Source organism: Grampus griseus (genome assembly GCF_964374135.1).
Source record: "Grampus griseus genome assembly, chromosome: 11".
Taxonomy (NCBI): domain Eukaryota; kingdom Metazoa; phylum Chordata; class Mammalia; order Artiodactyla; family Delphinidae; genus Grampus; species Grampus griseus.
This window is the reverse complement of record NC_139005.1, coordinates 69,300,609-69,372,697: the sequence shown is the minus strand read 5'-3', so window position 1 is coordinate 69,372,697 and position 72,089 is coordinate 69,300,609. Positions and strand designations below refer to the sequence as shown.

General features: G+C 35.7%; 1 protein-coding gene across 1 annotated transcript; it reads left to right on the top strand.

Moving 5' to 3' along the window:
- Positions 1 to 16,042: 16,042 nt before the first annotated feature.
- On the top strand, positions 16,043 to 42,309 carry RASSF9 (Ras association domain family member 9; the record flags this gene model as incomplete). The annotated part of the gene is made up of 2 exons (XM_082666670.1): positions 16,043 to 16,089; positions 40,929 to 42,309. 2 exons carry the CDS (start codon positions 16,043 to 16,045, stop codon positions 42,187 to 42,189), a joined length of 1,308 nt encoding a protein of 435 aa, XP_082522796.1. The 3' UTR covers positions 42,190 to 42,309.
- Between the last annotated feature and the right edge of the window lie 29,780 nt (positions 42,310 to 72,089).

Below are 72,089 nucleotides of genomic sequence, written 5' to 3'. Positions count from 1 at the left end.
CCGCGGCATGTGGGATCTTCCCGGACCGGGGCACGAACCCATGTCCCCTGCATTGGCAGGCGGACTCTCAACCACTGCACCACCAGGGAAGCCCTGTGGCTTGTTTTTAATTGAGGTATAGTTTACATACAGTGAAAGGCATAGATCCTAAATGTAAAGGTTGATGAGTTTTGACAAAAGTTTGAACTTGTGTTATTCAAAACCCAATAAAGATGAAAATTGTTTCCTTCATACCAGAAAATTTTCTCATACACATCCCCAGCAAATTTCTGTGACATCACAGGTAAACACTTAATTTTGCCTATTTTTGATCTTCATATAAAGGTAATCAAACATTATGTACTTTTTGGTGAGTGTCTGCTGTTCCTAGTTTGCTGTAAGTTTTTATCATGAATGGGTGCTCAATTTTGTCAAGTACTTTCCCAGATCTATTAAGATATCATATGAATTTTTCTCTTTCTTTCTATTAATGTGATGAGTATTTGTACTCATTTTTTAAAATAATAAACCAACATTTTGTTACTGGGATGAACCTTGCTATGTCTTGTCATATTATCCTTTTTATATATTGTTGTATGTGTTTTGCTAGTGCTTTGTTAAGGATTTTTGCATATCTTTTCATGAGAGATAGTGTTCTGTAGCTTTTCTTTTCTTGGAGTATACTTGACTGATTTTGGTATCGGGATTATTCTGGTCTCATAAAATGAAGTGGGGAGTGATCTTCCCTCTTATATCTTCTGAAAAATTTGTATAAGATTGGTACTATTGTTTTAACTTTGGTTAGAATCTATCAGAGAAAACACTTTGGCCTGGTGAGAAATTTAAATTTTGAAATTCTTTTATTTTTAAACAAATCTACTTCTATTTATATGTTCTATTTTTTTTCCCACCAGTCTAATTTTATCTAAACTAATCATGGAAGATGACATACGCTTATTTGTAAGTATTTTGATGTGGGTCTGCAAGATTCTGAGGGGGTATCACAGACTATTTAAGCCATGGATAACCAACAGTTTAAATGAACATAAATGCTAAGACCAACACTTCCCAAAAATTGTCTTTCATCATGATCATTATAGGAAGTTGTCTACTAATTCTGACAACGTGATCCCAATACCAGTTTGAGATGCTGCCTCAGTATTTCACTGTTCTTAAATGTGTATATGCAACCCCATTGAATTTTCCTTGTTTTAGTGATTAGTGCCCTTCAATGAATTTTACTAAATTATCTAAGTTATCAGACTTATTCATATACCTTTATTAGTATCAATAATATTTCTTTATTATCGTTTTATTGCTTGGAGGCTCTACAGCAACATTCTCTTTTTCATTGTTGATCTTGTTTGTGTTTTTCTTTTTTCTTGATCAATTTTATTAGATATTTTTCACTTTTATTCAACTTTTCAAAAAAGCAACTTTGGGTCTTAATTTTTTCCGTCATTTGTTCTTTATTTTATTGATTTTCAGTCTTACCGTTATTGTTTCCTTTTACTTACTTTTGGTTTAAATTATTCTTCCTTTTCTTTCTTTTTAAGGTTAGGCTGAGGACGTTAATTTCAGACCTCTTCTTTTTTTCAAATATAAATATTTAAATACATAAATCTTATCAGATCGTGGTTTTAGCTGTTTTTCACTAATTCTGATTAAGTTGTATTTTCATTACCATTCATTTAAAAACATTTTCTAATTTCCTTGCGGATTTTTCTTTGATTCACAGAGTGCTGGATCCCACCTGATGAGTTCCTGATTTTGTAGATCAGGTTGGTGTCAGAGAATCAGCATTTCCAACGAGTTCCCAGGTGATGCTAAGGCTGCTGTTCTGCGGACCAGATTGGAGGGACCACTGCTCTCAGGCACAGTTCTTATTCTCAAGGGGTGGCCTTTCTGAAGATTCTTCACTCTAGCAGTTTGGAAATCTGATTTCTTCCAGCATCTGCCTACTTCCAGAATCTCTGTTCTGCTCTCATTCTCCCAACAATTATTCTCTGCCTGGTATGTGGAGTCAAGCCTTGTACATCATTGCCATGTGTTTGTTTAGTCAGATATCTGGAGGGGCCACTATGCAGATTTCTGAGGCTCCTCTGTGCAACTCCCGCATCTCTGCTACCCTGTGCCATGGAATACAGCAGCCTCAGCAGCAACAAAATAGAATCGCTGTTTTCTTTGGCCGGCAGGTTTGCTGCCTTCTTTGGAGGCTCTTCATCCCTGTGCAGCAGTTTGAGACGTTCCCAGGCAGAAAACCAGAGTAAATGTGGGACTCAGCTCAGGAGTTATCGTTCTTTCAGGAATTATAGTTATATGCTGTGTTTTTTCCAAAGCCTGAAAAGAGTTGTTTCATATATTTTATCCTATTTTGTTGATTTTTATGTCAGGAAGATAAACCTGATATTCATTACTCTGCTGTGTCCAGAACTGACTGTGTATATACCTCATTCCTGCAATCCCTTACCCTCAAATGAATGAAAGATGTTCTCTCAAATAGCTAGTTGCTTTTCCTTTCTTCCACTTCTCATTTTCCACTCTCCAACTCCTGCTCCAATTGTAAAAGACACAGCACAATATTCAATACTTGGAACTCAACTAAAAGGGACCATCAATGAACCAGAAGTAATTCTCTAAGTAACACTTCGATTGAAACAAGGTAAATGGCAACAAACAACCTGATACAAAGAAATCTGTTTTTCGATTGTTGATTCATTTTAAATTCATTCATTCAATCATTTATATTTATTGAACATTGACTTTTTGTCAAACACTGTGCTAAAGATTGGGAATTAAACAATGAGTAAGAGAGACATAATTTTTTTTATTACAGTTTTAAGAGAGAAAGTCTGAAAGAAAAATCTCACGGTGAAAAAAAGAACATTCCAACTGCCTAGATGCCAAGAGTTCTCTTTGGTTGGTGTCTGTCTTCGTGAATTCACCATGGTTTAGGATCCAGAAAAATAATCATGTCTTAGTTCTAGATATAATCAAATCCTAGGCAACTTAATTCACGATAACTGAACTCACCGAGAGTAAAGTACTTTAATCAGAATAGCAATCTCTTAATTTATACTAAGGTCTCTAACTACCCCAGTGTCTGCTCTTACACCCTCAGACCAAGGCATTCTTGCATTTTACACAAGTCTATTATAATCAGCAATTGCTTTGTGAGAATGAAATCAGCACAAAGATTAAATGATAAGAATGGTTTCTGGCACCAGTCTCTGGTAATCTAATACTTCACCTCCACAGTAATAATAGCTAATATTTATTCAGCCATTACTTTCTCACAGCATTTCAGTGTGGTACATACAGTTATAATCCCTGTTTTACAAATAGAGATACTGTGTCACAGAAAGATTGAGTACCTAGTAAGTGGTAGAGCTGGGATTCAAACACATGGAGTCTGGCGCAAGACCCCAAGTCCTCAACTGCTCTGCTACAGGGCAATACAGAGTCCAATATATCAAGATCTGATATATTGATTCTTGGGATGGGCAGTACCTGTATTGAGGACACATTTCTTTCTTTCTACTTTTCTATGTTTCAGTGGCTGGCTACTGTCTCTTTGACTAAGATATTATTTTTTTAGATATGATAATGAATTCAATAAAGTTTCAGTAAAGTTTTTCAGGTAGTTTTAATCTCCTTAATCCATTATTATGGATCTCCTCAATCCATTATTGTTCATTTATAGGGTGATCTCAATCTAGAACACTGTGGGTGGTATCTGCATTCAGAAATATTATATTTGGCTTTAGCATCTTAAAAAATTTAATTTATTATGTGTTTAATATGGCAAGATTTCACATTTAAAAAAAATCAAATTTTCATGGATTCTCTTGAAAAAAAATCATAAAATTTAGAATTAATGGACCCACGTTTCACATAGTTCCAATCTGCTAGAGCAGTCCAGGCCACTGTATTCGTTAGCATCACCTGTTAACAACTTCAGGCATTTTCCTTAGCAATCTTTAATATGTAGCTTAACTTGAAGGAAAATAATTTCTGATATCATTTCATCAAACTGTATATAGCTCTAACATTACTTTTAATAGGGTTGTCTATAAATGGAGTGATTATTTATATTTCTTCTTTTCTAAAATTTAATTTTTGTTTTATACTGGAGTATAGTTGATTTACAATGTTGTGTTAGTTTCAGGTGTATAGCAAAGTGATTCAGTTATACATATATCCATTCCTTTTCCCACAGAGGTTATTACATATTTTTTTATATAAGTTTATTTTATTTATTTTTGGCTGTGTTGGGTCTTTGTTGCTGCACACAGGCTTTCTCTAGTTGCGGGGAGTCGGGTCTACTCTTTGTTGTAGTGCACGGGCTGCTCACTGCGGTGGCTTCTCTTGTTGCGGAGCATGGGCTCTAGCTGTGTGGGCTTCAGTAGTTGTGGGTCGCGGGCTCAGTAGTTATGGCTTGTGAGTTCTAGAGCACAGGCTCAGTAGTTGTGGCACACGGGCTTAGTTGCTCGCGGCATGGGGGATCTTCCCAGACTAGGGCTCAAACTCTTGTCCCCTGCATTGGCAGGTGGATTCTTAACCACTGCACCCAAAATTATTCCCCAAACAGAGCATTTTGATTAAATACCCATAAAAAGTGTATGCCCTGGAAAATACTGGGAATTATTATTTTTAAAATTTGGCCAGTCTAATGTTTAAGAAGGTACTTGACTTTGTTGTTTTATTCAGCATTTCTCTGGTATCTAGTAAGTCTGATTATAATAATTGTTTAACTCTGTGTAATAGTGTGATTTATAATAAGAAATATATATTTGGCCTTTGTCCCCATTTCTGGCTCAGAGGTCCTAAAACACTTGAATTTACTAAGTGAGAATGGTAAAGATGTCTGCCTTTTTTAACATAAACGAGGTGAATTTTGGACCCCACTGAAGGATGGGGGGCTGGCTGCCAGGATAACCAACCATTTGTTTTAAGGGTTGGACCTTTCAGTCTCCTGGCCTCTACCACCTCCAGGGAGGGGAGAGGGGCTGGAGACTGAGTTCAGTCACCATGAATCATTCATGCCTATGTAAGAAAGCCTCCAGAAAATCTTTAAAGGATGAGGTTCAGAGAGCATCTGCATTGGTGGACACTTGGCAATGTGGGGAGAGTTGAGCACTCTGAGAGGGCATGGAAACTGCGCCCTTTCCCCATACTTTTCCCTATACTCTCTTCTACCTGGCTGATCCTGAGTTATAACCTTTTATAATAAACCAGTCATTTAGTAAGTAAAATTGTTTCTCTGAGCACTCTAAAAAATTAATCAAACCCAAGAAGGGGGTTGTGGGAACCTCTGATTTACAGGCTGTTCATCAAAAGGATAGGTGACACCCTGGGTTTGTATCTGGAGCCTGAAGTGAGGGGTCAGTGGAGTCTCGTAGGACTAAACCCTTAACCTGTGGAATCCAATGCTATCTCTGGGTAGATGTGTCAGAATTGAGTTAAAATGTTAGGACACCCAGCTGGTATCTGCCTGGAGCATTGCTTGGTGGTGTGCGGGCAACTCCCCCTCCCCCATATGTTGGAACTGTGATCAGTAGACAAGTACTCTGTTTAAGAATTTACCCCAAAACTTAGCAGCTAAAAACCTTTATTAACTCGGACAGTTTTAAGAGTCAAGAATCTGAAAGTTGTGTCTCAAGATCTCTCATAAGGTTTCAGTCAAGCTATTGGCCAGGGCTGTAATCTCTGAAAGGGGTGGGTGTCATCTGCTTCTGAGCTCACCCATGTGGCCACTGGCTGAAGCCTTCAATTTATCATCATGTGGGCCTTTCTAGAGGGCTGCTCACAACATGACTTACCCCAGAGCAAGATAGAAGATACAGCCTTTTTATAACCTAATGTTGCAAATGACACACCATCACTTCTGCCATTATTTGTTAGAAGGAAGTCACTAAGTTGAACCTACTGCTGTTCGTTAGAAGAGTGTCACCAGACCTGTCAACACACAAGGGGGAGGTGGGATTAAGCTTTCACCTATTGAAAGGAGGAGCATCAAAGAATCTGTGGACATATTTTTAACACTTCAACAGTGAGCTCCTTTAATCTTTCTGTGAATTGCCTGTTTATAAGAATGACAATTTTTTTTTGAATTGTAGTTTTAAGGCTCTGTTACATGTGAAAAATCTACAAGCTCTAAGCCACTAGATTGGAGTAGCAATAGAGTCACATTTTTAAATATATTTCTCCCATCAATCACTTGAGTAAATGCCTATATTTATCAGGAAATCTAATACCACCACCTCTCCCTCTTTCCTTTACTTCCTTCCTTCTTTGTAAAAACAAAGCAGTCCTGCTTACAGAGAATACTGGGAAGGAAATTTTGCAAATGTGAACAGCTTACTTGCAGTTCTAGTTTTTTAGCTGCCCTTGTTCTATGGCTCTCACAAGGTTTCAATCTCAAAAACTGGAACCACAAAGTCGGATCTGTGCCCACTGCCCTAACAAGCAAGTGCAGATAAGTCCTCCCTCACAGACTACAGGTTTTTCTGTAGAACCCTAGTGAGAAACATGCAACCTGCAAACTTCCTCCCAGTTGGACTCGAATCACCTTTGGCAACCCGGGTAGCCTTTCAGTCCAAGATGGCACTTTTATTCACTGAGAAATTCTATAACATTAAATCTCAAGGGGAAGATGTGTACTGAGACCCCTGAGCTTCCCAGGAGGTTCCCAGATCCAGGTGCAAACTCACCCACCTCTACTACCAGAACACAGTGGGTATTAAAGGAGGTGGCTTTTTTCCAAGGGAAAAAAGGTACTGGTTTGTTCTTCCCCAAGGAAAATTAGTCCAAGTTCATCAGCTTCATATTATTGGTGTCTGAGTCTACTTGGGCTGTCATAACAAAATACCATAGACTGGGCCACTTAAGCAACAGAAATTCATTTTCTCAGAGTTCTGGAAGCTAGAAGTTCAAAATCAAAGTGCTGGTAAATTCTGTTTCTGGTGAGGACACTCATCCTGATTTGTAAACAGCTACCTTCTCTCTGTGTCCTCGTGACCTTTCCTCTCCGTGCCTGCAGAGTGAGAGAGCGCTGGTGTCTCTTTCTCTTCTTATAAGGACACCAGCCCTATGGGATTAGGGCCCTACTCTTATTACCTCATTTAACCTCATTTAGATGATTCCCTAAATGCCCTGTTTGAATACAGTCACATTGGGGGTTAGAGCTTCAATTTATTAATTTGGGGAAGACACCATTCAGTCCATAACAATTGGTACTGGTGTTTTGATACATATGAGGCTAATATGTTCTCCACATCATAAAGAAAGATGGTTGATAGTGGTAAATTAAAATTACATTCACAAAGTCTTTACTAAGTTTAAAAAGGAAACATTCCCAAATCTACTTAATAAACTATCTATTAAGTATCAATTAAGGAAAATTTTTCCAAAGATTATGTAAGTGATTGTATTATAATTCTAAGCCATTATTGCTAACATTCATAAAATGGCAATAATAATACCTAGTTCTCAGAGTTATTATGATTTTCCTCAGCTTGCCTTAATAGATTTAATTGCTTCTCTCCCATATCACCACTGTGCTTTATGCATAGCTCTATTCAAGGAACGATGCTTTATATTACAATTGCTTTTCCCATTCAACTCAAGCTCTTTGAAAACCAGAACTGTGCCTTCTCATCTCTGAATAGTAGACTTTTAATTCAGTGTCTTGCATACTCTAGGTGCCCAATAAACATTTATTTTATCAAAGAACTAATTAGCCAAACATAAATGGTAAGAAATACTGATCAGCAAATGTATTAGTATGTTTGTATCTTTTTTAACATTAATAATTTAAATATTTTAAACCTTTGTTAAAAATCAAGATTTGTCATTCCATAATATTCTCTGAAAATTACCACAGATTAATTCGAATCACTCACATAATGCATTTCAAAGGAGAAACCAGATTTCAGGCTTTTATTTTGGGTATTAGTAATATTTGAGGCAAACTCCAGAGTCTTAAACCAATAAATGATTGCTCTTTGTAACATTTTTTAAATGCTCTGAATTGAAGGATATTCTAATTATTTCCTGTATTCAGCATACAAATGTAAACTCTTTTTTAATATTTACTGATAATATCTATAACCCAGTCAGACCTGAAGACTGACAACCAACTTAAATTTTTCACAAGTAATAATTCTAGCAATTTCATGTGTGAATAGTTGAGGAAGTAAGAAAAGAAGAGGTGATTCCAATTCTGTCGAGAACAATCCAACCAAGAGGATAATTTTAGCCTGAATCATACACACCCCAAGTGGTAGGGCCTGCAGGGTGATGGAGCTGACTTTTATTGACCATGTGTAATGGACTTGGAACGTTATCTCTGTTACTACATTAATTTTCATGATAATCACATTAGGTATGGATTCTATCCATTTAGGTTAGTTAGGAAATTATATTACATGACAAGAATTCTCTCTCTTAGAGCTTTTGAGCCTTCCCGAAAGGAAGGGAATATTGGCTGGGAGCTTTTATTACCAGTATGAACCAAGTCTTGAGCACCCACTGTTACAGTTTTCTGTTCACATCAGTCATAAGATGGGACATACCCACAGTCTGACACTTTACTCAGCCTCTCTCTTTTAGACATACATACCACGTTCCTGAATTATTTTTCTCCCCCATTTAGTGCATACACAGAAAGCATGTCTTTTATCTCTATAATCTTCCAGGTAGCTCTACACTGAAAAACTATTTACCAAATGTCAAACTGTGTATGATTTAATTGTTCTTGACTCCGTATCATTCTCTATTTCCCCCTGTGCTGACAGGGTTAGACGCATACGAACTATATTTCTGAGATGCTTTGCCAAGCTAGTGGCTTCAGTGCCAACTTTCTCTTAAGTCCTCACATTGAGAAATACGGGCAGAAGTTTGGAAAGTGGGAGGAGCTGAGAGATTTGCAAATGCTGACCCAGCACTGTTGGAGTGCACACTTCAGGGTTTTCACCTGGAATAGTTGTAACAGTAGTGGAAGGCTGAAGAAGTGTCTCCAACAGCTGAGAAGCCGTTGCTGGCTCATGGGTTTCAGCACAAGCACGGTAGCAGCTTCTTGGTATTCTGCTTATGTCTCTCCATTCTTTTTAACACCCTTGTAAACAATTCGCTGCATCAAATCTTGCTTGGCTTGAACGATCTAAAGTGGTGTTTAATATCCTGACTGGAAACATATGGTATCGCCTTTTCTTATCCATTCCATTTCATATTTACTAAAAGAGAGCTCCAAATTTCAAAATTATTGTCTTTGACACGTTAAAATTTGAAGAGTAAATTTCTAGTAATAAGCATAACATATATCTCTATAAGACACTATTTTTTCAAGAAAAACTCTGCTAGTGCTTCAAGAGCACATGAAAATTCTTGTCACTGGATTAAAACTATTTTCTTTCTTTATAAACTGTGAAATAGATGTAGTTTAGGCCTGTGAGATTTGAACCCAAGTCATTTAAATGCTTGCAAATAGATTAAGCACATACAGTTATATAATTTTAAAAGAATACTGAACTGGGAGAACAGAGTTTCAAGCCTAATATTGCATGAAGTATGGAAATTAATTTATTCTCTTTTGCACTTAGAGTCCTTGGCAGTAAAATGAGTCCTTGCATGGATGAATTCTAAGGTCCATGTTAGGCTCTATATTTTTTATTTTGTTCTATTTTAATGTTAATTGAAAAGGTATATCTGAGTTATTAATATAGCCAACAAGGTCTGTTCTTGGTTCTACTTCATGCTAACATAAGTTTTTGAGCAAGTGCATTTATATCTGAGTCTTGTCTTCTTTATTTACATAATGAGACAATTGAAATAGAGGGTATCTATGATTCTTACCTACACTAAAGTCATCCTTTTTTTTTTTTTTGCAGTACGCGGGCCTCTCACTGTTGTGGCCTCTCCCGTTGCGGAGCATAGGCTCCGGACGCGCAGGCTCAGCGGCCATAGCTCAAGGGCCCAGCCGCTCCGCGGCATGTGGGATCTTCCCCGACTGGGGCACGAACCCGTGTCCCCTGCATCGGCAGGCGGACTCTCAACCACTGCGCCACCAGGGAAGCCCTAAAGTCATCTTTGATTCCAGTTTGTTCTTTGTTTTGAGTAATAGTTAAAAATCATCACATGGCTCGACACCTCAGTTTTCTTATTAATAAAACTAAAATAATATTTTCTCTTCTGCTGACCATAGTGGAATCAGATATCAGACATGAAAATGCTTTGCATAAAGCACCAAAACACATTATAACTCTATTGTTTCATATAGCAGGTGAATGTATATTTGAGGGTGTTTATATATTCATATGCACACATTTTATTAAAGTATCTTTGTTTCACAACACTTTCTTTGACGTTGAGTGATTTTTTTTTACATTTTTGGCTGCTTTGGATCCTCATTACTGAGCATGGGCTTTCTTTGTTGCGGTGTGCGGGCTTCTCATTGCAGTGGCTTCTCTTGTTGCAGAGCATGAGCTCTAGGCACAGAGGCTCAGTAGTTGCAGCACGCGGGCTCAGTAGTTGTGGCGCACGGGCTTAGCTGCTCTGTGGCATGTGGGATCTTCCCGGACCGGGGATCGAACTCATGTCCCCTGCATTGGTAGGCAGATTCTTAACCATTGTGCCACCAGGGAAGTCCCATGAAGTTGAGCAATTACTAGTAGCAGCCTTCCTTATATGGATTTGTCACTTTATATCATTTAGAGTTAATAATAGCCACGGCTACCAAGTGAAGAAATTTGGCCTTTTATTTAGGACACAGGTATCTGGCCAACCCCCAACCAGCCAGCTATTCAAATACTGTTTAATTAATTAAAAGCTTGGAGCCACCTATTAGCTGGATGACTAATTAGACATGATTACGTAAATCCTACAAAAGCTTAGACGGCCATTCTAAACTTTTTTTTGGAGAATCAAAAGAATACTGCCAGTAATAGAATCCTAGAGCTGAAATGGGATCTCTGCTTCTGGGCTTTTCCTAAACCATTCAAAATTGTTATCTCTTTCTTGCTCAAAACTTTTAGAGAGGTTATTTCATAACCCATGACACCTACATTCATTATTTAAAAGATTCTGTGACAAAAAAATACATCTGTTCCACTCTTTAGACATGTTTTCTATTTCCATGAGCAATCTTAAGATAGGAAAGAACTTTAGAAGATAGACACTCATTGGAATAAAAATAATAGCTCTGGAATTCAGTTTAACCGTATCCTCCACTAACTTTTTTGAGATTTTCTACCTTTTGCTATATAAACAGCTCTGTTCTACATGGTGCCCTTTTGCCACATCTTGATTGTCCAAAGATTCTCATTCAAGTTTGGATTCCACTCTTCTGGCCAGTTTTAATTATTTCTGAGTTATTTGTTGTCCAAACAAAACAGGTTCTCTATCTTACTCTTTTCCCCTTAATTGAAAATGGGGTTTTCAGTAAATCAGATAAACTGATTGATTATAACAAGCTCTGTAGTATGTTATTTCCTCACAGATTACCATATGAGTGGTGATAAACTGGCTCAGAGTCAAGTACCTGTGTGTAATCCAAGATCTAGAACCTCAGCTCTGCTATTTTTTTCATGCAGGCCCTGGGGAAAACTGGCTCTTACTAGCACAGATGTGTATGATAATTACACCAGTAAGCCAATTTAATCATTAAAATGTGAAGAGTAAATTTCTAGTAATAAGAATACAACACATCTGTACAAGACAGTATTTTTTTAAAAAGTTAAAATTCTTCTAAACTTACGTCTAATGAAAACTGAGAATGCATTATTATTGTCAGAAATCTGAGGCTCAGACACATCAAGTAATTTATCCAAGATCTTTACTAGGAAGTGGCCAGGATCTTTACTATGACGTAGATCTCTGTGGCTACAAAACTCATGCTCTTAACCCCTATACTTATATCTGCTACCCTTTTAGTGAAGTCATCTGTGCTAAAGCTAAAAGTCAGAAAAGTTCATATAATAAAATGTCTTGAGTGTGGTCACTAGAAGTCAGGATGGGGTTGGGGGGAGGGGGAATAGGAGGTAGGCGGTACAAACTTCCAGTTACAAGATAAATAAGACTAGGGATGTAATGAACAGCATGATGACTATAGTTAACACAGGTATATAATGTATATTAACGTTAAGAGAGTAAATCCTGACTTCTAATCACAAAAAAGAAAAATTTGTTTTTCTTTTTTGCTTTCTCTTTTTATTGTATCTATGAGATGATGGATGCTGGCTAAACCTATTGCAAGAATCATTTCACAATATATGTAAGTCATTATGCTGTACACCTTAAACTTATACAGTGATGTATGTCAATTATATCTCAATAACACTGGAAAAATTCGATTTAAAAAAGATTTCCTAGGGAATTCCCTGGCTGTCCAGTGGTTAGGACTCCACGTGCTTCCACTGCAGAGAGTATGGGTTTGATATCTGGTCGGGGAAATAAGATCCCACATGCTGCGTGGTGCAGCAAAAAATAAACAAAAAACCAACAACTTCCTAATATGAAGAGAGGCTATGAATGAACTAGACAAAAAATTGATACATTTGTCTGTTATACCTCCTTCAAAAACAGGGTTTTCTATCAGAATACATGTTTTAACACTGTTTAGCTTCTGATAACACCTCAACCACAGATTAAATAATGTTCATTTGATTGAAGAGAATATTCATTCTTTTATTATCAAGTATAATGTACCATCCTCCCTGTTGATTTTTCATGTTAATTTAAATATGTAAGGAAATATACCTTTTCTATTTATTTTGGTTGAGCTGTATACTTAGAGATGATTGAAAGAACATTCTATTTTCTGCCATCAAAACACATTTTACACATAGGGAAAGATAGGGATTGTACAGATAAGTAACCATCTTTCTTCTATGAAGATTTCCTATTGGTTCAGAAAAGGACAGATGCATGCTCAGAGTTTTTCAAAGTATAATTTTCAAAAAACTGCTATTATGAATCTCATACAAATATATAGTGGGCAAGTGTCAAAGATTGACTTATTAATGAGGAACTCAGCAGAATTGTAAAACTGGCCCAAAAGAGGATAGGGAAGACTGCTATATATAGTTAGTGAATTAAAGACAGAAGGCTGAAATAAAACTAAGTTAGATGTAAAATTGGTTGATGTCCTACAGTGCAATAAAACTATAACCTTTTGAGTTATCTTTCTACTTGCATCTTTCCTTTTTCTTAAAACACAACTTAAACCTAAATTTCACAGAGTCTGGGCCTAATCAGTAGTAAATAGTAAGTTTAAAAAATTGCATTCTGCCAGGGGACTGGATTATCTTTGGGAAGAACTATTAGACAAGGCTCCATTATATCACTGAAAGGACATGCAGTCATTAGTTTGCCTAATTTTCACTTTGAGATAATTTTTTACCTACTTTCTACCCTGTAAAGAAAAATAGCCAGTTCCTTGTCTAATACTATATGTCAACACTACTCTGACCATCATACTGACAGAGCTGAGAATCATCATTTTAAAAATCAGGCAATTTGGTAGATGCAAAATAAAATCTCATTTCAATTTACCTATACAATATCTGGTTACTAGTTTTTTTTTAAACATGGTTTTGTTATTTTCTTTTCAAATTGTTACTTGCTTACTTTTCTATTTAGATATTAGTGCCCATGGTTTTGATTCCTTTCAGCTTTTAATATCTGAGAGATATTTAATTCTTACACATCAAAGAGCTTGTCATAAATAGTATTAATAGAATATTTTATGTGAGGAATAATAACATCCTAAATGAGGTTCATTTGTGCGAACTTGAAACTCAGCATAAGATTATGCTAGTAAAGAATGTTTCCTCTTGTTCCATTAAACTCCTCTATTAAAAATTGTTTTATATGAAAACTACATATACAAATAATGTTAATAAGGGTGGAGAACCAAAACTATAGGAAATGCAGGGATATTTGTAAATGCAACATTCTTTGCAAATTGGCTGCAGCCATCATATTAATAAGCAAGCAGTATAGCTTTAGGGGATTCTATTTTGAACAACTTAGAATAACTGGGCAAGTTTCCATGATAGTTTAAATGATTTTTTGTGATGTGCTTGTAAAATAAAGTCAAGAACTGAAACTGAAGTACACCCTAAATATGGTTTTATTTACGCTGCATGTAAAGTGTGTATGTATATGTGAGATATATATACACACACATACATGTAAAACAAAATATGTCATTACTACTTACGACTTTCAGTATTTTAAAGGTTTTCTCTGGTACCACTACCACAGATCCATTTAAAAGATGACTGTGTTTTTTAAAAAAATTATCCTATCTTCCAGGAGTAGAAAAAAGGTAACTGAATTAAAGCACTGGCTATTGTAATAAATTGGCTAATTTCTAACAGTTAGGGATATATATATATATATATATATATATATATATATATATATATGGCTTATATATAATATTTATGTACAATTACAAACAATAAACAACAAATTTTAGATAATAATGTTATATAAAATACATATACGTGTATACAGTATAGAGGACTAGAGAAGAGTTATGCTAGTAAACTTTGGAAAAATGATTTTTTTGAGCTCTGTATAATTCTGCATAAATCAGGACATATAAAAATTATAGAAACCTTTGAGATCACTTTTTTTGCTTGCTTTTGTTGAGGGTGGAGGGTGTGCTCCCAAAGAAAGTCTGAGCCTTTCGTGTTTCTAGTGGTCCAGAGATCCCCTGTCCTGAAGTGGTATTCAGAGTGAAGCCACAGTTTCTTTTCCCTCCCTCCCTCTGCTACGGAAGCCCAAGATTAGAAGCGCAGCAGGCAGGGCCTGGGGCGGGCAGGAGTTGGGGCGAGCGGGCGGGGGCAGAAGAGAGGGGAGTCGGAGGAGGGGAGTGGAAACGGAATCCTAGAAAAAATGTCTTGGGAAGTTTCTGCAGGGCCTCGCCCTTGGACAGCGCTTTCCCACGGCGTCGCGGGGCAGGGGAGTTCCTCCCGCGCTGCTCGCTGCCGCCCGCACCCGCGTGCGCTCGCCCAACTCTGCCGGGGCTGCCGTGGGCCAGGGTTCGAGATCACGTGAGACTAGGTGATGTCAGCCAGCCCCTCGACCTGCACACTTCAGTTCCCTGAAGTCCTCGCGGCGCGTCCTTTCTCAATTTACTACTCGAGGGGCGAGAGCCAACAGTTGGCTCCTCGTTCAAACGCCCGTGGTCTAAAAGGGCCAGTAAGTGCCAAAGATGCGGCGGGGTCGGGACCCCAAACCCTGGCTGGTTCCTGTGCCAGTGCTGTGATCATTCAGCCCTGGAGCCCTTTGGTCCTTCAGGTCCTCCAGCTTTTGGAAGATGACCTTGAAGAGTAGAGGGACGGAGTTGGGGGAAACTCGGGGCTCAGATTCCTCAGGGGTCTGGGAGTCTCCCTCGATCCAGCCTCCAGCTTCGCTCCTCGATGTATGTTACAGCACTGACACCCCGGGCGGGGGAATTTTGTGTCGAATCGCTGGGCAAAGACTTCTTGGCCCTCACTCCTGCTTGCCTCCGTCAGATTACTTTTCACAGACTGGAGCTGGATGGGAGGTGGAGGTATTTACTTTTAAATCTTTTATGTGTGTTCACTTCACCCTGTGTGGTTGGGCGTGGAGAGCGGAAGAGGGGGGTTTCCAAAGCGAGTGAAATTCCCATTCCGTGGGTATTACCATGCCTGTGGGGTGGCAGCTCTTTTAGCAAGTCTGCAAATAACTATAGAACACAATAGAGTCCTCCTCCCTTCCTCTCGTTCTCTCTCTCTTTTTTTTTTCTTTTCCTTTTCCTGCCTCCAGACGCCTCCTTCGAGGCTGAAGCTGGGCAGGTCTCCAAAGGTGCAGCAGCCACAGCAATCCCGCAGTTCAAAGTTAAGCAACAGTTGCACAACTTCCAGCAGCTCCCTTCAGACGGATACTAATGAGCTGAAAGCCAGGAGCATCTGAGGAGGTGAAGAGGAAGCTTCCAGGTCTCTTCCCTTCACCCTAGAAATCCAGATATCTCCCCCATCCCCAGAGAACTTTGAGATACTGTCCTTGCTGTTCGCTGGCCTGGCGGGCCATGGCTCCCTTTGGAAGGAACTTGCTGAAGACTCGGCATAAAAACAGGTAAAGTCCAGCGTGTGTGTATTCGGGAGCTTCTGTTGTGAAAGTATGTGTTTTGTTGCAGTTAGATTCTGATGAAAATTGCTCCTGGGTAACAAAGCTCTAGGGAGTTAGGGCTAGTGTGTACACTCAACTGGTGAGGATATTGTTCCAGTAACAATGATTGCAGTGACCAGTTCAAGGATCTCTGAAAATAAAGGATGATTATTTTGACTCCTTTTTTCTCCCTTTGGCCACTTCTGGTTTCCACCACTAGCATCACCTTCTCCTTGTTTGTTGCCTCGCCTATTTGAGAGTAGTGGGATGGCAAGTTTTATTTTGCTTTAGACAGAATTTTAGTATATTATAGGAAGAGTTAACATTTTGATGAAGACATAACTAGAATTTATTAGCCACTAATTAGAACAGAAAAACAGAGCTGCTGATACTATCCGGAAACAATGCTTTGGCTCCCTTTTTGAGTGGGGCATTCCTAAAACCTGGAAAGTTCCCAAAGTGAAAATACTCTGTAGAGAAACGTTTTGTGAACTCATTCTTTCAAAAATCTTTGAGAAATTTAGGTGATTTTAGGCACTAAAAAAGGATTCAAACAGCTGTCCTTCTTAATCCTTATTATTACTATTTTACTTTGATTTGATTTGCTGTTTTCAAGCCGGCAATGCCCATTGTGTAAATAAACATATTTCACACACACACACAGATTTTTCTTGAGTCAGTATGTGTGTATCAGTCCTATTAAATATTTTATTAACTCAAGTGCTACATTTTTATGCCTAAAAAAATGTGAGGCTAATTGTAGACACGGGCTTTACTTTTTAAACATACTTGTTTTGGCATAAGCGCTTTTCCACAACTCTTCTCTCAATCACACCTGTTTGTACTTGTCATAATTTACTTAGTGTCAATTTAAAAGCATACAATTACATGGTAGGAAATGATACAATTATTTTAGAGGGTCTGCATGACAATATAGTGGTACAACTTTAAAGTAAATCTCCAGACTTTATTTTGGGCATGAATGTCTACTTGAAAAATTCTGTTATTACCTCATTCCAATGTCTTTATGGTTTAGTTGACTAGCTTAAGAAACAAAAGCAGCAATAATCAATACTATCAAACTTTCTAAACCTGTTTTATTTTCTAATAATCTGATATGTCACGAATATGGTATTTATGATAATTAATGAAACTATGTTAAAATAAAGAAATATGTCTGGGTAGTATTAAAAACTATGGTAGTGATAGTTATCAAAAATAGGCTTGTATTTTCCTAGTGTCGATGCATTAAAAAATATTTCAGACGACTCCCCTTACCAAAAGAAAATCCTTCCTACTTTTTAAAGGATTTTTCAGTAGCATCAGTTTTGAAGTGTGTATGTTTAAATGCTGTAAAAATATATAAAAAATTACTTCAGGAAAGTTCATGGTATTACAAAACAAGTTATGTTTTTGGCATAGTGATCTTTCTGAATACTATCCCTGTAGTTCAGAGTTGTTGTGTATTTGTGTGTGTGTGTGTTAACTAATTTAAGAATTCTGTCATTGGTACACCAAATAACAGTGCAATAAAACTGCATGCACCCCTGTGAGTTTCTCTCATATGGCCACTTGTGTTGCCTTAATTTGCCACTGCAAAATCTACTCTACCCATAAAACTAGCTTTTGTTCAGGGAGGTGAGTATACAAACATTTTTAAAATATTTTTTCTATGCAAAATTATGAAAAAGTGGAAGGAAACAATGAAAGATGGGGAACTTAATAGTATTTTAAGTTGCTCTGACAAAATGGAATGGTGCTTCCTGAAGGTGATGCTTTTTTATGAACGTGTGTTTTGGCGAAAGTGGTAATAGTGAGGCTGTGCATGAGTTGCTGTGATAACTGAGTGCCTCCCTTTAAAGATTTGTATTTTTCCAATCCTTAAGGTTGCTTAAACCACAGGGGTAGCTAGGGACATAAAAATATGGGTATTTCAAACTAAGCAGTAAATAAGCCACATGGTGTGTTGAAATACAATTAATGTATATTTGTTTTTTTCAAGGTTTAGTTTTGATATAGATGAGATATTTTTGTTTTGTCTGTTTTTACACCTTCACAAAGGTGAAACTACAGATGAAACTTAGTTACATGATTAAGTTTATCAATTTCATTTCCTGGGTTCCATAATGATTTAAATAATTCCACTCCAAAATATAGAAACCAATAACTTTCCTTAAATGACAAGTGATTCATCCTTTGATAGATTCATTCTTCGATTGATGATAAAACAGTTATCTGATAACAGCCAATGCATTCTTCAAATATATCGTATAAAATTCCTTGTAGAATGTAAAGGAAAAATTTGAGCAATATATTTGTATACATTGTGATATAACATTTATACAGTTAAAAGAACAACTTGAATATAATTGTATCTTTGTCAGCAGGAAAAAATGAGGATTTTTCGAGGGAATATTAGGATTTTGAGATCATAAAATTTTGAGAAAGTTTATTGAACTTTTCTGCATCCTGTTCTGTCTTTTCAGTTTTGTTCACTCAGAATATTTATCACCCAAGATTGAAAGTCCTAAGGTAGCTCTGTAAATAGTCTCATAATACATGGATATTTGAGAGTTTTAGAGACAGGATGGAAAACAAATGCAACTTGAAAGTATGAGGCATAAAAAACTTTTAGAAAACACACACTGTAAAGGTTAAGGAGGGCAGGGCCATATCTGTCTAGTCCCCATTGTGTTCTAATTCCCAGGGCAGTGCCTGGTATGTGATGGACGTATATAATGCAGTTGTTTATATAATTTTATAAACTAAAATTATAATTTGTATTCAAGTCAAAAACACAGTAATCATTTTATTCTCTAGCATCATCTGAGATCAGCTGGTATTATATAAAAGTGAATACTTTATAAAGGATTGGTTGATATTTGATAAAATCCAAAAACCAGGGAGATGGACAAATAATTATATGGATTTGGACACCAAGCTAATCCTCCCCTACCAGAAAATATTTTCTAAATGTTAAGAATCATTCGATTTAAAAATCTGGAAAACAGTCTTCAGGAAATCTGAAAATAATACTTGGTCACAAAATGATTTTATTTGGACACACAAACATTTTATGCTTTTCATTTCTTTCTTTTTTATTATTATTATTGGGGTATAGTTGTTTGACAATGTTGTGTTAGTTTCTACTGTACGGCGAAGTGGAGTTCCCTGTGCTATACAGCAGGTTCTTATTAGTTATCTATTTTATACATATTAGTGTATATATGTCAATCCCAATCTCCCAGTTCATCCCACCCACCCCCGCCTGGATGCTTTTCGTTTCTAACTTTCATGCAAATAAAAGAAATGGAGCCAATGTAAAATCTTTATGCTCAGAATTATTTTTTTAAAATTTTCTAATTTTCATAACATTTAATAGGAAGAGTACAATTTTCAGAAGATCTTTTGGTCTCAGGAGATGGATTGTTTACTTTGGTTCCATAATAATAAAATGTTCTGTGACTGAATCCCAAAGATTGATAACTACCTTCTTAAGCAACTTTATGTTCACGTGAAGAATAAAAACGTTGGAGAGTCTAGATATTTTCTTTTCAATAAGCTATTCAAGTTTCTGAAAATATTTTCTAAAAGTCACTAGGTGGCTTTTGTTTCTCATAGAAAACCCAGAGAAGGAAATAATGAAGCATGAATTTACTCGACATTCATATGGTCATTCAACAATTGAATTCAGATTATTAACATATTCAAGTATTCACATAAGTTCCATCTGTAGGTTCTATTTTCAAAACAATGATTGCTTTAAAAGCGAATGCTTCTATATAGCAATCAGCAACCTTTTTTTTTTATAAGTTCAGAAAAGTGGAATGTCACTTTAAAGATCTGGGGGATTCTTGGTTGTGAGTTATGATTCCTTGGTGTTTTAATTAATAAAATTTGAGGGCAGAAAATTGGTTGGACTTTTTAACCAAACCTTGCTAGGAGCAAAAAATTGCCAGACTAAAGCAGTATTTCATATGTTTGTTGGATATATAAAATCAGAATTGTTCTTTCAGGTGATTCATTGATAATAACAATGAATACGAAAGGATCTAATTTAGTGAATAAGGCCTTATAATTATTGTTAGGTACCATTCAGTCAGCTCTTGGCTTTCTTTTGGCTTTTCCTATACCTGTATCACAGGTGATAACAAGCATTGTCCTAATATCAACTTGAAATCAAAAGTCTCCAAAAAATATATTTGTAATAAAATTATTAGAAGTAAATAACACAGCTCTATTGTTGTATAATTGACACATAAAATCTGCATTTGCTTTTGAATGAATTAGAACATATCTAACCAAGTTGTTTTAAAACCAGGTGCCTCATATTGCTCTCTTAAGCACCTCATGCCGCAGTTACTTCATCAGAAGGAAGAATTGAGTTTTGCGGTCATGGTAGAAGTTGCTGGCAAGCTGGATGTTTTCTCTTTGTAATTAGAAGTATGGTAATTTATGAATTCTGCAGAACAGGAAATTATCTTGTACTGTTTTGTCTAACCTCCAATAAATATTTGAAAGGGCCCTGAAATTGGCTTGAGAAATGCTGGATATTTGAGTACGTACATCTTTTTAGTTCCCAGGTGTTCCTGAAAGAGATTTCCCCTGATAATACCTGGTAACTTAAGTAGTTATTACTTGACAGAGACAGCGCATTAGGAACAATGATTGGAATGCTCTATCCCTGGCAAAAATATCCTGAGAGCAGTGGCAGCGGTGAAATTGAGCTCTAGGTTAGATCTTGAATTGTCACTCAAAAAAACTATAACCCAACTTAAAATCCACTACATAAGATGTTTTATTATGTACCGTATCAATTCATGAAGAATATCAAGGTGAAAATCTTAAGGATTTTAAAAAAGTTTTTAAAAGTTTGTAGCTGGTTAACAATTTTATTTACATAGCCTCTTTATTAGCTGGACTGTATAACTTAGAAAGTTTTGATGTTATTTGATTGGTATGTCGTTTGGGAGATCTGATAATGGCTCTAGGTAATTCACAAAAGTATGGCTCTCTTCTTTTGATTTTAGTTCTAAAAATGAAAGAAAGTTGAAGTAGGAGTATGACTTTACCTCTTCCAGGTGAATGTGTATTCCAGTCCTTGACAAGAGATCTCTTTGTCCCTAGCATATTGGCTTTCTAAAATAAGGCAAAATGCCATCTGCACCAAGTACATGTGAAAGGAAAAAGTTCAGCATACTTCTTTGTGCTAATGTTCTTTCATGTATACTTGCTTAGGAGTTTTAAAAGACATCCCTTTGGCAAAACACACATAACACATACAACACTGATTTCTTAAGAGTCAATTATTTGGTTTTTAAAAATAGATTGTGATTCAATTATTGTGGAGCCTGTTGTAGGGCTACACCTTCTAGAGAAAGTTTGCATATCTGTTGATAGTAATTTAAAGCGATTAGTAATGTGAATGGTCACCCAACAGTGACCATTACTTATATGAATGGAATAGAGCCTTGGGGAGACATTTTAGCATTGGCAGTGATAAGAAAAATATTTCAAGAATGAAAATGAGCAATGGGTATTAAATATGCTGACAAACAAGGCAAATTATTCTCAAAGGTTTATATCTGCAGGCTAGAATGCCCTCTGTTTTTATAAGTAAAGTGACTTAAGATAGCTATAAAAAAATTGAGTATACACTCAGTGAGATCAGGGACCTCATCTATCTTGTTTCTTTCTAGATAAACAGTGAGTAGATGCTCAATAAATATTTGTTGATTGAACAAATGAATTCAACATATACTCTCCAAATACAGCTGGTCCCCATAAAGCACTTGTGTCAGAGTAGTAAATCAGTACATTTGCAGTGAATGGACTCATGGGTAAGTTAAAGAATGAATCCATAAATTCAAGGTTGATCTCTCATCACCCCTGCTTCTAGGCTTAACTCCTTGCTTTCAAATGGTTAAGGGTCATAGTTGAGAAATAGATGCTGTAGGAGACTTTACTGGACTTCTGGTAGAGAACTAACCAAGGTGCAGGGTTACTCATTCTTCTCTAGGGATGCTCTCACTTCGTTTCATGCTCCTGGAATGCAACCATGTATGTATGTGAGTGAGGTTTGGTGGATGATGGTAGTTGGCTACTGTAGACCCCACTCACTGTTGAATGTGGAACATTTCCTCCTTCTTTGGAGGTAAGAGGGAAATACAGTTGGGGAAATACTTATTTTCTCACATGAAAGGAGGATTTATGCTCTTTCTATAAGATAATTACAGTTATAAGACAAAGGGAAAATGCTAGAAACAGGCAGAAAATTATCTTACTTAAGAACTCCAGCTCTTTAGTCACCTAGACTTTCGGTCATTTCTCAGATTTGCCATTACTAGTTGTATGCACTGGGGCAAATATTTCATCTTTCTAATACGACGATAACAATAATAACAACAAGCAAAGGCAAATTTAAGTTTGACAATTGAAGGGGTTGCTCTTTAAAATGAGCAATAGGTATTAAATATGCTGACATATTTAATGGGTATTAAATAAGTTGCTCTTTAAAGTTCTGATTAATAATATCACTAAGGTCGTTATGGGGCCTCGGAATGTGACTGTGCAAATGAGGAAGCCTTTCTGCTTAAACTTCATTAGCTTCAGGGTAAATCCACCTCTGCTAATACTTCTTATAACACTTATTATGTGCACTGGTCTAAGTAATTTACATAATACTTAAAATTACACTGTGGAGCTTCCCTGGTGGCGCAGTGGTTGAGAATCTGCCTGCTAATGCAGGGGACACGGCTTCGAGCCCTGGTCTGGGAGGATCCCACATGCCGCGGAGCAACTGGGCCCGTGAGCCACAACTACTGAGCCTGCGCGTCTGGAGCCTGTGCTCAGCAACAAGAGAGGCCGCCATAGTGAGAGGCCCGCGCACCGCGATGAACAGTGGCCCCCGCTTGCCACAACTAGAGAAAGCCCTCGCACAGAAACGAAGACCCAACACAGCCAAAAAAAAAAATGAATAAATTAATGAACTCCTACCCCTAACATCTTCTTTAAAAAAAAAAAAAAATTACACTGTGAAGAAGGTACTACTACTTCTCCTATTTCACATGTAAGCCCATTAAGACCCAGAGCAGTGCAACAGTTAATAAGTGGCAGAGACAGAATTCGAATCCATGCTCTTAACTCTTACTCTGTGTGGCCTATTTAGTATTTAGTTTTCTCATCTCTATAATAGAGTTAATCCTAAACCATCAAGAATTTGGATTAAATCTGATTATATATAAAAATCTAGCATGGTGCTAGGACATAATAAAAGCTCAGTAAATATTCACTCCTTGTTCAGGCCTCTTGGATTAAATATGTTATGAAGTATATCTAAGTTTTTAACACCTAAACATGATATTTGTGGCTTCAAAATCTCAACCTTGACTCACTAGAACTTCTGTTCTCTTTTCCTGATCATCACTGATCTCTTTTCCTCCCGAGATACAAAGAGATACATTATAAATTACTGAATATAATTAGAAATGAGTCTATAAATGTTGTGCAATACTATCCTTGGATCTTGATGAAATATTTCAATTCTGACAGCTTTTATGTTTAATCCTCACACCGCATCTGAGCAAAATTATGAGACTATTAATGATTTTGCAATGCATAGCATTGTTTAAGAGACAGTTCCTTATGTGTCTTTGTGGACTTTTGACAAGAACAAAGGATACATAATTTGAATATTTTAGTGTTATCTTTGTCTAAAAATATGAGAGATTGAATTGGATACTTAAGGTCCCTTTCATCTCTAAGCTTCTGTGGTTTTAAAATTTCCTCTGCAGAGTAGAATTTAATTCTCTTGTCCTGCTTTTTTTCAAGAAAACTTTTAAAAATAGAATTGAAAGAAGGATTTTTTTGGTAATTTTATTTTACCTAAACATGATGCATTGCCACATAACCTCCACCAGGAAAGGTACCATTACGGTAAAAGTCAAATGTGTTTATTTCCAATTATAAAGACATATGATTAGTTTATAAATTATAATATCTAAGAATTATTGAGTGTTTGCTAAGCACAATTTTAAGTTTAGTAATACAAATATAAGAATGTTAGGAGTAGCTATCTTTTTATTTTATTTCTTTAGGACTGGTAAACTCTGTGTTTTGTATTATACCAAACATGCAAAGACACCACCTCATTCTTAAGGGATTAAACTCCTAATTGAGAAAAGAGCACTATAGTTTAGTATCTCATGCATGAACTTTTAAAAAAATCACTCTTCCATGGGGAACTACCGTTGACAGGGTAAATAAAGTTATATTTATAATACAACTTATAAAATGAAAGTATAATGTCTTAGGAAGGCTGTTCCTCTATAGAGTAGGTGTCACTAAATGTTTTTGATTGACTCTAAGTAGAAGTATATAAGAGAAGTGAATGGAGATAAAGAAAAATAAATGGAGCATCATCACATTAGATAGTGTTTATGAAACTTCCACAGTTAGGGGACAGGCTTGGACAAGAGAAGGGAACACGACAAGGTGTACAGAAAGATGTAGGAGGGGCTGAAGCACACAAAGCTAGGAATGACTCAGGAGAGTCAAAAGAAAAGAATTCAGGAAGCAGGCAGTAATATGGTCAGTTTGGTGAGAATCCAGAATCTTGCTTGGTTGGTGAAAACAGTATTTTACAATTGAAAAAAATGTTAAGGATGTGTTTATATAACAGTAATAGACTTACAGTCAACTGTAATTGACTGCTATTTGTTCTAATAATCCTATTAAACTCGTCAGTGTATCAGCTTATAGAATTAAGTTATTCTTCTATTTTGTGGATCTTTTAAATGGTAATTCCACTAATGCAGATACTGGTCCAATTTCAACAAATTTTTATTCTTACTAATGATGGTATATAATCGGTAGGAATTTTGTGTCTGGGGTTTATTGATGTACTGCACAGTGTATGCTTGCTGTTCTCAACCAATGACTAAGACATTTTACAGCCATCTCCAATACCTTTGGTTACTCATTCACTCCTCATTTACTCTGACATTTGTCAATCCTTCTGGAATTCCCTGCAGTTATGATTAACTGAGAGTACTTTAAGATCTAGCAGCAGCACATCAGTTTGGGGGAGACCACAGTCCTCAATAGTAGAAACTGAAGATAACTATTTTTAGCTCTGCATAAAATTACATTTGTGTGGAACCTATGAGAAGTGCTATTGAAAAACCATGGATGTCTTCATGGAGTAGACATATAATAACTACAGTCTCATATGAAGAAAAGAGTTGTACGCCATTAGGAAAAGCACTTATGAAGCTATACTGGACCTTTGAGATTTCATCTTTTTTCAGAGCACAGGATGTTAGCCACTTTACAGCAGTGGACCACAAAGTATTAGCTTTAATTTCTTGACTGCTTGTTCTTTTACTCTAGTAGTGAAAGTCAAAGAACATTTTCCTAGAATTATTAATAATTGGCATGAAACTTAGACTAAGTCATTTTTTTTTTAAATGATCGTTTTTAGTGGTTCTACTTTTAGTTAGGAGACCTTGCTGTAGTCACAGTTTAGAGAATTAAGTAAGCTGGCAGCTTGTGCTATATAGTGCTTTACATATCTGAGCATATTATAGTATTGCTTTCTTATCTACCTTAGCATCTTAAAACAAAACATTCTAAACTATCCCACCGTATCAGGTTGGGCATCTACTTGTATATATTTCCCTTTTGGGGACTCAAGATACGGGTTATGTGATGATTTTTAAAAATTCAGAAATATCAAATGAACCTCATACTTTGAGGGCTTTATTAAGATTAAATGTGAATCAGATATGGACCATACTTTAAGGAACTTGTTGATTAGTAGACACACAGACATATGTAAATAATTAAAATACAAGGCAGGCATTTTAAAGTATCCTAATAAAGTCCATGTATTCAACAAAAAATATTTATTTACCTTATAATGTGTGCTACATGTTATTCTAGGTGCTGGGAATACAGCAATGAGAAAGGCAGTCAAGGTCTCTGTTCTCATTGAGCTTATAGTACAGTGGTGGACGGGCAGACAGTAAGGAAACAATAAATGAACAAGAAATTTCAGATAGAGATTACAGTTATAAGAGTCACTATAGAGGCGGAATTTATAGGAATTCAAAACTGAGTGTATGGGGACAATAGAAAGTATCAGGATGGAAAAAAAGATTCAGTGATAACTACAATTTGGGGTCTGAGTAAATAGGAATATAGTTGCATTATCATACAGAACAGGAAAAATGGCAAGGGTAACTCGGGGGAGGGAAGAACATCAGGGTTTAGAGTAAAAAAATTCAAGGTGTCACTTGAATGTTTCCAAATATTCCACCTCCAAACACCTGGTGTTTGGACACACTGCGCTGTGAAAGCAGCCTTTCATCCAACCTACTGCCAGCCCTCCTGACATCCATATGGGACTGATTAATATGGAACACACTGCACCTGGAATGGGACTTTAAAGGCAAAACACACTGGTTTCCCAGCCAAGGCCTTCACGCTGACTAATCCTATGTTAAACCCACTCATTCTCCATGAAGCATTTCACAGCCATCCTCTTAGTGAGCCTTCAGTCATTGCCTTTGGTTGAAATTACTTCCAAACAAGGCCGTGACTTCCATGAGATCATACATTCTTCTGTTTAAAGACCACATTATTTTTACTTTCTTGTCCCCTAGAGAATAATACACAGAACTATTATATAGATATTGGAGTTCAAATAACATTTTAGTATTTAACTAAACAAAATCTAGATTTTTGGTGCAGGTAAATCATCTAGGTCAGGAGTTGGCAAACATTTTGAGTAAAAGGCCTCATAATAAATATTTAGGTTATTCCAGCCATAATGTCACGGTCTCAACCACTCAACTCTGTCAATGTGGCGTGAAAACAGACACAGGCAGTACATAATTAAATGAGCATGACTGTACTTAAACAAAATTTTATTTACAAAAATATATGGTGGGATAGTTGTAACCGCCAGGCCCTAGTTGACTGAAAAATTCCCTTTATATACCTCCCCCCGAACCCCCTTCCTCCTCTCATGCTCCAAAAAATAAAAGAACATTTAACATTTATTGTCTTAGGCTCTTAGGCTTCAAAGATGAAAGAGTCAGTCCAGGACCTGACTGGCAAACTAGCAAAAAACGAAGGTAGAAAATGCTACCACTCAATGTACAATGGGTTCTGTGGAAGCATCAAGAATGGGCATCCATTTCCATCTGGAGTGGCGGGAATGGGGTTATTCAGAGATGATAAGGGAATTTTCCTAGAGGAAGCAACATTTGAAACAGAGTAAGAGTTAGATGAAGAAAGGGGAAAAAAGGTGTTTCAAGCCAAGGAAATAGGTTATGGAAAAGCCCAGAGTGAAAAATAAAAGCATGGCAGATACAGTGCAATCCAGTCTAGCAATTCATAGGGTGATAAATGTTACAGTGACAGCCAGTTACCCTCACATTAGATCTGTCAGAGATCAGCAAGATGTTAGGAATAGCTAGCTCAAGGTGTCTATTACAGAGTGCTTGGCTATCAGTTGGAGGAATCAGATCATGGAAGGAATTCTAGGAACAGGCAGGAGAGAAACAGAGAACAGAAGAGAGAGTAAGAGAGAGACAGACAGAGAGGGGAGGGGTGATGAGGGAGAGGAAGAAAGGTAAACAAATTGAAAATGCAGGACTTGGAAACCATTTAAAGATTTTAAACAAGGAAGGTACACAGCTAGATTTGCAGTTTAAAAAGGGAAGCCTGACAGTATTATGGAGCACAAATGTGAAGTGGGCAGGAGTTTATCATAATATAATATGTCCTAACTTATTACAGTAACTTACTGTAAAACTGGAAGTTGTCCGAATTGTAGTAGTGGTGATAGATAGGAGGGCGTATATTTGGGACATTTGGGAGAAAGAGTAAAACAGACATGGGGACTGGTTGTTAAAGGGGAATGAGATAGACAAAGGAGTCTAGGAAGACTCCCAGTTTTCAAACTTGAGAGAAAGGGTGGGGAGATAGTGATTACATTTAGTAAGACGGGAAATCAAGAGGTGGAATAGTTTGAGATATGAGAGGAGAGGATGGTGAATTAGTTTCGATGGGCCAAATTTGAGGTGGCAGTGAGTAACATAATGATCAAATAAACATGTCAAAACAAAGTTTGGAATATTGGTCTGGAGCTCAAGGGAAAATAAGTAAATGTGGGAACTATCATCATTCAGTTGGTTGATAAAGTTGTGGGTGATATTACAGTCACCCATAAGGTGTATATAATGAGACAAGAAATGAGTCATAGAAACCTGCGGGATGCCTATTGTATCAGTTATCACTTACTGGCAATAAGACACCATAAAAATTAGTGGCTGAAAACAACAATGTGTTATTTGCTATGATTTTCTGAGTAAACTGGGGTGGTTCTTCTGAGTTTTACTTTGGCTATCTCACGAGCAGTGGGTTAGTCAAGGCTTAGGTTCCGATGGGACAACTGAGATGGCTGGGTCTCTCTCTCTCTTGATGTGGTCTTTCATCTCAAGCTTTTTCATCAAACAGCAGTCTCAGGACAGCATTACAGGAAGAAGAAGACAGAAGCTGCAAGGTTTCTTGAAGCCTGGACTCTAGAACTCGCACACATGGTTTTTACCATATTCTATTGGCCATACTTAGTCCCAAGGTCTAGTCAAGCAAAAAGAAACAGACTCCATCTCTCAATGGAAGGAGCTACAAAGAATTTGTGGCCACCCCTGCATGACACCTACATTTACTGAATATGCAGAGGAAGCAAGGCCCATGTCAGAACTGAGAAGAAGCTAGAAAGGGAAAGGAAGAGCCGTGGAGAGTGAAATCAAGGAATGGACTGCTGCAAGAACGGGAGGAAAAGGTCACAATGCATAATATTACAAAGAGGTCGAGGCAGATTAGTTCCAAAAATGGCACTTGGGTTTGGAGGTTAGATCTCTGATAAACCTAGGAAGAAATATTTCTGTTGTGGGTGTGTGTGTGGGGGGGTGGAAGTCACTTTATGGTGATTGTTCCTGGAAAGAGGTAAACTAGAGAAAGTAACTGTGGGTTATTATTTGAGTCTGTGAAGAGAAGACAGTTGAGGTGTGTATGTGATCAAATGATGGTTGTTATAATGTGACCTGGGAAAACTTTGGGAAAGTAAATGTAGCTCCTTTTCCTTAACAAAATGGCATGACAGGCCCTGGTATATTCTTGTTCCTAAAAGTTATTAATTTTTTGTTGTTCTTTAGGTAATTGATCTGTGACTAATGTGAAGAGCTGATTATTTTCGATGAAGCTTCCAATTGGAAGTCACAGTTTATTACTGTTTATTATAGAGTATGTTCTGAACATGGAAATCAGGGATAAAGGAGGTCATCTTGTATTTTCAGCTATCCTACTGGATAATTCAAATTCTTACATATTTCTAGTGCCATTCAAATCTGCCAACATATTTCAGAATACATTTAGAGAGGGAAGAGTAGGTGGCTGCAGGCAGATACAAGCTGAAAGTCACCATCATTAGGAAATAGCTTCCACTAAGAAGGCAAAACCAATTACGGGCTTAGCTGCCAAAAGAAAAATTGTTAGTAGTTGACATAACTACAGCTATCGTTAAACTAAATATTCAGGCTAGGTAACTTTCCTTTAATAAATATGCTTTGTTATTATGAAATATTTCTTTACAAAGTATAAATCAATAAGGAAACTTTAGGTATTTGCCAGGCACAGGTAACACTTGGAAGTTAGCCCTAGAATTTCCAATGAGAGTAGATATTTTCTCAGCATTTCATCTAGTAAATACTACATGTTAAATATTTACATTTTGAGTAAAATCAATTTCTGGAATCTGAGCTATGAGCTTAGTTTACTTAACCCCCCCATAGTCCCCAATACACATTCTTTACATATTCCCTTCCCTTTTCTCTGTTTATGGGAATTATGTACAGTATTATAGCTACCCTGCAGGTATGGAATGTCTACGGTTTTTCTTGTCCTACGTGACTGACTTATATTATTACTCCCTAGAAAATTAAACTGGTGTTAGTAGAGCACAAAACTAGTGATTTTTTTTCTATGCGTATATATGTATAAAATTTTAATTTTCAAGGTAGTTTTAATTTTTGACTGCCCCAATTTTTCAGAGTGATTAATTTTCTGAAGGACTCCAATTTTAGAACTGTTTTAATAAAATGTTAATAGTCTGTGTTTCGTGAAAATTATTTGATAGCATTATTTTCATGCTTCATCTATCAAAACAGTGATCCAGATTTTCATAGAGACCTAAGGAAAGACTTGTATTATTTGTGGCAGACACGCCCTGTGATTATCTTCCTGAGACTGCAGTACTGTGATCTCAAAAAAATGTTACTTCAGAGGGCGTGTACCATACTCTGTGTAAAATAACCAGAGCTGAGTTAGCTTGTGGGCCAGAGAGTTGCCTCACCATTTGCCTGCTTCATTAATTTTAATTTTGCTTAAACTTTATGTTGTGTTGTGTCTGTGCGTGTGTACTTTACAGAAGGAATCAAAATTGTCACTTAATATCGTTGTTTTTTTTTTCTAATTTTATGCACAGTGTAGAGGAATAACAAGTTTTTCTTGACGCTCTTAAGGTCCCTGACTGGCTCTGAAAATTAAACCGACCAAAACAGACTAACAGGAGAAAAGAATTCAAGTTGACTTAACGTAAGTTTCGCATGACACAGGAGCCTTCCTAAGGAAATGAAGACCTAAAAAAATGGTTAAACCTGTGTTGTTTTATGCTAGGTTTAGTGAAGAATGGACATTCATGGAGAAGTGTGGTAGGTAGGTCAAAGGATATGAAGTAAGCGTAGTAAACTGGGAGACATTTAGCAGGGCCTGTTTGGTTGGATTCTTCTCATCCCTTTGTCTTCAGAGATAAGGACACTCCTTTCCTTCAGGTATAGGAAGGGTATCTCTCAAGTGAGGGTGTTAGGACCTGTTTCAGGGGAGAGGCTTGGGTGGAAAGTCCAAGTGAACTCCCTGTTTCTCCCATTTTCTAAAACACCTTCAGCTTACCGTATTCAGTATACCAAGGTGCCATATTTTGGGGTATCATGTCTTGAATCCCATCAATAGTATATTTGGTTTACATCAAATGCCTTCAGGGTGCCTAAGGTGATCAATTTTTAAGTACAGAAAATAGCCAAAACAAGGGACTTCCCTGGTGGCGCAGTGGTTAAGAATCCACCTGCCAGTGCGGGGAACGTGGGTTCAAGCCCTGGTCCGGGATGATCCCACATGCCACGGAGCAACTAAGCCCGTCTGCCACAACTACTGAGCCTGCTCTCTAGAGCCCGCGAGCCACAACTACTGAGCCCATGTGCCACAACTACTGAAGCCTGCGCGCCTAGAGCCCGTGCTCCGCAACAAGAGAAGTCACCGCAATGAGAAGCCCACGCACCACAACCAAGAGTAGCCCGCACTCGCCACAACCAGAGAAAAGCACGTGCGCAGCAATGAAGACCCAACGCAGCCAAAAATAAATAAAATAAATTTTTTAAAAATTAAAAAAAAAAAATAGCCAAAACAAACTTAAAATAGGTTTTTTTGTTTTGCGGTACGTGGGCCTCTCACTGCTGTGGCCTCTCCCATTGTGGAGCACAGGCTCTGGACGTGCCGGCTCAGCAGCCATGGCTCATGGGCCCAGCCGCTCTGTGGCATGTGGGATCTTCCCGGACCGGGACATGAACTTGTGTCCCCTGCATCGGCAGGCAGACTCTCAACCACTGCGCCACCAGGGAAGCCCAATTACTACATCTGAATCAGATTTGGTATCTTGTTTTCAGAGATAAAACTTAATGAAACATGTTGATTATTGTATTAGGCAATAGGGAGTTCCTCAGTGTGGATTCAATTCTAACTCATTTATCCAAATTATTCTTATTTTCCTTAGTTCCACATTATCCTTATTTTCCCCCACTTATTAGCTGAGGGTGGTATTGAACAAGTCCTTAATCTCTTGTGACTCAGCTTTTTAATCTGTGAAATGGATTTTACTATAGGACCTATCTGACAGGTGACAAAAATTATATGAGTTAGTATGTATAAAGCACTTAGAACAATGTCTGGCACATATTAAGCATTCAATAAATGTGAGCTATTATTATCTAATGTCTCCTTTTACACACATCCCATTGTTCTTCTCCCTAGTCGCCTTACTGTTTTTTTCCAAGTAGCTTTTCCTCAACTACCAGGCCCAGACATAATCAATCATGTTAAGTAAAAATCTGAAAGGATCTTCCTTACAGACAAGCTCCAAATCAGCATCCTGTCCCAAATGAAATCTCATGAGGCTCTTTTACCTAATCTGACTTTCTTCAAAGGGTTATGGGAATTGAGAATGAACTGAAGACACTGAGGTCAACTTCTGCGTCTTATTATTGTTTATTAAATATTACTCAACTTTGATAATTGTTGTTTTTATTCTTTAAATTTTGTAGCATATTTATACAGAATGTATCTCATGATTTCCAATAATGTTTAAGACGGTCTTGAACTTTTAAAATCTCTTTCTCTCTAAACATATCTTTTCTCCTTCCTATGTATGACACATTTCTGAACGTAAAGATCATCTTCTTTTTTGTTTTTAAATTTACTCCCTTAGTATTTATTCTTTCTTTTTTAATACATTTTATGTGTAATGTGTGATGTGTATACAAGCGTTTTTACACAGAAATGATATAATTTTTACATACTTCTTAATTTTTCAAAATGAATAGTTTTACAGTGTATGAATGTAGATCTTGTTGGATTGTTAATAACAAACAATGCTGGATGAACAGTTTTATAAGTAAATTTTGATGCACTTTTTTTTCCTTATTAGTTATCCATTTTATACATATTAGTGTATAGATGTCAATCCCAATCTCCCAATTCATCACACACACATACACGCCACTTTCCCCCCGTGAGATCATCTTATTTTCTGTAGCATTTTACCCTCAGCATTTGTTTACATTTACTAAAACTACAGTTCTGTTAAGACATGAATGTTGAATCCAGTTATAAAAAGTTGTACCATAATTCAAAAGGACAATTTATTTGGGGGATAACTAACTTAGAATGGATTCAGTTGATTTACGTAGAACTTTTTTGTCAATTGTTTATTTAAACTTTTATCTTTACCAAATTCTGTCTTGAAATTTCCGTGTTTGGGTCATTACTTTTCTCTTAATAAAAGCCAATTATAGTACACAAAATATAAATTTTTCTCTTACATAATCATAGTGAAGCTAAGTAATTTATTACCTAAACTCACTGTAGTTGTACTGTGATAATTTTGATTATTGGGAAGAGATGCTATTAAATTTGGAAGTTTGATCTTTTAGTTCAAAAATAGCTGTGACATGTAATTTAAACCTTCACCATCCGAACCATTTGTGGCATCCTCAGGATTTTAAACTTCATAATTGGTATAGAGCTGGGTTTGTAAATTCAAATACCAGTTTATAACATTTGGTATGGAACATGATTCAGTAAACTTGCTCTTCATCATCACCCATCTTTATTCTTTAATTAATTATATGCTTTTATTCAAAGCAATGTGACTTTCTACAAGGTATTGTTAGATTTGAGCCTGCAATAAATATACTGAAATCAAATTTTTTTTATTGCTGTTTTATTGCTCCCATTCCTAATCATCATTTCTGAACCTTGCATTGTTGAGTTAGTCTATTCCAAGTGTTATTTACTGACTTTTTTTTTTTTTTTTTTTTTTCTGTGGTATGCGGGCCTCTCACTGTTGTGGCCTCTCCCGTTGCGGAGCACAGGCTCCGGAGGCGCAGGCTCAGTGGCCATAGCTCACGGGCCCAGCCCCTCCGCGGCATGTGGGATCTTCCCGGACCGGGGCATGAACCTGTGTCCCCTGCATCGGCAGGCGGACTGTCAACCACTGTGCCAGCAGGGAAGCCCTCAAATACTATTCTTAATGAAGAAGGAAGATTTACTATTTCTTAATGAAGTCTGTGAATGCAAGTTTTTTCCTGAACTAAAATTAACTCTATTTTGAATATTTGTGTTTCTATAGCATCTTAATGCAAATATTAGTATTCGTAGGACCAGCTCTGGGATTAACAGAGGGAAGTCCAGTTAGGCAGATTAATAATAATAAGCATAAAGATTGGCTATGGGGTGAAAGGAGAAAAAGTTCCATTTGCATTCCATTAAGTAGAATACCAACTTGTATTGTTTATTTTAGTCTACTTGAGATTGGAAATGTTTCCCTTATTTGTTATTTTTATTTTCATGTATTTTACTCATAGATTCTCCAGAAGATGTAAGAAGAAAAGGCTATAGATAAAGCTGTGATGAAAGTATATTTTGTTGTAAATATGGATCAGGATTCCTCAACAGCACAACTGTTGACATTTTGTCTAGATCATTCTTTGCTCTGCCCATGCTAGTGGCACCCCCAGACCCTAGTGTGAAAAAAAATGTCCCCACACATTGCCAAATGTCTCTTGGGGGGCAAAATCACCCCTAGTAGAGAACAACTGGTTTATAAGGAGAGTATTCAGTTTAAATAATAAGTAATGGTAATAATAAGTAATGGTAAATAATAAGTAATGGTAAGTAATGGTAGATATTAAGTAATGGTAATGGTAATGGTAATAAAAAGGAAACAGAGAACTGTCTTCGGGCATTGGGCCAACATTCAGATATGCCCCCAATATGCCCCCAAAGCTTCACAGGTCTTTATCCTTTAATCTGTTGGAGACTTGTGCGTCACTATTTGCAGACACAGGTGCCACCAATAGCTTGGAACTGAAAAAGTTGTAACTCTTGATTTCCAAGCATGGAATATGATTCTGCAGAGAGCCAAGCAATAAGAGCATTTCAGAATCACTCCTATATATGGCAGCTAGATTGTGTTAGTATCATACTTTCCAGGCTGGCTTAGGAAACAAAGAATTATAACATAGGTTCTAAGGAAAGATCCACTCAGAAATCCAAATATTTTCTATAAATACCTGTAGGTTGCTAGTTTTCATATACTGTGTTTTAGAAGCATATGATAATGTAATTATTCTTAATTAATTATTATTTTGATGATTCTTATTTTTTTGAAAGTAGGGGTCAATATGAAATATTTGTCCTGATAAGTTTTATACATCAAATTTCAATTAAACCTTAATGTCTGCGATACTAGGAAGAAATGTTGTCCTTTGAGTTATTCTCCTGGGCCCCAACTTCAATGCCTTTTATTCTTTCTGGACAACTGAATAAAGATAACCAAATATTATCCATTTTTATTTTTCTCTGCCTTCACACAATCTTTTTTCTGTAAATACTTATTTTGTGGGATCTTCAATTTGACATCAAAATATCCTATTTAATACTTTATCTTAAGACTTCCAGATTTAAATAGTTGATTTATTCCCTAGTGCTTTGTGCACCATACTCAGTGAAAGTTTGTTAAAGAAATATTTGATTGTATGAATGTTGCATTTGTAATTCCTAGCCAACTCATCTTAATTCTGTGTGTTTTTGTGGTACTAAAACTAATTATCACTGGAGAAATATTTTTAAGTTCCTGATTGATAACAGAGTAAATGCAAAAATTCTCACAAAAATTCTCATATATTTCAGTCTATTTCAGAATAAATATGGAAAAGTGCCTGTAAGTGAGGCTGACACACGTTGTTGAAGAGCTTCATTTGGCATATAAATTTTCTTAATTGTCTGATGAAGATACTCTAAAAAGGCAAAAACTGAATACTGAAATAGTCGTAGAAGAATAATCATAAATATATAAATATATGTATATATTTATTTTCAGAGTAATATGCTTCATTAACACACTCAGTCAGAATCAGAGAGCTATAAATCAGAAAAAGATTAAAAGCATTCTCATCTCATCTGTGATCCAAAGATTAATGATCTTTTTAAACATCTCTTATTAGCTAAACAGTTGTGTTATATGGGAAGTGTACTTGCAAAAATATTGACTAGTCAAAGCAGGTGAAGAAATATTGTGGGATAGGTTGGAAAATATTTATAAAATAATATTGTTAACTACTGTGGCAAGCTCAGTGAAGTTACTGAATAACAATACTAAAAACACTATACCCTTCTCTGCATTAAGTAGTAATAACAGTAATTTTACCATTAGAGTTAATAACCTATATTTAGCCAGTACATTTTTCACAATTTTTAAAGCACTCTTTTCCTTTCACTTATCTGATATTTGAAGGAATCTTGTGAGAAATGTGAGTCAGATATATATATACTGCAGTATTACAGTGAAGGGGTACAGGGAGTAGGAAAAAAATGATTTATCAGAATTCAAAATGAATTAGTGATAGTTAAGATGAAATCATATTTTAAAATATCGAGGATTGTTCCCACCATATCTATTTTGCAAATCTTCACAAATAAATCTTGTTAATGTTTCAGAGGGAAAAAAAAGAATTTAAAGCATTAGATAAAAATGGATACTGTAGCATTATGAATGTTTTTTATTTTCTTCTGTATATGTAAATAATTTTCAAACGTATTTTGTGATTATAAACTATTTTAAAATAAATTAAACAGCGCATGCTAAGCAACAAGACAATTCTTCCATGAGAATCTTAGGATATATTAATATTATCAAATTTAATGAAGTGTTTAAATACATACACAATTTTTAAAAGTATGTGCATGAGAAATGTCATAATGTATACTACATAATCATAGATGTAGTATAATATATATTTAGAATGTGTAGTAAAACCTGTTGAACAGTGTTTCAAATTACTTTTAATTCAGTTTCCAATGACTAAAGCGTAGTTAAAGATGATTGGGTACAACAGTTATGTGTTGGTGGGAGTCACAGTTTAGATATCAAGAGCATTTTCTCTTTTCTTAGGAACCATTCTTGAAATAAACAAACTAGTTCAAATCAAGACAAAACACAGCCATAATCTTATTCAATTGTTTATACTATTTCATGGTAAAATTTCTTAAGCTTTATTGGTTTTTGTGTGTTTTGATCATAAGCAAAATTTGAGGCACCCTACGTAACATTATGCAAGGCATTTTAAAACATTTTATGTCTCCTTTGTTTCTGCCTCCCTGAAGTGGATGTTAAAGAAAATATCCTTGCTATATGAAACCATGACCTGATTAAATTCTGGCTTATCAACTTTCATATCTACTTTCGAATTGTATACATGAACATTTAGCAAATTAACCTAAAAATTTAAACTGGTGTGAATTAAATGTCAGTGTGGTAGTTACTTTATTTTGATTAACGTAGTATTTTTAGGTAAATGCCTTTACCCTATAATGTAACATAGAAGTTATAAATTTTGAATCCTCTAATCCAAGCAGTTCCCAATTTGTAGCCAGTTGCACTGTAAATAACCTATACTTGTGAACAGCTATCATATTCCTATATAGCCTCCTATCTCAATGTCCACCTGCTGTTACTTTCTCCAATAGTATCTAGAGAGAACCACTCCTGTAACCTCCATCCATGTTAACCTTACATCTGCTGAGAATCTCTTTGTCTCTACTCCTTTAATATTACAGAATCAGATACATGGGACTCTCTCAATACTTGCCTTTATACTGGGTGTTCAAAAAGAAAAGAATGATAGAGTTGAAGGAACCAAATTTATACTTTACCTAAAAGCATTCAAAACGGGGATTTCATTGATTATATAAGGTGGAATTTTAATTTTATAGGAAAAATGCACTGAGTTTCAAGTAATTAAAAAAAATCACGTTTGAAATGTAATCAGTTCACAAATTGGGAAATATTTGTGAGTGGGTAGTCATAATGGCTATTGTAATTTATTTTCAGGGATTAGTTGTAGGTTAACATCTAAAGCCAGAGTTGGAAGGAACATTTCTACTTTCTAGTTTTGTGACTTTAGGTAAGTTACTTACCCTGTCTTTATCTCAGTTGCCTTATCTGTAAAATGGGGATGATATTAGTAACTACCATGTACATAAGTAAAATCAAGAATGCTGCAAGCCAAGAAATTTCTAAAATAAAAGTAACTTTGTTGGATTGGAAATAGTAATTATCAACAAACATATTCCAATATACAGAAAAAAAATTTAATTTGCACCATTAAGTAACATTGAGTGAGCAAAGGTAAAATATGAAAAGAAAAAAAAATATTAATCAGATCAACAATGAAGTTATTTATAAATGGAACTAAAACACGGATAAAAATAGAAAATAGAAGTAAATTATTGGAATATGCGATTATATGAATTAAAGCTTTATGATTTTTCAGTCTTTATGTGGTTATAGTATGTTCTCCGGGAAGTTTAAGATCCAGTAAAAATCTTTATCCCTTCCTTCCAATAAACATACACAGAAGCAAAGCAGAGCAAAACAAAACAAACACTAAGTCATGCAATGGATGTGTTTATTTTTATTTTGTTGCATTAGAATTGGAGGTTATATGTCTCAACTGCTAAATTTGAATCATTAGGTAAGAAGTTTGTTACATTATATTACATAACAAACCAAATTATCTAGTGTTAAGTTTGTATTTTTAACCTTTGTTATATATGTGTTTGGGGATGTCATTACTTATACTAGATAGTAAACTTTCAAAGGTTGGGAAGGGAGCATTTTATTTAGTCCCAGCTCTAGAATTAAATTCCTTACTTATATCAGATGACTAGGTTTACATGGATCTGGGACCAAATGAAAACAATTATTTTGAAAAAGTAGTGATTCTATAAGATTCCTAAATTGGTTTATTTTTAATATTTATTTTGCATCTTTTATATATTTCTAATTTTTTTAATGAAATAATACCAGGGGTCATCAGTCTAACATTTGGGAACTGTTGATGTAATAAGAAACTTAGCACTAGAACTGACACGTAAGTGTTTCCTTCCCAACCCAAGCAGTGTTTCCCACAATTAGCCAGGGATACTGTCTAATAAATCATACAAGTCTTTCTATGATCCACATTTCCATGACAGTGTCAAACACAGAGGAGGTGCTCGGCAAATATTTGTCAAATGAATGAATGAACAGAAACTCAATTGGAGCCACACTATAAAATAAACACAGTTTTCAAAATCCTAAGCCTGCTACAAAGTAGAATTAAACATGAAGTTTATACTAGGTATGGAAGATTTATTGCCTACATTCAATAAAGAATGGTCATTACTTTTAAACATGCTCAGTCAAGTGGCAGAAGTTTTTGAAAATTATCTGGTTTGAATGATGGTTGTAAAAATTCCTCAAAATATTTAGAAAATAACTGACTCAAGAAAATACAAGGACGTTTAGAGTAGACTTTTTAAAAAAAGGGGTTTGGAACCAGTTGGACTGTGAGGCTATCAATAAAGGCACTAATTTTCTCATATGTCATATGGAAATAATAATATCTTTCTTGATTGTGCATAATGACTGTCAGTGTTACATAATCCACATGAGCTGAAAACTAGCAGATCTCTAGTGGAAGCTGTCATATACAAGAACTTGCTCCTTCCAAAACAAGAGAATCCCAATTAGAGCGGGGATCCTGGAAGTACTGGGGAATTGTCATGTATGTCCTTATTATTATTCTAGTATACATAAGGACTCCCTGATCCCTGCTTCCCAGTCTTCACAGCTGCAGTGTAGAGCTGAAGCCTTTATAACTCATGTGTCATCCTTAGCTACAGACCCAGAACTGATGTTTCCCGAGCCAGAAAGTGGAACAGGACGTAGGAATTCCTCTAAGGAGATAGCAGTAGGGCTTTTATATACGTGACAGTTTTGTCAGCTAAGGGAGGCATCCAGGCCAGTCAAAATCCTTTATTACTGCATCGAAGCAGGAACAAGATTAATATGCAAAAGGCACAGAAGGTAATACATTTCCACATACTTTTCTCCATGGCCGACCATTGGGAAAAGTCCTTCCTTGACCAGTTGGGTGCTCTAATGAGGTGCTATGGTTCCATTGCTATCAAAAGCGAATTTATGTTATAAAGTTCCTCTTTTAGAAGTAGTTAATGATTTTTTTCCAATTTAATCCACACGTCTAAACCATCGAACTTGTAAACTTGTTTTTATAGTGTATCTGTTAGAAGTATACTCTGGAGCCAGCTTTCTTCCTTGGGTTGAATCTTCACTTGCGTCACTGCTAACTGTGTGAATTTATGTTCCTATTCAAACGTCACCTTCTTAGAGAAGTCTCTCCTAAGCTCTTTAAATAAACTAGACCTCTCCTTAAGTAATTCTCTATCCCTTCATTCAGTTTAACTTTCTTCCTAGCATTTGCCACTATCTGATATTATATTAATTACACATTTATGTCTGTGTCCTTGTCTACCTTGCTTATTGCTGTATGTTTAGCATCTTCTGATACGTCTGGCACATGGCTGGCATACAATAAATACTCGCAGAATTAAATAATCACTAATTTCAGTAATGGACTATTTTCAACTCTATGACTTTAATAACATCCTACTTATGCTTCCATGGTTATTCCCCAGTCCTAAGGCTCCAGCAAAACAGTCTTATTCTACTTCTCATTAATCTCCACTTTGATTCTTGTCTTAACTCTGCCAGTTCTAACTGTAGTTATATTGTGGCTGACTTCTAAAGATAAAATAGCCTCTGTTGTCTTTGATGACAATTTGCTCTTTCCAGAGCCCACGAGGAATTAAAAAGGAAATTAAGATATCTTTCATGGTCTTAACTTTTTATTTCTTGCCATAAAACTTCTGATTCTTATGTAGTCTCAACCTCAAAATGCATCTCTCATTAATGGTAAAATCTAGAAAGGGTATTAAAGTTAAATCATCTTTCTGAGTTTACACAGGTGATGACAGCAATATAATGTACTTTGTTTTTCTTTCAGATCTCCAACTAAAGAAATGGATTCAGAAGAGAAAGAAATTGTGGTTTGGGTTTGCCAAGAAGAGAAGATTGTCTGTGGGCTAACCAAACGCACCACCTCTGCTGACATCATCCAGGCTTTGCTTGAGGAACACGAGACTACGTTTGGAGACAAACGATTTCTTCTGGGGAAGCCCAGTGATTACTGCATCATAGAAAAGTGGAGAGGCTCTGAACGGGTTCTTCCCCCACTAACAAGAATCCTGAAGCTTTGGAAAGCATGGGGAGATGAGCAGCCTAATATGCAGTTTGTTTTGGTTAAAGCAGATGCTTTTCTTCCAGTTCCCTTGTGGCGGACAGCTGAAGCCAAATTAATGCAAAACACAGAAAAACTGTGGGAGCTCAGCCCAGCAAATTACATGAAGACGTTACCACCAGATAAGCAAAAGAGAATAGTCAGAAAAACTTTCCGGAAACTGGCTAAAATTAAGCAGGACACAGTTTCCCAAGAGCGAGATAGTATGGAGACATTAGTTCATCTGATTATTTCCCAGGATCATACTATTCATCAACAAGTCAAGAGAATGAAAGAGCTGGATCTGGAAATTGAAAAGTGTGAAGCTAAATTCCACCTCAACCGGGTAGAAAATGATGGAGAAAATTATGTCCAGGATGCATATTTGATGCCCAGTTTCGGTGAAGTTGAGCAAAAACTAGGCTTGGAGTATGATGAAAACCAGATTCTGGAGGACCTGAGAGAAAGTGATGGAATTGTACAGCTGGAGGAACGACTAACATATTATAGAAAGCTCATTGATAAGCTCTCTGCCGAAATAGAACAAGAGGTAAAAAGTATTTGCACAGAGATAAATGAAGATGCGGAAGGGGCAGCTGCAAGTGAACTTGAAGGCTCTAATTTAGAAAGTGTTAAGTGTGATTTGGAGAAAAGCATGAAAGCTGGTTTGAAAATCCACTCTTACTTGAGTGGCATCCAGAAAGAGATTAAATACAGTGACTCATTGCTTCAGATGAAAGCTAAAGAATATGAGCTCCTGGCCAAGGAGTTCAATTCCCTTCATATTAGCAACAAAGATGAATGCCAGCTACAGGAAAACAGAGGAAAGGAATCTGAGGTCCCTACCAGCAGTGGAGAGGTTCCTCCTTTTACTCAAAGAGTATTTAACATGTATTCAAATGACACAGACTCGGACACTGGTATCAGCTCTAACCACAGTCAGGACTCAGAAACAACGGTAGGAGATATGGTGCTGTTGTCAACATAATTTGAATGGCTTCTTTCTGACCTACTTCAATGTTGTTCGCATTTGTTTAATTTAGTAGGAAACGTTAACTATTCCATTCTGCAAAAAAATGTAAATCACGTTAAAGTGTTCGGTAGTTAATAAAAACTAGAGAATTTTGTAAGTTTGTTTTTGATTTAAGAGTTCCAATGTGACCTAATTATTGCAAGTTCAAACAATGAACTCTTTATTAAGAATGCAGCACAAATAGCTTGCAGGTATATAACAGAGAAATAATTTGATGGGAATTATCATCTCATAGCTTCTGTGAGAAATGATTTATTCAAACTGCAAACTAATTCTTGATATTAGTCAATATATTGAAACTATACACGTGAACAAGTAAAATTAAAATGTACTGTTATATATTTTTCAACAATGTATCATTGGAATTTTATAATCTGTAAAGTACATGACAGCTACTATATTGTAACTGTATTAATTCAAATTCTGATTCTTTTCATTGATATTTAGAATGTGTATCATCTCTGTTACTTCCTGAACCCCTCTACCTGTTAGGCCTAGATGACAGGAAGTGGGAAGGGTTGCTATTGGGACATGTACAAATACCAGCAGTGGATCAGAGAGGAGTATAGAAGCCTAAAATTATTAAGGGATATATATGTGCTTTCTCTCTCTGATATGCAAAACTTTGGTCAGACCAATGGTCTGTGCAGTTTCATTCCTTGAATGAGATATGGCGTGGGTTACAGAGAAAATCACAGGGTCCTAGTCCTGTTAGATTATACCTTATGTACAAAGGTTGAAGGGATGCAACTTGGGGTCCTTCGTGTGGGTAAAATAGAGTTCTATGTGCCGTAAGTATTAATATTAGCACTTTGTCTCCGAACATATAGATAGGACCTAATAGGGACAAAAATCTTTTATTCTGCTACACTGTAATTCAGATTATCTTTGTAGTACTTCATCTAAGGTGCAAACTGAAAAAAAAAAAGTGCTAGCTCTACTCTCTACCCCACCCTCAAGCGTGAGAGTAAATATTCAACAAATTGAATAGATTATTTAGATTCTATTTTGACTGACAGTCATTACAGTGCCAGAAGAGGCTTGGTTTTGCTTCATTTTTAGTTAGGAAGTTCCTTTCTCTTTCTCTCTCTTCTCTCCTGCTTCTTTCCCTTCTTTATTTCTTGCTATTGAACATATATCATATTGAAAACAGTTTGTTTTATTGTACTGTTCAATGAATACAGCTGCAGTTTATTTTTTCTCTAGCTAACACCTTTCCCATATGTCAGTGCACATGTAAGTAGAAATATTATTTTACTTAGTTTTAATATGTGGATATTGGTTAAGATTCCCAGTATTTCTCATTTCTTCCCTTTTATCCTTATGTTTACTGTAGTGTATGTTTTAACTCAGTTTCCTAATCTATTTTAAAATTTCTCCATCCCCCAGATTTCACCTATTTTGGGGAAGATATTTAGAACTTTCTTAATATTTCACTTTTGGAGAACATCTAATGTTATTATTTTTCATGCCAAGATATTGCTGAAGGCCTCATTTGAAGTTGGATGGTAAGAAAAGTAGGAATTTCCATTCTAGGGAAACTGAGGTGATAAACAGTAAGTAATAACACTAACATGGGTTTAATTTAAAAGAAATAAGAAGGGAATTGAATAGTCATCTGAGAAATGGAAGTTTATTTGCCTAATATCCCATTAAATCATTCAGCACTATGGTAAGCTATTGAGATATTTATTGTTCACTACTGGGGATTAAACTCAGAAGATCATCATCAAAGATAAACCAATCGTAATGTTTTTCTAAAGTGAAAGTCATCTCTTTGTATTACTCTTTAGTGAGAAAATAATGAAAAGAACATTGTTATCTGCTATATAATTTGATTAATTATCTGAATTCAAAAGAGGTTCTGATAAGAAACAGGACTAGACAGATAATTTCATTTTAGAAACTGCATTAATGTCTGCCTTTATACAGTTAAGCACAGGGATGCATTCTAGGGGCCAATTCTATATTTTTAGAGTAGATAACGTTAAAAACTCTTGTCAGAAAGCAAGACCATCAAGTTTTAAATTCATATTAGAATTTCTATTTGTTCTTTAGTTATATACAAATGTATTTGTGCTTTTGATTCATTACAATATTAAATCATCAGTTACCATGGTGAATCTCTAATTTAGAGTAATAATACAAATAAAAATACTAAAATACGATGCACTCATCTCTGGATACTGAGCTATTCTTTATCAAATTAAGTGAGAATTTATATTATGAATTTATAACTTGATAGAAACCTTCATGTTTTAATTAGTTATAGAGGCTTTAAAATAAAATGTTTATAAATTCTTGAGTAACCTGACAGGTTAACTATGAAATTGCTATATGCAGCTAGAAGTAGCAAACCAAAGCTGACTAATCTTTCCTATAACAAGACAGATTTTCATTGACTGTGCCTTGTTCATCCTCCCACTTGCAATGTCTTTTTCCTCCATCTGCTATACACTGAAATCCCACCCATTTCAGGTTTTTAACATGTTATCTCTTCTATAAAGCATATATTGTTCCATTCAACCTGTTGTAAATCTCTGAACCCACAAATATTTTAGTGTATTTTTCATAGAGGAACATTTATATTCTAGCTTAGCTTATGTTTATTTATGTACTTATCTAACTTCCCTCCCCCAATGTATTTTTGATTATATTACTTTGTCTTCTATCTTGTTGACCTTATTCCCTACAACAACCTCTTTGCCCCTACTCAGTTTTGGAATTGAATTGCTAAATTTTAGAAGATTGTAACCTGTTAAAAAAGTTATTTCCATACATGGTAAATGATGCTTGTGCATTTTATACAGAAATATGCATTTTAGAAGACAAAATATTAACAGTAATTCTACTTATATATTCTTTGGGGAAAGCACTAAATCTTAGGGTTATTATGAAAAAATTTTAAAGTAGTGTCAATTTTCTCTTTTACTTTTAATTCACAGAGTTACTGATTTAAAACAATGGAAATATTGTCTTTTTTTAAAGCCCCTCAATGGTTAAATTATGGTATTTTCCTCTGCATCCCTTGCATGTAAGAAAAATTATATTTTATAGAACTAGATTTTAAGTGGTAGACACACAAAATAACTTCAAAGTCTCTTTTAAAAATATCTATTTTATTTTCTTTTTAATTAAAAACATAAATGGCCTCTCATTAGCGTGCAGAAGCTATTCTAATCCATTGAAATTTTATTTTTATATTTATTTAAACATCTATTGTACATGACAAAATATATTTCTGTGGCTGCATTTCATAATTTTTCTAAGTAGGATTATTGTTTGATTTAAAATATTTTTCTAGTGACAAAGGAATACCTTTTAACATAGATTTCTTTTAAATATTAGGCTATTTCATTTCATACTACCTGATTGGTTTAATAACCTGATATGACAAATATAGAGTACAAATAATTTCTTCAAGTGTAACTGATCCAGAATAATAAAAGGAATGGTTGTATTCTTTCATGAGATATTGTTTGTTTTTCTGGGTGTGTTACTTGGCTATATTAAAAATAAATTTTGTATCAGTTGAAATTATATAATTGCTGAGCTAACTCACACAAGTTAAGATCAGATATTGTTTCATGACAATATATATAGCAAAAAAGATCTAACAAAATTTTTGTTAGGTTTCATACATATTTGTTTCAATTTGTCATGAAAGTATGTCCTCACTTTTACACTGGATAGCTGGTTTTATGGCCTGGTATGTTGCTTTCTAGAATGAAATCCATTTTAATGTAAAAATACTCAAGTGTAAATCTTACTTGCTATTATTCAGTTTGTCACTACCCTTATTTCTCAGAATAGGCCTTTAATTTTGACTGTCTTTGATAACTAAATCATTTGAAAATTAAGGAAACTCATTTGCTCCTTCTATAAATGACCATGAAATTACTCTATTAAAAGACTGTATATAATGTTCAGTAATGACACACAGAAATAAGTTAACACTATTTTCTTAGCCAGTGTATCTCAATAGTGGGAGAAAACATACAATAGTCATTTTGTTAATCTAGCATTAATTTGTGTTTTCAACAACTGCTGGAATTGAGAATCACAATTTGTAGGTTTCATAATTAATAGTTCCATATCAGGAAGTGAAAAACTAAATGATTACCTTCATATTTAAAAAAAAGCTACTTAAATATTATATTTTTCCTAAATAGAAATATCAGACACCTTTTTACAAAAGACTACTAAGTCTTTCCTTACATTTCATATGTATATATAATGCATGTGTAATACCATTGAATTTATTTTCAAGTAAAATAGACACATGATATTCAAATTATTATTACTATAACTCAAACTACTCAAAAAATGTGCACCATGAAAAGTCAGTCTCCCTTCTGTCCCATGGCCTAATTACCCAGACATCCTCCTCAGAAATATCACTGTTATTTATTGTTCTAGAGATAATCTATGCATATACAGATCTATACATATATATTCCTACATTATTCATGTAGCGATTCCTTATTCTGTTTGATGGCAGCAGGGAATTTCACTATATCAATTATCATAATTTTATTTCACCAGTCCTCTTTTGATGGGCATTTCTGTGTCTCCCAATCATTTACTATTACAATCATTTACTATTATCCCATCAATGCATTTCTGTGAGGCTAGATTACTAAATGTAGAAATGTGTCAAAGAGTGACAAATGGATGTTTTTAAATTTAACAAACATTGCTGGTTATTCTTTATGGAAATTAACTCTTTAAGAACTGAGTTGGAAATGTACTCCTCCCTCCCACGGTGTGTGTTTGTCTTTTTTATTTTATTTGAATGCAAAAATGTTTTTTAATTTTTTGAATTTGAATTTATGGATTTTTCTCATTAATAACACATGAGGGTTTTTTTCTTGTTTTTGGTTATTCTTAAAAAGGCCTTTCCATTGCGTGATAAGTAATTTTAAAAATAAGTTTCTATCATGTCTTTTTTATACTATGTTTTATGTTTTACTTTTAAACATTTGAACTACCTGAAATTCAGTTTGTTACAATGTTCAGAAGTAGAAAGAGTTTTTTTTGATAGTTACCAGTTATCCCACATCACTTACCAAATAAATTTGTCCCACCTTTCTTTGGTGAACCAATCTCTGGTATGTATTTGGGGTCTATTTCTGGACTTCCTATACCATTCCATTGATTTGGCTGTGTATTTTATTAGAATTTGTGCTATTACCATGTACGGGCCCCACCACTCAGATTACTGAAGAACTTCTCACTTTGGAAGTAGAATACAGTTGACTCTTGACCAACACTGGTTTGAACTGCACAGGTCCACTATACTTACACGCAGATTTTTTTCATTAGATATGTACTACAGTACTACATGGTCCACGGTTGGTTGAATCAGAGGATATGGAACTGTGGATAGCAGAGAGCAGACTGTGAAGTTATACACAGATTTTTCAGCTTTTGGGGGTCCGTGCTCCTGACCCACGTGTTGTTCAAGGGTCAACTGTAAATGAAATGGCCTGCTAGTCACCTAGATTTACTTAAGGCAATTGCGATAACTAACATTGGAAAGTAACTTGCGAATATTGGTATCTATCAACAACTCTCAATTATTCACAGCTTTCAGTCAGTACTCCTATTGTTCATAATAAATGGCAAGAAAGTATTCCAAAAGTTATGAAAACACATATGCATTTAGGTTTTATAGTTTTATGAATAATAGCAATTTAAAAGTCCAATAATAGACAAATTATTAGATAAATTCTGAGGTATTATTTGTATGAGAAATTTATAAATATTAATTCTGATGTTTATAAGACCATACAACAGTGAAATTCTAGTTTAAAAGAAAGGAATTAAAAATGTATATAGACCAACCCTGTTTTAAAAAAACCCATGCATACCAGAAAGCAAATCATATAAAAATGGAGATGCATAATTTTTGCTGGGTTTTTATATTAAAGTGATAATTTGGGGCACAATATTCTTCATATGTATATATAATACATATATTATATATATATATAATCTTTATAATTTAAACACATTAAAAATGTTTTTTGTATAAAATAGAATACCCCTCTGACTCTCTCATTTCTTTGCTGAGGCTTTCCAGAGACCTTCATGAACACCAAACAGCTAGAGAGTGATGAGTAATGACAAGGTCAACCAACTGGGAACAGAAAGCCTGAGTGCTGTAAGCAAACCATTTGAATCCCAGGATGTCAGATACCTACCTATAAAATAATTTAAAAAATATATATTCCAAAGTTTGTGAAAAAACATATGCAAAGTTTTGTGAAAACACACACAAACTATGATATTTATCACAGTTTTAGGGCTAATAACAAATTAAAAGCTTTAAGAAAAAGAAAAGTTAAAAAATAAATTAGATAATCCTTAAGGTTTTTTTTTAAGCTAGGTTAAATTATGTAAGGTAATGTATTCAATGGATTTGGTACATGCACAACACGTTAGATATACATTTATTGTTCTTGGCTCTATTCTCTTTTTTATCTCTGGCAGAGTCTACACAAGGTTAAATTAAAGTAGCCCACTAACTGACAAAAGAGGAGTTAAAACTCAAAACTCTGCCTCTCCCAACATTTTCACTCTTATCATTTCTTTCCAAATTAGTTAGGGCAGGGCTGTAGGGCTGTTAGTACCAGTCCTGATAGACAAAAAAGTCATGGTTACATTAGCTAAACAATATATGGCCAGGAAAAAAGAACATCATTTGTGTTTCCAGAACAGAAAAACTATGCTGGAAATAGAGATGGAGAGGAAAAGAGCCTGTATTATTTATTTTTATATTGCTCTAGTGTCTAATAGAGATTAGCACCTAGTAGTCACCAAAAAAAAGTGTTAGTAAAATCAGATTCATAACTCAAAGGGCTAGCACAGTTCCTTGAACATAAAAGTTGTTCTGTAAATGTTAACTATTATTGTAAGTAATGAAAAAAAGTGAAACTTCTATCCTTGAGTAAAATACGCTTACATACTATATTCAAAATGAACACTACCTCTTTCCCTTTCTATAAATTAATTATTTCCATTTTATAATTTAAGTATCTTGGAAAGATTATATCATAACTGTCTATCACTCAGCACAAATACACCGGCACTTATACAGATGCATATTCAAGGTAAGGTTTTTCCATTCTGAATCCTATTTTTAAAGTTTATTTTTCACTCTAAGTAGCATTCGTCATACTCCACACAAGACAGTGGAAAAAGTTTTATACCATTTCAGAACTGAAACTAAGATTTGAAAAGCTTCTTAGCATTACGTTTTATGTATACGACTTTCATGAATCACTCCTCTAGTAAGTGCAGCTATTTGACACAGTGATTACCAATAATTTTTCTGCTTTTCAAGTACTGACAGAAAAGATAAATTACCTTAAGGGGAAAGAGCTCAAAGATGGACAGGAAGGCTATATATCCCCTTTTCAGCATTCACTCACACCACTCACTCCTGAGGTCATCTTCCAAAGGATTATAACATGACAAATGTCAAATATTGAGAGGAACAGCAATTTCCCAGGATGAAGGGTGGTAATGCTAACCGGGATTTATAATTCAAAAGTAGGTCAAACTAGGGAGGAACATGCCCTGGGTTGGAAATTTAACTTTTTTGGCCATTCTGAGCCATGAAGCTTTCTGCAGTAATTCCCAAAACTGTCTCCACAACAGAATCACAAAGAGTTCTTGTTAAAAATAGAGATTCCTAAACTTCACCCTGGAGAATTTGACTGAGGAGGTCTAGATGGCAACTTTTGTGCTTTAAAATAGCTACCTGAATGTTTCCAAAGCAATGACATTCAATTGCAGTTTATTAATTCTAACAGAGCTGGTGAGTAACTGAAGGCTTTACCAAGCAAAAATGAAAGGATGTGAAGTGCAAGAATTCTCAAAATGACCAAGAGAGGTCATTGGCTTGGGAAAGACAGAAACAGTTCTAGGGTCAGAAGTCAAAGGAAATCTGGAAACAGACACTTGTTAAAAGTGAGCTCCAGAGATGGCAGGTAACCAAGGACAGAAGCCTTATTGTCTCATTTTTTAAATAGTGCTTATTCTGAGGCAAAAATGATAGAAGAAATTAGACTATTGTGTGGACTACTGTTGCCATATAAGTACTGCAGATATTTTTGATGTGTCTTATACTTTTTTTCCTCAAACAGGCCAGTAAGTAGGCTTGCATATTAAGAATAATAAACTATCCAAAAGTTTTGTGTTTTACGGGCTTAAATTAAATATGATTTCGTCTACAAAATAGCTAAGACACTTTTTATTCAAGAAGCCAGATCTATTCAGTTCAATTTGGATTCCAGCCTTTTTTCCTACATGATTTTAGTCAAATTATTCAAGCATTTCATGCCTGAATTTCCTCAACTAGAAAACTGAGATAATAGTATCTGACTTTTTGTAATAATTTAAGGATAAGTGATGTAGCATGAAAAATACCTAGCATGCATTGTAAAGTCACCATACTCCAATAAAAATTAATTAAAAAAAATACCTAGCATGGCACTTGGCATAAGTAGGCTTTTATTATTATAGCAAGTATTATTATAACAATATATTCTTGATCTTATTACTTTTTAATATGCTAAGGATAATAAAAGAAGTATGCATCATTTTATTTGTCAAAAAATTTAAATGCCCACCAGGTTGAAGAGTAGGTTATGCTGTAGTTTTTGCTGTGAGTTTTTGGGGATTATTTACAGTGTCTATCTATTCATCCCATTGCCATTTCAGCTATGTATTTATTTATACAGTTTGTGCTACATCATAAAAATTCACTTTACATACTTGACTACAATCCAGCATGAAAATTAAAAATTTGTGTGTGGAAGAAAAAGGACAGAAATAGAGCAATGAAATGAAATATAATAACTACATGTTTATACTGAATTTGAAGCAACAACCAAAATTTTAACAAAAATAAGATAAAGTTGCACCATAGCTGGTCATTGAGACAAATTATGAAGGGATTGTCTATTCACAGGACAGACAGTTAAAGGCAGCAAAAATTTCCAAGAATCTTAGAATGGACCATGGAATTTTCAAAGTTAAGAGATGTTGGTGTGAGTAACTTATGTGTCGTGAAGACTCTCTCTCAGACACCAAATGACGATTTGTCAAAAACACCTGACTGATTTTCAGGAAAAATTAATTTCTAGTAATAGTTAATTGTTAAGGAATCAAGTTATTACAAAAGAGAGGTGCAGAATGTTTACATTCTCTGTTTTTTCTCAAGATAGAGATCAAGTTCATAAATATTTTTTATGATAACCGGCATTTTATATACATAAGAAGGAGTCATAATTTCTAATGCTTCGTGACTTAGAACAATTTAGGAGCTCTTAACAGGAAGACAGACCTACACTCCTGTTATAACAGAATAAGAAAGTGATATAATTTTTGGCTAAAAATGCTATCACATGAAGTGTTTCTTTTATTTCTCAAAAAACATTATTGAGCAAATATGCATTATTCTATGTCTAGTACATTTTTCCTTACAACTATTATTTCACAACAGACAACATTGAGAAAGACATAAGACCCCAATTTCCAAAGGAAGCAGGGGATTGCTGACCATCTTCCTCTAATGTTACTTCACTTTAGCTGAGCTAGAGAGAAGGCAATTTGTAACTTTGGTACGTGAGGAATTAGATGATGGTTATGATACAACTGGAAAGAAAACAGCTCTGACCTCTATCTCAATGTGACAGTTTTTAGAAAGATTTTTTTAGCAATTAATATTTGGAGATACAAGTGATAAAAATACTATAGGAAAAAAATTACATGGCTATTACATTATAACCAAAATATCAATGATAATGATTCAGGATCCCAAAATACTATAAAAAGATAAAATGATCTACTTATTTTGAACTAAAATCTTTCAGCTTTTCACATATACACACATAAATAAGCAACTTTCCGTATATAATGCAGTTGGAGGGTGTGATGCGAGTTAAATACTTTAAAGCCTTGATGCAGTGCTGTGTCATTACAAATAGACTTTTACAAGCACTCTGTGTAGGCCTCAGTCACCATGGAAGCTCGGCTGAAACTGGCTCTGGAAGTCTCTGTCTCTACCTTATTGTACTTAATACCACCATTAGCTGGTATCATGGGTGGTCACTATTTTATGCTTTACTGCACTATCTTAAAATCATAATTAGAGCCCATGCTGAGCATTCCTCATTCCTTGTAGACACAAATTAAATGAGACTTGAAGAGTGTATGCTTACTCCATGCTAAGTGAGTAATGAGTTTTTATGCATATGCCAGTGGAATTTTTCTAGATGGGTAGAACAAGAACACACAAGTCAGGGAAAGGAAAAAAAAAAGATTGATTATAGTTTTCTTAGGCAATTAGTGTTCAATTGTCAAATATATGAATCATCCTGGCTGCTGCTTTCTCCTCAGTTCGCCTGTATTTTGAAGGAGTTAGCAGTTAACTAACCTCTCTAAAACTTTTACCCAGACACAGGTTATCCAAATTGGAATCCTCACAACCTCCTTAAACTCTTCACTCTACCAAATCCTCATATTCCATGTCCCATTGCTTTTTGTCATCCATGTAGTTCTCAAAAATCCCATCTTTCTTTTATTATGGTCTTATTGCAGTTAGAGTCTGAGACAACTTTAAGAGTCCATGTAGTCCAAACATCTCATATTACAGAGTTCCAGACAGCTGAAGTTTTATAGATAGTTAATGGTGGAATTATAACTGAAATTCAGACCTTTGAATTCCCAATAGAGTTCTCTTTCCACATGTTGCCTTTAGGAAAGTGGATTATTCGCAGTCTGTGTTAATGTGACACTTACTGTCCCAATTATAATAGTCTAAGAATATTTATCTTAGTGTCATTTCCTTCTTTGGAAAAAAAAAACAAAACAGAACTGACAGAAAAGTGTCATGTAGTGTCAAGTACATGACACTTTTTGTAGAAAAGTGTCATGTACAGTCTCTAAGAGCTTACTGAAGAAGCAAGACATACAGCCATGAAAGAGTGGAAGTGATAATTATAATAAAAAGTAACATGACAGAATTTTAAAGAAAGCCTATATGGAAGCGAAAATCAGTTAAGAAAGGAACCTAACGTTTTTGAGGATCTATATTTAACAAGGGATTTTGCAATCATTATCTCATTTCAACTGCACAAGGGTGAGATAGATATTATCACTTCAAACATACAGATTAAAAAAACAAAACAAAACTGAGGCTAAAAGAGGATAAGCAAATTTCCCATGATAATATAGTCAGATTTGAAACTAAGTGCATGATGTCAAAGATCTTATTTTGGACCCTGAAGGACTTAGAAAGCTGTAGGTAGAGAGAAAAAGCATAAGCAAAGGAATACAAAGATTAACAAATGAACAAGAGATCTGAGCCAGTCTAGCCTGGCTAAAGGAAATAGACTTGGCAAAAGTGATATATAAATGTTGCATTTGCTTGTATTTAATTTAAATAGTCAATAAATTGGCTATAACATGATTAAAACCTTTTTAAGACTATTATTCTGGAAGGACACACGGAATAGATGCTATTGCAAAAGTGTAGCTAGAAGCGAATGAGGTACTAAATGGTGGCTGCTCTTGGGATTACAAAGGGAAAGACAGGAGAGATATTCAGCAGTATTAACTGTAGGAAAGTGTTTGAAACTTTGGGTTATGGTTGAGGAAGGAGACAAAAGATATGTAAAATTGTAAATTGATTGGGACTTGGTAGAACCAAGAGTAGATTAAAAAATAAAGGTTCTGATTTGCTGATTTTGAGATATTGTTAGAATTGAAAAATTAGTTTCTATAACTAAGAGAAAATTCACAGAGCAGTGGCCTTAAGCCTTGGCTATCCCTCATAATGACTTTAAGAAGAGCTGTGACTAGTTAATTGATAAAACCAAAGAGGAAGAAAGAAGGAAGAGGTGCATTGAAATACCGATGTCTAGTAATTGGGAATTTATTCAGTCAAGTAAAGAAGTGAAAGAAGAAGAATAGAGGAGGTGATAAAAGAAAAATATTTCAGAGTTTAAGATTAAGCTGGGGAAATTAACATCCAAATACCTTGGGGACTAAAGAGTCAGAGGGGTAAAGATCACTGAATTTAAAGAGTTTAAAGGCATGTGAGGCTATCAAGTTAGAAAATTTGCACAAGGCTTCTAATCTAGTTTACATAGACCACTAAACAGAAGCTACTAAAAGAAACAACATTTTAAACATTCAAGGAAAATCATTTTTGATATTTGTACACAAGCATTTGTCAGGAATTGTTCATTGAAACCCTTGTCAGTTCTTTTAAATAAAAGAAGTGGAGGAGTTCCATGGCCCAAAATTTGGGAAAATATTGAATCCTACTTTCTATTATTGGATATTTGCAACGTATATTAGCATATTAAAAGATCTGAGAATATCTGTGTTAAGAACAAACAAAAATACACAATAACAAACAACAACAACAAATAACCTGCTTCACTTAAGATAACTGAATACGTCCAAAATTATTTGGTTTCTGAACTCCGTTTTTTCGATTACACCTAAAAAAGATCCACTAAAGTAGCATTTTATGAAGCATCTTGGGAAACACTGGCTTGCCTAGTCCAAATTACATTGTAGTCTTAACGATTGTTTTTTTCACATTCATTGAGAAGTAATTAAATTATTTGGGAAGTTTTTACTTTTTCTACTTTTACTTTATTTATTGAATTAAGTAGCCAGCTAATTTCTACTTTGTCTTTAACTTAGTAGACAAAGTTTCATTTCTATTATGTTTGATTTTACATGAGTCAAAGCACACCTTTGTGTACTTGTGTTATAGGAATCTACAAATACTCATGTTTCTAAAACAATGTGAGAGAATGGGTGAATGTTTGCCTCAAAATGTCCATACATGCAGAGGAGTAGAGGATACTACAGTAATAAAAATTCATAAAGAGAACATGTTAACAGGCTCACCAACCATTTATTTTTTTCTATGCAATTGTATATACATACATGCACATACACAAAATATACAATACAAGTGCATATGCTGATTTATGTAAATATAATATAGGGGAAGAAAAACTAGAAGAGCATACATCAGAATAGTAACCTAGGTATTCTATGTAGAAATTGGTTTTCATTTTTTCCATTTGGTCCAATTATACATACTAAGTTTTTTATAGTGAGCATATTCTATATCTGTAATTAAAAAAAAAAATCAGCTTGACCAAATGTTCCACTGATCACAAGAGAAATTCAATCCTGGCTTTAAAAGGCTGATTTATGTTCTCATAGAAAATTACAGACAACTGAAACACAAATGTAAACCTACACCAGCACAGGTCCACACCTGGGTCAAGAGGTAATCTAGTTGGTGTTATATATAATATTGTGTTGTTTCAAGTCTGGAATATGCTGAAAAGTATGATTATAAATGAGTTTGGAAAAGATAAAATCTCATATGCAAAGGTGTTCAATGGATTTTAAAAACAATGTGGGAAACAAATAGCTCCTTTCAAGTGAATAATAACCCAAACGTAGGTTAACATTTCTTAAAAGAATAATTGAAAATCAGGTATCCTGCTAGGTTAAGCAATATAAAGTTACTGCTATTAAACAATTTTTCACTTAAGAAATCTGCAATTTCATTTGGCTCAAACTAACACTTGAACATGCATGTCATCAGGATGTTAATAATTTACAATAGAATGCATCTACTGAATTGAGAGCTAGTTCCTGTGCAGAAAATAACTTGAAAAAAGAAAGTAAGTAGGATGTTTGTTGTTGTTTAGGACTGAAAAGTCATTCTGCTGTTTTCCTTTTCTTATTTCCTTATATCTGATGGCAAGGACTTCCAAGGACAAATAATTAATAATTTGATTTGCATTATACTTAAGACATAATTAAGCTCCAGGGTGTAGTTATACACAGAAACACATATTACTAAGTGATGGGCAGGGGATGGGGAGAATACAGTAGTTTTCTTTCAGGAATCTAATGAGATGAAGGGTTTAGGTCAGATTACAGTAAACATTTAATTATATACAGATGCAGTGTAACTCACCAATAGGAGAAAAGGGCACAGTAATTGCTTTCTTTCTAGGATGAAACTATCTTAAATTAGTAAGATTCTCTCTGTTTTCAATCCTCACCTGTTGAAAACTGAGCATATTTTATTTGATCCCATGATTCTCTTCCTAGTCAAGATATTGACCACCTACTTCTTTCATGAAGGTTTAGAGACAGAAATTCTAGGTTAATGATGCTGGTTTTGTGACTTATAAATTCTATTAACTTTAGCTATATTCAATTATTTTTCCTTTAAAAAAGCTGTTCTTGAGTTTCTTGTTTTTACAAATGATCTGCTATTGTGTTGTAACACAAATGTGCTGAGGTGATTTTGTTGAAGTATAATAGTATCCCCTAAAGTCTTGGTAGTCTTTGTGGCGTTTTTGCTTGTTTGTTTGCTTTAGTTGTAGTTTGTTTTGCTTTGTCTTGTTTGAATACAAGTTCTTAATTACATAAAGCAAAAGAAGAAATGTTAATATATCACTGTGAGGGGAAAAACATCCAGTAAATCAAAAGAAAACAGTAGTGACTCACAAAGAAAAAACGTGGTCATAAAACTAGGTGAGCGATTATGTAGGCAAAGAATAATCTCAGAGATGTGCCAAAAACAAAAACAGAATAAACAATCAAAAAGGCTCTACAAGAGATAGGAAACGGAAAGTTCCACAGGTAAGCAACTTCTCTTAGAAACAATAGAATAGAATATGTGGAAAACAAACTGAGGACAATAAATAAATCAGAGCATATTTAACCTTTACATATAATATATGATGGAATAATTTCTCTAACATCTCCTTTATGCTAAAAAAACTGAAAAAGTTTTCAAAAAGTTTTGATTATTCTTAGACCTGGGTGATGATGCCTGGGTGATGAAGAAACTATACTTTGCTAATGATAAATTGCTGCACTGCCAAAAGAAGAAAATATGTCTTTAGAAAACACCAGAAAAACTTATATTTCAAGTTCTATGCATGGATAAATTCATGCAAAATTACCTAATCTGATTATTTATCTATTGGTACATAGCAAATTATCTCAAAGCTTAGCAGCCTAGAAACAACACAAATTTATTATTTCACAGTTTCCTAGAAACAGCTGAGCTGGGTCCTCTCCTTCAAAAGCTCTCACAAGACTGTAATCAAGGTGGTCTTATCTGAAGGCTCAAATTAGGAAGGGTATGTCCTCAAGCACTAACCTGGAAGAAATACCTCGTATTTACCTTAAAGTCATGAATCTAACTCCAACTGCAGAATTTGTCCAAATTATTTAGAATAAACCCCACAAACTTTGAAATGAAAATGATAGAAGTAATGAAAATAGTTAGAAACAATTAAAAATTTCTTAAATGCCTCACTATAGATTTTACTTATTTATTTATTATTTATTTTATTTTGTTTACTTTTCGCTGTGTTGGGTCTTCGTTGCTGTGTGTGGGCTTTCTCTAGTTGCAGCAAGCGGGGGCTACTCTTCGTTGTGGTGCTCGGGCTTCTCATTGCAGTGGCTTCTCTTGCGGAGCACGGGCTCTAGGTGTGAGGGCTTCAATAGTTGTGGCTCATGGGCTCTAGAGCGCAGGCTCAGTAGTTGTGGCGCATGGGCTTAGTTGGTCCGTGGCATGTGGGATCTTCCTGGACCAGAGCTTGAACCTGTGTCCCCTGCATCGTTAGGCGGATTCCTAACCACTGTACCACCAGGGAAGCCCCTCACTATAGATTTTAGATGCTACTACTCCATTCATTCATTCATTCTTTATTTATCTATTCTTTCATCCTGTAAATATTTTTGAACCCTTACTTGTTTCTGAGGATATGTCAGTGAACAAAACAATGTCCCTGCTCTCATTCAGCTTGTACTGTAGTTAATGGAGATAAAAAAATATTCAACATTTAGCTAGCATAACTTGCTATGAGAAAGCAAAGCATGTTACAGAAGTGCGGCTAATTTTATGTACAATGGTCAATCCAGGTCTCCCTGAACAGTTGAAATTTGTGCAGATGCTTGAAGAAGGAAATAAGCAAGATGTATAAATAACAGGGTGCAGAGCACTTCAGAGGGAAGAGAGAGTGCATAAACTGCATTGTGGGCATGCATGATGTGTTCGCAGAACAGAAAGGAAGAGAGGATGGTTGGAAGCATGGCGAGGAGGATTCAGTAATGGGAAATCGGAGAGGAAACTGCTAGACTGTGTCAGCCTGGTAGGCCATCATAAAGGTTACCATTTCTCTGGGTAAACTGGGAAGACATAGGAGGGACAAAATCAAAGCAATGTTTTAATAGGATCCCTATGGATATTGTATGTAAAAGAGAACACTGGAGGTGGGGTATACAGGACAGTAAAAATCCACTGAAACAATTCAGGTGGGAAATGGTGGCTTGAATGAAGGTGACAGCAGTGGAGATGGTGAGAAGTGACCACATCTGGGGTATACTTTGATGTGTGGTGAATGTTTTACTGAAAAAATTAGATGTGGTGTATAAGTAAAACAAAGTAGGTGCTTTTTTTTTTTTTTTTGCAGATACTAAATTAAACAGATAAAATCAATCCCTAATTTTACTGATGAAATTTTCATATAAACAGCTTAAACTAGTTTTCTTAAAGGAAATAATATTTTTTACTGAAAAAAAGAATTTTGCCCTTTTAAATTTCACATGCTCTTTATCTGATTTGGAATTTTTTTCAACTTTAAAACATTCATGAATATTTCTGAAATATTTCATTTCTCACTAAGTACTGTGTGAGAAGCCTATCTCAGAGAAAATTTTGTAAGACTGAGTCACATCAACTTTCACTGTTTATTTCTAATAAAGAAAAAAAATCTTTAAGAAGTTTTGATGGACGATACTCAGTATATATTTAGGGCAAATGTCAAAAGCTTAAGAATCAATTACATATCCTGGAGTGTCATATTGACAGACTCACTCTCTTCTTTACTATTGATTTACTCTCTGTTGGACAAACATAAACACATAAAAAAGAAAGAAATCTATTTTTTATAGTGACTAGAATTTTAATTCCTGGGAAATTTGTTGTTAAAAGCAGAAACAATAAATATAAATAAAGGAAGCTTTAAGTAAATGAAAGCAATGACACTGATAAAGATGATTAATTAATTTTATCTAATTTAACTCATTGAATTACTTTTGCTTGGATATTCCAAGCAAATACTATAAAGCTTTTTTTTTTTTTTTTTTTTTGCCTCTTGTCTAGATAAGGTTGAGAAGATTGCCATGTATCAACACTGTGATCTTGGTCAAGTTTCATCACTTTGGGGCCTATATCTTTCATCTGCAAAATGGTAACATTGGGCTATAAGACTACTGTGGTCAAATATTATGTTTATTTTGAGAAAAAAATTGAAACTGATTTATAAATATTTATTTCAAAATCCATAATTATATATAAAGAGTTTAAATTTGCTTTATTTTCAAAGCTTTGCTAAATTAGTGATCTGTTAACATATTTATTCAACAATTATGTATTATTTACTGTGTTAATATTTGCAGAATCATGTATGAAGCACCACCCTCTCCCCTCCTCCATTAAATTTTCAGTCTTATTTGGGGAATAAAATACACAAACATAAATCAATAGAAAATGAGAGTGCTCAGATAGCATGTGGTCCAGGTTGTGTATTTTTATAGTTAGGACTCTGTGGTTGTGAGTGACAGAAACCCAATTAAGTTGCTTATACAAAAAACTACATATGTTGTAAAGATAATGAAGATTCTGTGACAATTAAAGGAAGATCTGTTGCAATCTTGGCATCTCTGAAAACTTCAGGGTTTAGAAGAGGAATTCAACTCTGCCAGTACTACTTTTCTACGTATCTTTCCTCTCCACTTAGCATCATTTGTTATCTTACAGACAGGCTTTTTCATGTGATGGGGGCCATTAGCTGACCCAAGACCCCATGTTTCCTGTTCCATGTGTCCAGGACAACAGAGTTTCTTGTTAGTACCATAAGAAAAACATCGGAAAGAGACTCTGATTGGACAGGCTAAATCTGTTCTAGACCAATAACTATTGACAGTGGAGTGAGGCTGTTGTGACTAGCCAAGCTGGGCCATCTGTCCTACGTCTGTGAGAGGTAAGGAAAGGAGTCTGAGCAGAAAACAACAACAGCAAAACAATAATTTTCCTAGTGTTTAACCCAGAATATGGAAGTTCAGAGCAGGAAATATTTCATACTCACCTTCAGGAGTGAAGAGGAGGAGGAAGGTGTGGGGTCTTATTACATAGGGCCTTTATATTTAATACTAAGGTTTTGACATTCTCTGACTTTGATGGAATATTATGAGAAAGGAGGTCAAGAGACAATCCAGGCAAAACTGCTAAGAGCTGGAAGTGAGGTAGAGATGTGGAAGGAAAGGAGATAGAGAGGGATTTTGAAGTATAATAATCGGGCTTTTTTTTTTTTTTTTTTTTTTTTTTTGCGGTACGCGGGCCTCCCACCGCCGCGGCCTCTCCCGTTGCGGAGCACAGGCTCCGGACGCGCAGGCTCAGCGGCCATGGCTCACAGGCCCAGCCGCTCCGCGGCACGTGGGACCCTCCTGGACCGGGGCACGAACCCGCATCCCCTGCATCGGCAGGCGGACTCCTAACCACTGCGCCACCAGGGAAGCCCCAATAATTGGGCTTTTTGCAAAGAAGTAGGGGCAAGAGAAGGTAAAGTCTAGGATGAATCACCAGATTGCCATTCACATTGACAGAATGGTACCATTAACACTGAAGAGAGAATATCAGAGGAGCAAACAAAACTGACTTAGGAAAACACACTTTTGATTACTTCAGAATACGAAATTCTCGTAGGCATTTGGGTTACAAGTCTTTGTAATTTCAACTTGGACAGCATGGTCTGTTCTAATGCTAAAATCTTTCATTTTTCTATAGCTCACCTATTTCAGTTTTTTTAACTGAATTTACCCTTGATTGGTTTGATATAGTGAGATTCCAAATGGAAGTATTTCAATCTGTGACTAGTTGATTCCAATATGGGATTAACTGTTATGATTACTTGTGTGACATAAGAAAGATCAAGCAATCATTTTAAATTGAGTTATTTTATCTGTAAAATGATAACTAGAATTACTTTCAAAATTTGAACATTTTCTGAGTATTTTCTTGGAGACAGATTGAGAACTAATACTATAAACCAAAACTACACTGAAAGTGGACCTACAGTATCCCATTCTAAGAATAGCCTAGGAAACAGCAAAAAGAGCCAGAATATAAAAGTCTGACCTTTCATTGCTGTCTCTGTCCATGATCCTGAACTTTGAATTTTAATGGGAATTATCACAGTACTTATTGAGTCCACTTCCCTAGGATCTTCAAATTAGCCATCAGTCACCCAAATTCTGTCTCTGCCCAGGTTTATGCCTTTAAACTTTATTTAAAGGTTTTCCCCAGTAGAAAGACACCCTGGGCATCTAGAACAGGGATGGGGATAAAAATAATATGAACTCACATTTACACAGTTCACACTATGAACCAGGCACTGTTTTTTTTTTTGTTTTTTTTTTTTTGCGGTACGCAGGCCTCTCACTGTTGTGGCCTCGCCCTTTGCAGAGCACAGGCTCCGGACGCGCAGGCTCAGCGGCCATGGCTCACAGGCCCAGTCACTCCGCGGCATGTGGGATCTTCCTGGACCGGGGCACAAACCCGTGTCCCCTGCATTGGCAGGTGGACTCTCAACCACTGCGCCACCAGGGAAGCCCCAGGCACTGTTTTAAAGGGCTTTGCACTTACCCAACCACTTAACTATCACTGCAATGCTGTGAGGTAGGTTTTTATTTCTTATTTCTGTTATTTTAAAAGTAAGCACACTAAGGTAGATATTTTCAGTGATTTGTCCAGTGTCCTAAAGGCAGTGAGTGGGAAGGCCAAGGTTTGAACCCAAGTAGCTATCTCTAAAATCTCTACGTTTAACCACTATGGAATTCTACCTCTCAGGCAGGCAAGAAAGTTTAATGTCACTGGGCTTCTGCAGGAAAGAAGGCTGTGGGCTAAGGGGTACAGCAGCTTTGATACACTTTAAACTTTATTTTGGTGAGAGGCAATGTCACTCACCTGGTGCATTTATTTCTGGGAGGATCTCAATCAGGAGAGAAGTTACATTTAAATTTACTCTTACAAGAAATTGACTCTTTGGTCTCAAGCTTCTTACTTCAGATAATTTTGGCTACATATTTTCAATTTAATCCAATGGTAGGCGGTTGTGTTTGAGTAATCTTAATTATTAGAATTATGGAAATGGCTTCCTATGAATTACAGGTACAATGACACTATGTATTATATTAATATTTGCTTAAAACATGTATTGACAATGAAATATTGACAAGGTGAAACATTTGTGCTTCCAAGATTATTGCAGTGTTGTGGGAGATGTGAAGCAACTGATATATTTTAATTTTTTGTTCTTGTCAAAACAGAAAGATTCTGTGTTGGGGTGACTGCATTTATTATTTATAGAAACACTCTGTTTTCAAAACCAGTCTGATCCAAAGATACAGTGAGTCCAATGAACACACTGTGCATAGACAGGTACCTCTTGGTTTCTTTACTTTTCCCTCCATGTTGTTTTGTGGTGATGACTGGGAACCTTTAAATGTTGGTTAAACTTGTTTTGTCACCATGTTAGTATGTTTAAATACCCAACAGATTAGACATATTTTAATTATATTGTTCAATAAAGCAATCAGTTGTTTCAAATTAGGCTGATATATTGAATTATTAACTATGTATGACCCTGATAACTATTACACAAGAAGGTTCGTTGTAAATCAGGTGAGCATATTATAAGTTGGACAGGGCTACACTGATATGTTATTAGAAAATGAATTTCCATAATGAATATTATTCAGCGCTCATACATTTTCAGGGCTGCTGTTATATGGTTTCCAGTGAACAGAATTATTGATGCTATTTTCCAAGTTAATATATTTAAGGTAACAGATTTCAAATGATTTAGCTTACATTAAGATATATTAATTCATCCTTTTAACTATTGTATTAAATTATATATCATATTATATTCATGTATTAAGCAAGCCCTACATACTTCTTACTGTCCAATTATAGATGATGCTGGAATGCAGATCAAAGCTATCAGGGGAATATTTTAAAAAACATTTAGTGACAATGAGTGAAAGAGGGGTTTTTTAGGTTTGTTTTGTTTTGGTTAAATTTTGGGGTTTGATTAAGTACAAATAACTTATTTTAAAAAGGAATTCAAAAAGCTAGATCTTCTTGTAAATAAATAATGAGACGCATTAACAGAGTTCTATTTATATGCAGTCCAGACAGACAATGTAACCCTAACATAAATGAGGGGAGATGAGTCTATACTCCATAGACTAGAATAGAATTGTAAGAGAGCTTGAAAGACTGACAGTTTCTACTGAGGCAGGTCCTTGTCTCCCACAGCTGTTTCTCCCACCCTACTGACACATGACCTTAGTCCCTAACACTTCCTCCTCATACTTCTTGAGAAATTCGAATTGACTAACAAATAACTACTAATCTGCAGAACAATTTCTCCATCTTCCCAGAACTGATTTTGACCAACTATTTCCAAAATTAGCTCAATTTTGTATAACTCCTCTTGCTAAAGCTCAGCTAAAATTTCCTTCCTTCTTCGTGACAATGGTCATTGTGAACATTCCTGTTCACAGCATTTTTGAATAAAGTCTTAGGCTAATGGTGCTCTGATTTTCTTCCACAAAATGAACAGAAAATTGAGCAATACGTTCACCTAACAGTGTTGTTGTAAGAACCAAGGTGACTTTCTATTCCTATTGATTCAAATTAGCAATTTAATCAAGAACAACGAAGTCTTACAGTGCAAATGGGGTCACTGTTTCTCATTCACCAAAAAGTAATTTATAAATGGTCACTGAGGTGAAAGCAACACTTGGATTCTTACTGGCTTTCGGATATAGTTGCCCTCAAAAGGCAGGCTAATGATAGTACAGAAATTTAAACAAATAAATAAGATGATAAAATGCATCAATAGCTGGACGTGCTTTCTTTTCAGTTTCATTCAAAATTTAAAAACAAAAACAAAAAAAGAGAAACATGAATTGGGGTCTGAAATTCTGAAATAGAATCCTTATTCACCTTGGGTACTTGAAAAACATCACGAAATCTCAGTTTTCTCATTTGGAATAATTATAATTATAATGAATTAGACTGAATATGGAAAACCAAGCCCACTAGGCCTTGTGAATTAGGCTTCTCAGCAACAAAGGACAAAAACCTACTCAAACTACCTGAAGCAAATATGATGACATCTGTGAAGAAACACTTTGTAAGCTGGAAACTGTTATATATGTTCATCAGCTATTCCTGTGTGAACTGGGGAAAAAAAGCTCTTACAATTCTGCTAACTTTTGTGAGGAAGCTAAAAAGTACTGGAAATAAATCATATCAATTTTAACTGTTCCCACATTTAGGAGAAGGTATTTGGCTTAGCTTCTCATTTAGGCCTTTTGACCAATTCATTCTCCTCTCCACAGTGACTACTTTCAAAGATAAACACATTATTTAGACTAAACTGGGACATTCTTTCTTTGTTAGGAGGCTTAAAAGTAACTCTCTTGGACTTCCCTGGTGGCGCAGTGGTTGAAAGTCTGCCTGCCTGCCGATGCAGGGGACACGGGTTCGTGCCCCGGTCCGGGAAGATCCCACATGCTGCGGAGCGGCGGGGCCCGTGAGCCATAGCTGCTGAGCCTGTGCGTCCGAAGCCTGTGCTCCGCAATGGGAGAGGCCACAACAGTGAGAGGCCCGCGTACCGCAAAAAAAAAAAAAAAAAAAAAAGTAACTCTCTTGCTTCTGGATTCACAGTGCAGAAAGTATAATTAAGTGCTAGCATTGCCCGTTTTCCCCACCACATGGAGGAAACCTGATTGTATTAATAGAGAATGTGGCCAAAACTCAGAGAGAAGCAGGGTGAGTAGGTAGAAAGAGTTCTAAGGACAATGTGTGAGCCCTAGATCCACCCTTATGCCTCTGTCACCTCCACACCTGTCCTCAGTTATTGTGAAATTGGCCTATTTAAAAACTTTCTCTACTCTGAGTTAGGTTTTTACCAAGTGAATATTTAATACACATGAGATTGGGTGGACTTAATCACTTTTAGTTCAATAGTTTGGTATAAAACTTTTGAGAAGAACATTTGATAATATTAATAATATTAATATCAATTAGAAAAATGTCTTTCATGGTGTATATAGGTAAAAGTGAATGGAACCAGACAGATACTGTGACAGATTTAACTAAAAATTAGAAGCAAAATAAGAACATTTAATATGTATGTATACACAGCTAACAGAGTCTTATGACTGCCTTGTCTGTTCATAAAATACCTATTTCAGAATTTCTGTTATTTTAAACTGTAATCCTGGATTCTTTTGGAAGGGATGGTGACTGCATTCTTTACAATGACTCTTGGTATATCTGTCTTCCCAAAGTTCATATCCTTAGTCGAGATCTTTTTTCAAGTCTATTACATGGAGTGCCAGACTTATTTAGATTGACTTGCAAAATACAAACTTAACCAGAGTGCATGTATTGCATGTCATTAATCAATGACCTAGGTGGGACTGTTATTTTTGGAGTACTAACTTAGTAGTTCATCCCATTTCAAAGTATGCAGTTTGCCTTGAGGATTCCATAGAACTGCCACAACAAAAGCAATTACAAAATTATTTCTTCACTATTATCATACTGTGTTGCTGTGTTGTTTTAAGGATAGCTGGCTCTATGCATCAGTCAACGGCATCTTGCAAAAACAGGTTGTGTGGAGGCTGCCTAACCATGCAGCTTGTCTTGGTAGCATTTTACAGGACAACATTCTGTAGTGTTCTTTGAGAGCTGACTCAGTTCTGACTTTCTACTTTTTTATAAGCAAATCCGTACCTTCCATTGTGATGGTCTCAGCAACCCATAATCTGTATCCTACAGAACACAGTAAATGATTTATATGACTGTTCTAGAGCTATTCCACACCTTTCTTCCTATCCTGTCCTTCAAAAATGCCTAGATTCTTCATCTGGAGATGGATGAGTAAAACAATTTTAATGTAACCAAGGATTTTTTAGTAGAAACTAGTATGGTATTGAAAAAAAAGTTTTTAATTTAATTTTATTAAGAAGGATTCTAGGGCTTCCCTGGTGGCGCAGCAGTTGAGAGTCCGCCTGCCAATGCAGGGGACACAGGTTCATGCCCCGGTCCGGGAAGATCCCACATGCCGCGGAGCGGCTAGGCCCGTGAGCCATGGCCGCTGGGCCTGCGCGTCCGGAGCCTGTGCTCCACAACGGGAGGGGGCCACAACAGTGGGAGGCCCGCGTACCGCTAAAAAAAAAAAAAAAAAAAAAAAAAAGAAGGATTTTATTTCAGATCCTCAGACTCTAATTCATTTTTTTAAAAAATTTTGAATGAAATTGAGAACAAAGGAGGCCCAGATTTTGATTGATTTCACCAAATCTCTGTCTTTTTCTTCCATCCTTCCTTCCTTTCTCCCACTTTCCTTCCTTCTTTTTTCTTTTCTTTCTTCCTTCAGCCCTACCTCTTAGCTATGTAAAACAAAACTCAAATTTCTGAGGGGTTGAAGCTGAGGAAAGTCAGGTAAATTTATAAGCAGTAATGTTCTAGTAAAAACAAAGCAAAAACTTAATTTGTAGCATTTGCCAATTTCTGTGGTGTAAAATATACCCAGGAAGGCCAATTTCAAACTACCAAGCTGACGTCATTGAGCATGGAGTTGGAAATAGGTGTTGACACTTGCCTCTAATTAGCTGGCACAAGCCTGCTCTAGCTCATCACTGAATATGAGCAAGGAGGGTGGAACTGCTTAGTAATTTACAGCTACTAAGCTCCTTTGCTTCTTTTAAGGTAGATCACATTCTAGTCAATGGAAGGCTATGAAAGATATTTGCTAAAATCAGTACCAGAATCAAAGGGAAGAGATAGAAAAGGAGTCTTCTTTCACAGCAGTTCTGAGGATTTGATGCTTGCATACTCTCAAACTTGAAAAAGTCTCAATATGTTGCCATCTTTAAATATGTCTCAAAATTTACCTTAAGTGATGCATCTAGAGTTTATTCCCAAAAGCATATAACAGTTTCCAGACTGTTTATGTTTCAAGAATCAGGACTTCCCTGGTGGTGAAGTGGTTAAGAATCTGGCAGGGGACACGGGTTCGAGCCCTGGTCTAGGAAGATCCCACATGCCATGAAGCAACTAAGCCTGTGCACCACAACTACTGAGCCCATGTGCCACAACTACTGAAGCCCGCACGCCTAGAGCCTGTGCTCCGCAACAAGAGAAGCCACTGCAACGAGAAGTGCTGCACAGCAACGAAGACCCAATGCAGCCAAAAATAAATTAATAAATGTGTTAAAAAAAAAGAATCAATGAAGATAGAAAAGTAATTAAGTTCACTTAATCATTATTATTATTAGAACTGACAAGGTTTGCAATAACAGATAGTCTCATATATAGAAATAAAGAAAAAGATGGAAAATATTAGAAGTAAAAGAATAAAATTACAAGAAGATGAAGCAAAAAGTTCAAATAAATTAAAACACCAATTATCTTTGAACTCCACTAATAGTAATGGAAAGGATCTTCAATGAACTTTTCTAGAATTTACTAGCATTTCTCAAAGAATGGTCTGTGAACCATCTGTATCAGAATTAACTGAGATGACTCTCCCCTACTGAATGAGTCTCTCCTTTTGAGGACTTGAAATCTACCTCTGATAAACATTCTAGTTGAATCTTAAGCATTGTAATTTTGAAAACTTCTGCAATCATTATAGTGTTGTAACCTATTTCTGTCAGAAAGAAATGCAATGGCAAATATATTATTTTCTTACTAAGACAGCCCTGCTTTTAGCCTGTAATTTTTTTTTTGGTGGTGTTTTTGGTTTCGGTGTCAGGGTGATGGTAGCTTCATTGAATGTCCTTGGGAGTGTTCCCTCCGCTTCAATTTTTTGGAAGAGTTTGAGAAAGACTGGTATAAATTCTTCTTTGTATGTTTGGTAGAATTCACCTATGAAGTCATCTGGTCCTGGACTTTTGTTTGTAGGGAGCTTTTAAATTACAGATTCTATTTCAGTTCTAGTGATAGGTCTGTTCAAATTATCTATTTCTTCTTGATTCAATTTTGGTGGGCTATATGTTTCTAGAAACTTGTCCATTTCTTCTAGGTTGTCGAATTTGTTGGCAAATAATTAGTCATAGTATTCCCTTATGGTTTTTTGTATTTCTGCATATCAGTTGTTTTGTCTCCTTTTTCATTTCTTATTTTGTTTGTGTTCTCTCTCTTTTCTTCTTGGTGAGCTTGGCCAGAGGTTTGTCAATCTTGTTTATCCTTTCGAACAAACAGCTCTTGGTTTTATTGACTTTTTCTATTGTTTTTTTAATCTCTATATTATTTATTTCCTTTCTGATCTTTATTATTTCCTTCCTTCTACTGACTTTAGGTTTTGTTTATTCTTCTTTTTCTAATTAGGTTAGGTTGTTTGTTTGAGATTTTTCTTGTGTTTTTGAGGAAGGCCTAAGAGAGCCCCACTTTTATTTGGTTAAAACACATGTTTAAAAATAACTGCAAGGGGTCTGGGGTTGCTGCGTTCCAGCCAAGGTTATAAGTAGAGGTCTCTTCGTAGGACAGACTGAGTTGCCCTGCCTTTTGCCCTTCTTTTCTGCCTGAAATAAGATCAAATTCCCTGGAAGTGGAGCAGTGTCCAAAATTATATGCTAAGGACGGTAGGTCAGGAAGCCAGGATGAGTGTTGGTCCTTGATGATTTCGTTAAGCAGCTGCACTGACCTCAATTGCCTATTTGTTTTACCCACTGTGAATAGGTCTGATACATAAACAAACAAAATCCTAAATGCTACCAGCACTAATGTAATATCAAAACAATAGAGGCAATCATTGCAAAGCACTGAGTTTGGTGAAAAATAAAGGAACATCATTTTATATCAACATATGTATGTGGAATAAGAGTAGATAATCTAATTTTACATATTTTCCTTTGGTTCACTTAATTATTCACAATTTAATCACTATTTATTTTATTTTCATTATCTCCTTTGTAGGACTTACGTTTTATAGTGCAAAAATGGTAAGTGTCTGATCATTTCTATTTGTCTATGAACATTTTCAATGACTTACAATAAAATGTAATTTTAATATTCTTGTCTAATATGATAATTTCCATTGGTATGATGTCATTCCAAACCACAGAAAGCAAATTATATTATTAAAAATAAAGAGAAGCTTACAAAAAGGAAACCAACTTTCGGAAAAATTTAAAAGACTGTGAAAAAAATAGTCATAAATTATGAAGCTGATAAAAGACTAATTGTAGCACAATGTGGCAGGAGAAAATGTCGCAGCTTCTGATATAATCTCTAGAATTATTAACAGCCTAGGTAATTTAATTTATTAAAGACTTCTGAATAAAATGCTATATAGAGAAGCTAAAAAAATAATCAGTGTAGAACACTGGGTTGAAATCCAATAAACTTATTTTTCAGAATCTCTTCACAATGTTTTCTGTATTGAAAAGATATTCTCTTTAATTTTCCTGATACAATTTAAAGTGAACAGAGCTGCTGAGAGGGCTGCTGAAGGAACTTAAAAAAAAAATAAAAAAAGAAAAGGATAAATACCTCCAACATAGTGGGATGGACCCACCCAAAGCTGTAGGTAGGAAGAGATCTGTGCCAGCAAAAACACTACCTGGGGGCCTCAATCAAAAATTCAGAACCAAAAACCATAATTACAGGATAGGGAGTAGACTTAACCTTCTTTCTGGTGAGAGGAGATTTGGCAGATGTAAATACAAACCACCTAACTATACCCTGGAAGTCTGGAAGGACAGGAAATCCCCAGCCCAGTTCCCTCCGAGGTTGGCCCTCATTTATCTGCTTATACCCCACTTTGCCCTCTCTTGAGTTGAGGAAAAGTTATGAGTTTTTTTCAGATTTTATGCTTGAAAAGTAATGAAGAAAAGGGAAAAATCCTATTCTACTATCAGAATGAAACAACTATAAGATGAGCAATTCTCTTACTAATGCTAACCTCTTCTTTGGCATACTCCAGTGAATTATTAGGGCAGGGTAGCAAGATGTAGCCTCTTACTCATCAAAATCTTAACTGCCTTGGTCTGTTCTTAGCCGTAATGTGGAAGATGGCAAGCACCCTAAGCTGCCTGGCACAAGGCCCAGAAAGGGAGGAATTTTTGTTCTATTACAGAGAGGAGAGGGAGGAGAGGGAGGAGCGCGAGAGAGAAAGCTTTTAAAAAAGGAACCCAGAGTGGGATTCCCTGGTGGCGCAGTGGTTGAGAGTCCGCCTACCGATGCAGGGTACACGGGTTCGTGCCCCGGTCCGGGAATGACTCTACATGCCGCGGAGCGGCTGGGCCCGTGAGCCATGGCCACTGAGCCTGCGCGTCCGGAGCCTGTGCTCCGCAACGGGAGAGGCCACAGTAGTGAGAGGCCCGTGTACCGCAAAAAAAAAAAAAAAAGGAACCCAGAGAAATGAGCACTTTCTCATTATCTTTAGCAGTAACTCCTGGAAGAAGGGGCAGAGAGACTACAAACCTTAAGTGTTCTGTTAGGGGAGGTTACTTTATCCTCAATTCTCATGTTGCAATGTGGAGGGACTTCCCTGGAGTTGTACTCTTTGCCTTTCAATCCTACTCCGTGGAAGAAGAGTGATAATTTGATTGGAGAACCTGAAAGGAGCTGAGCCTGAGACCCTACACCCGATTTTTGGGTGAGCCTGCCTGGCCTGCTCTTTTCCCTTTGGCCGGGGGTGGGGGGTGGGGGTGGCTGTGTTTGAGTGAATAAACCTGGTTTCCCACCTCCATAGACGTCAGCTGAAATGACTTTATTTGCCTCTACTTTTAAGAGCCCCAACCTAGACACAAGGGAAAATATTGAGAATGTACAGTGGTTTTATAGGCACTCCTGCTGGATTCTTACTTTGCATTTGCACTAGAGTTTCTTATTAACTAATCCCTGTACATGAACCTGTTTTCCTGATAACTATTTTCATAGTCCTTATTGCCTAAGCCTATTTTTGACTGAGTTTTCTATCTCCTACCCAAGTCCATTCATTAGTTGGAATTCTTGAATCCTGAATTCAAAAATTTTCATAGCTAGGCAGTTAGCAATTGTGGAAGATAAACTTGATGGTTCCCATGGTCCATCAGAATGTTTGTGAATCACTTCTCCTACATTCCTGGATAGAAACCTTGAGTCTCAGACTCTGTTCACAAACTATAAATCATGCGCATATACCCTTTTTTCTTTTATTCATGGATTACATGTGTTATTTTGTGCCCTCCTTTAGGCTTATGCCTACTAATCTGGCCTTAAAATAACTGACCACTAGTTTCACAGTCAGATTCCTGAGCTATTCATTGTTTTCCTTCCTTCCTCCCTCCCTCTCTCTCTCTCCCTTCCTTCTTTCCTTCCTTTCTCTTTCTTCTTTTTTAGCATTCTCTCAATGGATTTCATCCAATCCAGTCACTTCAAATAACTAGGTCTTACCAAACCTATTTCATCACCCTGTTGCTACACTTATATTTCCTACTACCTATTAATCATTACCACCTGACAGTAATGCAGGCACCTGAAGCTTATCAAGCCAAATCTACTCTCATTATTTGCACCTGCACATCTATTATTCCTCCTATGCATGTTTCTCCCAAATCACCTACTTTTGCCCCTTCCCAGTCGCTAAACATAAGGGACTCAATTACCAAAGCTGAAAACTACAGTCATGCTTGACTCATCTTTCTGT